The following is a 67481-nucleotide window of genomic DNA, read 5'->3' as shown; positions in this document are numbered from 1 at the left end:
CCTGCTTCCCCACCCTGCAGCCCCTGCCTGCTTCCCCACCCTGCAGCCCCTGCCTGCTTCCCCACCCTGCAACCTCTGCCTGCTTCCCCACCCTGCAGCCCCTGCCTGCTTCCCCACCCTGCAACCCCTACCTGCTTCCTTACCCTCCAACCCCTGCCTGCTTCCCCACCCTCCAACCCCTGCCTGCTTCCCAACCCAGCAACCACCGCCCGCTTCCCCACCCTGCAGCCCCTGCCCGCTTCCCCACCCTCCAACCCCTGCCTGCTTCCCCACCCTGCAGCCCCTGCCCGCTTCCCCACCCTCCAACCCCTGCCTGCTTCCCCACCCTCCAACCCCTGCCTGCTTCCTTACCCTCCAACCACTGCCTGCTTCCCCACCCTCCAACCCCTGCCTGCTTCCCCACCCTGCAGCCCCTGCCTGCTTCCCCACCCTGCAGCCCCTGCCTGCTTCCTTACCCTCCAACCCCTGCCTGCTTCCCCACCCTGCAACCCCTGCCTGCTTCCTTACCCTCCAACCCCTGCCTGCTTCCTTACCCTCCAACCCCTACCTGCTTCCTTACCCTCCAACCCCTACCTGCTTCCCCACCCTGCAACCCCTGCCTGCTTCCCCACCCATCCAACCTTCCCCTGCTTCCCCACCCATCCAACCTTCCCCTGCTCTCCCATCCCTCCAATCCTTTCCTGCTTTCACTCCTCTCCAGCCCTTTCCTGCATTCCCACCTCTCCAAACGTTCTCTGCTTTCCCACCCTTCCAACCTTTCCCTGCTTCCCCACCCCTCCAACTCTTCCCTGCTTTCCCACTCCTCCAACCCTTTCCTGGTTTCCCACCGACCTGCCCTCAAGGAGTCTTTGCATTTCTCCCCGAGGGAGCAAGCAGCTTTTTCTGTTCCCCTTGTGGAACCATAGATCCATAGAATGGTTTGGGCTGGAAGGAACTTTAAAGGAACATTCCCCTCTGCCATGGGGGATCGTGGAGTCTCCCTCTCTGGAGATATTCAAGACCTGCCTGGATATGTTGCTGTGTGATCTGGTATAGGTGATCCTGTTCTGGCAGGGAGGGTGGACTGGATGGGGTTTGGAGGTCCCTTCCAGCCCCTGACATTCTGTGAGTCTGTGAAAGACCATCTAGTGCCAACCACCCTATCCTGGACAGGGACACCTTCTAATAAACCAGATTGCTCCAGACTGCTAAAGGCCTCATCCTGCCTAGCCCTGGCCACCTCCAGGGAGGGGGCATCTACAATCTCCCTGGGCAACCTGTTCCATGTCTGACCATACTTAGTGATGTCCCTCATGTCTGCAGTAATGGTCCCATGGGTGAGAAGCTGACCAGATCCATGGCTTAAAGCACCTGCTCATGTATGTCTTCAGCCCTAACACCCTCTCCCAGGGCAAAACATTAAGAGGATCATCTCTGCCTACAAGACTCCTTCTCTAAAACAAGTAAGCAGCAGCACTCCAAGCCATCATGGATAAGAGAGGCTGTAATCTGATTTCCTCGGGCAGGAGCATATCAGTCACCAGGGGAGAAGGATTTGATCAGCTTTGCTTAGACAGGTGCTCTGCTCAGAGTGAGCAACCTCTGCCAAGGAGGAAGCTACAAACCTGGCAGGGACAGGGAGAGGGCAGCTCATCTGGGAACAAGCCCAGCCCTGAGCCCATCATCCAGGCTGCTCCTGCAGCCACCTCTGCCAGCCTGTATTAACACCAAGGTTGACATCAGACAAGGACTGGCACAAGGAAGGGGATGGGGTTGAATCATCAGTGGCTGGAGGTTTATCCCACCTTGGAAAGGCAGACAGAGCAGGGAGCAGCTGTTAACCCAAGGCAAGCAGGTTCCCAAGAGGTGATTAAAAAGTGTTCCTGAAAGAAACAGAGAAGGGTGACCAAGGCTGGTGAGGTGCCTGGAGCACAGCCCTGAGAGGAGAGGCTGAGGGAGCTGGGGGTGTGCAGCCTGCAGAAGAGGAGGCTCAGGGCAGAGCTCATTGCTGTCTGCAGCTACCTGAAGGGAAGCTGTAGCCAGGTAGGGTTGGGCTCTGCTGCCAAGCAACTGGCAATAGAACAAGGGGACACAGCCTCAAGCTGTGCCAGGGGAGGTCTAGGCTGGATGTGAGGAGGAAGTTCCTGGCAGAGAGAGTGATTGGCACGGGAATGGGCTGCCCAGGGAGGTGGTGGAGTCTTTGTGCCTGGAGGTGTTGAAGCCAAGGCTGGCTGGGGCACTTAGTGCCATGGTCTGGTTGCTTGGCCAGGTCTGGGTGCTAGGTTGGTCTGGCTGAGCTTGGAGCTCTCTTCCAACCTGCTTGATTCTATGATTTTACGATTCTATGATCTTATCAATGCTTATAAATAGTTGAAAGGTGGGTGGCAGGAGGGTGGGTCCAGTCCTTTTCTCAGTGGTGCCCAGCAGCAGAACAAGAGGTAAGAGGTACAAACTTGAACATAAAGAGTTCCATCTAAACATGAAGACAAACTTCTTTATGCTGAAGGTGGTGGAGCCCTGGAGGAGATTGGACTGGATGAGCTTGGAGGTCTCTTCCAAGACCATTCTGTGCAAGCATCTAAACAAGAGTGTGGGTGCTTGCAGAAGCATTGGGCACCACCACGGAGCCCTGCTTTCATTTGTGCTGCACAAAGCAACAAGAACAAGATGATTTATACCTGTGCTGGCACTGGGAGTGGGGAAAGCCTAGCCCAGAGAGGCAATCAGTGCAGGAGAGGAAAATCTCAGGGCACTGCTCATCCAGGCTGGTCGCCTTCCCCTCCAGCTCACCATTCGATGTTGTTGGTGCTGACATTGATGCTGGCACGAGCTGGGAAAGACCAATGTGGTCCTCACCCCTGAGAAGCTCATGGTTTCAGCAGCTTGGATAATGAGAAGAAGTGTTTTCTGAGAGAAAGGAGGTGAAATGCTTCCTTTGTCATGAAGCACTTGCTTGCTTTAAGCTGCTTGCAACATTTTTCATCATTAAAATACAGCTGTAACGTCACCCAGTGCCTTTTTGGTGCTTGCTCTCTCTGAAAGTATGATCTGGATCAATGAAAACGTCCTAGGAGCTTATGGTAACCTTGCTCAGCAGCTTTATTCACTTGAAAGAAACCCAAAGGGAAGAAAGGCTCAGGGTTGTGCAAGCAGAAAGGTTTTCCCAAAGGCTTGTTCCTCCATCCCCGAAAACAAAAGCAATAACAACCTCACACCAGAAGTTCCCATCAAGGCTCATTTGCATAATTAACACTATAATCAGTCTTAATTCTGCCCTAACAATTAGAGGGGCTTGCAAAGGGAGCATGTCAAGAGCAGAGCTTCACCCAAAGGCAAAACAGGTCCCCAAAGGGCCGTCCCTGGATCCCCTCGGGGATGTCCCAAGGTCCCCAACACGCAGCCACGGGTCGCTGGCAGAGCCAGGTCTGACCGCATGCTTTGTAAGCACCGAGTCCGAGTGCAGCCCAAGCCTGGCGTGCCCAGACACTCTCCCAGTGCCGAGAGCAGTGATAATAGCAGTTAGATTTGATTTTGCCTTGAAAATGCACTTTAATCAAACCTTATTGGATTAGCAGCGGATTCCCGGCATTGCTGGAGAGGAGAGCTGCTGCTTCTCCCCTCCAAAGTCCTCCTGCCTTTCCAGCTGGGGTCTAGCTTTAAACACTCTTCCCACCAGCAGCCACCGCGTTCAGAGCTGAATAATCACCCAAAAAATCAAAAGGGACTTTAGTGCCAAAGGAAGAAAATAAGAAACCTCAACCCCAGCCCCCAAAGCCGCCGAGGCTCAGCCGCGCTTCGGCTCCAGCGCCTTCAGCATCACGAGGATTTGAGTTGCTTTCTTCCCCCCCCCCCCCCCCCCCCCCCCCCCCTGCACCACCCCTCTCAACAGAATGTCAGAAGTGTACTTAATGAGAAGTTCTCCTCTTACAAATGAAGCAGTAATCTGTCAGAAGGGAAGATCTGCTGTAAACTTAGAGCTCATCCCTTGGTTCCTTGCCAGCACGCATTACCGCTCGCTGGCAGCCGGGCGGGCGGCAGGGCCGGAGTGCCACCTACAGCGGCCGGGGAGAACGAAGCAACCCAAAACCCCGCAGCAGCTCCAGGCTTTGGGGTGCTTCCCAAAAATTAGAGTGAGGAGATGGATGGACGGCACAGCAGCAGGAATTGCGACGGGGATGCAAAGCAGGTCACAGAGTCGGGGAATGGTTTGGGTGGGAAGGGACTTTAAAGAGCATCTAGTTCCATCACCCCCACCGTGGGCAGGGGCACCACATCTAGACCATGTTTGCCCTTTCACCCTGGCCTTGAATAGCTCCAGCAAGAGGGCATCCACAGCCTCCCCGGGCTGCAGCAGTTTAATCATCTCTCTGGCAAACCCACCCCAATAAGTGTTTATTTTGCAACCCATGCTCACAGCAGGGACTTCAAGAAACACGTTGGTGTTCGGGCACGAGGGCACAGGGAGTCCCAAACGTGGCTCCTTCACTGGTGCAAGGAGGAATCAGGGCACGAGGCTCTGCTCCAGCTTTGGCACCGTGGGTGGCACAGCAAAACACAGCCAGGCAAGCCGACGGTGCGGGGAGAAGGAGATCCAGTCGAGAGCCACGCTGTAGCAGCTCCCAGAAAGATCCACAGCAGAACATATGGTGTGGTTTTAAATGCACTCATAACATTTATTTAAAATACAGGCTCTAAAGCTTGCCAGCACAGCTTAATAGGAGCAAATCTTCCTCCATGCTGGAATCTCTCCTGTTGTTTCACTTGGATTTATGTGGGGTTAGCCTAAACAAATGGGGAGTAGCGTAAAGAGAACCATGCTTAGGATCTCCCTTGGGTCTGCAGGGACCCAAATCCGATCTGCTGGGCTCGTGGATGGCTTTTCTCACCTGCTCAGCATGTCCAGCCAAGCTCACTCCACCCTAGAATCATAGAATCATAGAATCAGTCAGCGTTGGAAGGGACCACAAGGATCATCTAGTTCCAGCCCCCCTGCCGTGGGCAGAGACACCCTGACACAAACCATAAGCCAGAAATGCCCTGCTGCTTTGAGGAGATGGCTCTACTATAGTGGTGGCCCTGGAAGGAGAAGAACCTCCCTGTGTGCATCCTTCTTGCTGCCATCAGCTGGGTGCAGAGGCCTGAAGCTCCAGGTGGGACAGTGTGGTTCAGTGAGTCCCAGCCTTGAACTGCCCATTGTAGGGGCTGTTCTGCCCAGCCCTGCAGGGCTGGCAGCCACATGCCTCCTCGGCTGGAGATGAGTCAGGGCATGGCAGGCAAGCAGGGTGTCTAACAAAAGCCTGTGATGGCATTGCAGCTTCACACCCAGCATGAAAGGAAACAACCTGACCGCACGGGGTCAGCCCCAGGATCTGTCCCATCTCCTCCACCTTCCGCTGTGAACTGCCAGCATCTCCCTCAGGCACTGCCAGGATGTGTTCTGCCAAGGACAGAAATGCCAGGAATAGCAGGAGACAGATTTCTCATCCCTTTGGTGCCACATAGTCCTGTGCCCACGGCCAGAGGAGTAATGATGCTCCGCAGGTATCTGGCACGGATCTTCAGGTGCGGAGTCTGTGAGGGTCCTGCCAGCGCGGGAGAGACCTAGAATGGGTCGTGCGGAGCTAGGGACAGACACTAGGGCTTGCTGCCCACATTCTGGGGTCTGGCTGCATCTCGGTGCCTTTTTTGGTGTTCAATGGCAGTTGCACCATCTAGAGGAGAAACGGGAACCGGTCCCAGAGCAGAGGCCAAATCCATGCAGGCAGAGGAATCCTTTTCCTTTAACTCATAGGAAAAAGAAGAGCAAGATGCAAATCGTCCAGCGAGAGGCGGTGTGAGGGATGTCAGGGTCTCGGGAAGGAGCCCAGCTGGCCCATCCTTCCCAGGCAATGGCAAGAGGGAAACCAGGATTCCAAACGGCTGCCCCTGCCTGCTTTTCATGCGGCTGCTCTCTGCCACCAGCAAGGAACAGGGCAAGGAAGAGGAGAACAAAATAAATCGCCAATCTCCAGCCTGCAGTCAAGCTGACCCCACACCCCCGAGCTGGGAATCGGCAGCTCTGAAAGCAATTTCGTGGCTCAGCTGGACCTGGATTACTTCTGTGTCTCTGAACAGATGTGCCACTGACACTCCTATGAATTACAACGTCGGAGATGTGAGCGGGTGATGAAAAGTCATCCCCTCCTCCCCTCCCTCCCTGGCAGCAGTGCTGCTCCTCTCCGTGCTCCCAGCTCCCCTTTCCACAGCCTGCTGAGGCCAAGCCACTGCCCAGAGCTCCAAACAAGTACAGCAGCTCTTCCCTCGTGGAATTATGGAATGCTTTGGGTTGGAAGGGCTCTTTCAAGGTCATCCAGTCCAACCTCCCCGCAGTTAGAAGGGACATCTGCAGCTGGAGCACGTTGCTCAGAGACCCAAACAACCTGGCTTGGAATGGTGCAGAAGTGGGGCATCTTCCACCCCTATGGGCAACCTGGGACAGCATCTCACCAGCCTCACAGTGAAGAATTCACTCCTTCTCTCTAGTCTAAAATTCCCTTTTAATTGAAATCCATCACCCTTCATCCTGCCACAACAAGCATTGCAAAAAAAAAGGTCTGTCCCCAGCTTCATTAGCAGCTCCTTTAAGTACAGAAAGGCTACAACAAGGTCTCTCCAGAGCATTCTCCAACTCTCAGCCTGTCCTCACAGCAGAAGGCTTCCAGCTCTCTCATCATTGCTGTGTCCTCCTCTGGCCCTGCTCCAACAGGTCCATGTCTCTGCCGTGCTGAGGATTCCAGAGCTGGCCTCAGCAGAACAAAGGGACAGAATTCTCTCCCTTCTCCCTCCACCTGCTGCCCACATTCTGGAGAGAGATTTAGGGATCAGACTATGAGGGTCATACCCACAGGTATCAAGAGGAAAAGGAGGCTACACACCATGGGGCTGGCTGCACCCATCACCCATGCATGCACCAGCTCCCTGGAATGGGGGGCTACCTGCTGCCAGCCACCAACTCACCCACCTCTTGCCCCCATGGCAGCCAGATGAGCCCATGCTCTGACTTGCATTGCCCTTGCACAAGGGTGTGAGGGCTTCAGGCTCCTTTCTGCAGCCTCCTGCAGCATGAGAAGATGTAGGAGCTCCACTCCCACTGATTTTTATTCTTTTTGGTACCACTCAGGCCTCTGCAGATTGTGCAAGTCACAAGGAAACGTTGATCATATCCCAAATACAACCACTAACACATCTCAGCTCCCAATCTGCTGACACCCAGTTTCCTCCTCCTCTTCCTCCCACAAGCTCCCTGCAGCCTGTTCCTTCCTCCTGGTCTGCAGCACGTACGTCTGCAAGCTGCTCTGGCTTTCCCAGCCCACGCCTGGCTGCACGCTCAGCTCACCCGAGACGGTGCTGGGAGCCTGGAGTGCTGCCTCCACTCCTTCCCTTCCACACTCCTGGCCTTTCAGAGCCTCAGCCAAGCTGGACGGATGGCAGAGAAGCCTGGATAAGGCTCAAACCCAGCCCTCACCCTGCACTGTGTGGGGTGAAGCAATGAGCAAGCAAAAAGCAGATCAGAGGATGAGGCAGTTGGGGCAGTGCCAGGTACTGGTGCATCATTGGACCTTCTCTGTGAGCCCTGATTTGGGGTGAAGTTTGTAGTCCCATGCTGTCATCTCAGCTTAGCAGCGCCCAGGCTCCTGGTACCATGAAGCCAGCTGCTCTAGGGGTGCTGGATGAATCAGAGAGGGTTTAAGCTATAGAATCTAGAGTACTGCATCCAGCTCTAGAGCCCCTATTACAAGAAGGGTGTGGAGATCCTGGAGCGTGTCCAGAAAAGGGCCAGGAGGATGCTCAGAGGCTGCAGCAGCTCTGCTGTGAGCACAGACTAAAAGAGTTGGGGCTGTGCAGGCTGCAGCAGAGGAGGCTCCCAGGGGACCTTCTTGTGGCCTGCCAGCATCTGAAGGGGGCTACAAAAAAGCTGGGGAGGGACTTCCGTGGCTGTCAGGGAGTGCCAGGAGTGGGGGGAAAGGAGCAAAGCTGGAGGTGGGGAGAGTCAGGCTGGACATGAGGAGGAAGTTGTTGAGCAGGAGAGTGGTGAGAGGCTGGAATGGGTTGCCCAGGGAGGTGGTTGAGGCCCCATGGCTGGAGGTGTTTGAGGCCAGGCTGGTTGAGGCTGTGTGCAGCTTGCTCTAGGGTAGGGTGTCCCTGGGCATGGCAGGGGGGTTGGAACTGGCTGCTCCTTGTGGTGCCTTCCAACCCTGACTGATTCTATGATTCTAATCACAGAATGGGTTGGAAGTGACCTTCAAAGGTTATCTAGTCCAGTCCTCACTGGGTCATTCTCCAATGGTGTTTAGCAGATGTTTGGATGAGGTGCTCAGGGACAGTTGTGTACAAGGAGATGTTACATTATGGTTGGACCTGATGATCTTAAGGTGTTTTCCAACCAGGTGATTCTGTGATTGCAAGGGGCTCAGAGCACTGTCAGGGAATTCAGCACCAGGCTAAGGAAACACTTCAGAAGAGCTGTCAATGCCAGCAGCACAAGCCCCACCCAAGAGAAAGTTCCTCTCTAAATACCATGTTTTTCTGAAGCAGAAGGACAGGATTTGATCTCCTCCTCTGTTTCCAAAGCTGTTATGGATCTGTTGCATCAGTCAATACTCCTCCACTCCTGACAGCTCTGCAGAATGGGAGGGGGAGTTTGACACTGCACTCAGTCCACAACTGCCATCACTGAACAGATGCCATGGCCCTGAAAACCCCACAAAACACCAGGGGTGCACATGGGTGTGAATGTGGAGTGTGTGCAGCTGCAGTGAGCACAAAGCAAAGGCAGTCAAGACTCCTGCCCTCCACTTCTCCTCGTTGGAGCACTACGAGGTGACTTTAGCCCACAGGCAGAGCAGAATGAGGACCAAGGAAATAGAAATACTTCAAATAACTGTTAGCATGCCTGCCAAATGCTGATGAAACCAGCCTGAAACTGCTCCTGGGAGGTCCCTTCACCCTGCAGAGAAGCAGGAAGGCTTTTTGGTCTGCCTGGCTGTGCTGCTGGAGGGTGATTTGTTCTGTGCTACTTTGCTGGAGAAGAACCCAAGGCAAAGCATTGCAGGCATTGTCTGTGGCCCAGCAGGATTTTTCCAGTTTGATGAAAATCCCAAACAGTGGTGATCTTCAGTTTGATCCAAAACTCATTTAAGGAAGCATTTTGACCACTGAACCAAGCAGCAGCTCTTTCAAATCCTTCATGAAAGCCTGCTTGAGCAAAGTGCATTTTGCAGTAGCAAAGGTGTCAGAGACCTGCTGTGCACCATGGCCCTTGCTCCAGTCCCTGTCCTCCCTGCTCAGGATGACCAGGCTGGCAGTGTCCTGCGGTGGCAGTGTGGACTCAACCAACTACTCCTTGGAGACAAGTCACTCCCTTGGTGCCACACTGGAGACTTTGAACACCAGCCCAGGCGTCCTATTGTGAATGCACCACAGAGAGGTTTTGCTTGTTTGCAGCCAAGAGAGTCCACAAAGGCTAAAAATAGAGAGCTCCTTGAAGGGGATCTGAAAAGCTCTGAAGATGCCTTTTAAAAACACTTGGTGAAAACCAGTGGAGTCTGGGACAGTGCTCAGGCTGGTTCTGCTGGGAATTAGAGATGCTCCACGCTAGTGGTCCAGCAGCGCCCTGCCTCACAAGTGGCTGCAAGGATGCTCCTGAGGAGCACCCTAAGCAAGCAGCCAGTCAGAATAGGTGCTCTGTAAATACAAGGTGTGCAAATTGCAGATGGACAAGTCCACAGCTGTGCTGGGACTTCTCAGCAGAAGGGTTGGAGGAGCAGTAATGAGGGGAGCTGGAGTGCTGCGTGTTGTCTTTTCCTCCTCCAGCCCCCTTAGAGCCCTCAGCAATTGGAGCACAGGCTCAAAGCAGAAGCATTTCCCTTTGAAACACAGCAAGCACAGCATCTCAGTTTCATTATGGCTTTCCTTGGCGTGGCAGGGAAGGAGGCCATCCCACTGTGCATCTTTGATCTTGCCCTTTAAATAGGCCATTTTAAAGCTCACAGACCCCTTTTCATCACCATCCACCTTGGCTCATGGCACCTAATGCCTGTGCTTATGTCCCAGCTTGCAGCTGAAATCAAAGTGTTGCTGTAGGAAGCTCTGCACATGCTTCATTAAAAAAGAAAAATAAAAGGGGGGAAAAAGTCTGGCATTCCATGTCTGAATGAATCCCAGTGTGTTTCCTCAGTGCTCCCAAGCCCTGAGATGCAGGAAATACTTGAGCTGTCCCAGCACCTTGTGTGCACGGTGCTGGCAAGGCTTGGCACCAACCTTCAACACTCAACTTCAACTGTTCATCTCCAAGGGGGTGATGGATGAGGTGGAACAACACCTGTCACTGCTTTGGCAGTGCTTCAGTGACCCCACAGATCCCAGAGCAGAAGGTAGGAGCTACTGCAATCTGAAGAGCTGACGTGAGGAATGCAATTACATGTGAGCTAAACTACAGACACCCTGCAAAGCCCTGCAGCAGCAGGGCAGGAGCAGAATGATCAGCCTACAGCCCCAGGAGGAGCTGGCAGTGGTTCCAGAGGAACCACAGAGAGGAAAGTCTGGGGCAAGGCCAGCAGAAAGTCCCTGTTTGGTGGCTCAATGGGCACCACACCACTCAGTCTGCCCGTTTTGGGTAGGAGTCATAGGTGAGCATGCAGCCAGTGCCCTAAACGACCCCAGCCCCTGGCTTTTCGAACTCGCCTCTTCTCAGAACTCTAGAAACTGGAGAAGGCTGCGCCGATAAGAGTCTGACACCTAATGGGCACAAGCAGAACTGTGACGGGAACAAAATCCAGCTGGAAACGTCCTCGTGGGAATACAGACAGCATTGCCTGACAGCAAAACCCCCTAGAGACGGATGGAAAGGAAGGGCTTGTGCAAAGAAAACTCTTCAGGGCCCATAAGGACACATTCCAGGTTCGTAGAGGTGAAAAAAATGCCTCATTTAACCTAGGTGGGAATAGTTAGAAGCCTGGAATCATTGGGCTTGGAAAAGACCTTTAAGGGTCCATCTATTCACTACTTCTGCCAAGTCTGGTGCTAAACCACGTCCCTCAGCATCACATCTCTGTGTCTCTTAAATGCCTCCAGGGATGGGGATTCAACCTGGGGAGCCTATTTCAGTCTCCAAGAACCCTTTCAGTGAAGAAGTTTCTTCTAATAGCCAATTTAAACCTCCCTGAGTACAACTTGAGGTCATTTCCTCTTGTCCTATCTCTTCTTACTAGGGAGAAGAGGCCAAGCCCCAACTCTCTGCAATTTCCTTTCAGGGAGATGTAGAGAGTGAGAAGGTCTCCTCTGTACAAAAGCTATTTAAAAGTTCCAGCACAGAATGTGGGAGAGGTGCCTCATTTCCCTAGATTTCTCTGCCACATAGACAGCAAGGAAAGGTCAAGGTTGCAATCAGGCCTCTGGGCACAAAATTGTATCTCTCAGGTTATGTTTTCATGCCAGATACACTGGGAATTACCTCTAAAAAGGGACCTTTTATACAATGGTCAGTAATGAATGGGAAGTTCATCAGATTTGACTCAAAAAACATTAAATGCATTCCACAACCTGGCCTCTGTGCTGTGCTTTCCACTTGATGTGCTTCACAGAGCTGGTGAGTCTCTTTTCTTAACAAAATCTGGCATCCAAAGGTGGGTTACAGCAATGATGTCTTCTAAAGCATGACACAGCAAAGCTTCCCAGGAGCTAGCTCCACTGAGAACTGCTCCTGGACCTCCTTCTGCCCTCAAACCTCCTCCTGCCTCAGATGCTGCTTCCCCAGGCAGCATGAAGTCCTGCTGTGAGGAAGCTCACATCATCTCTGCTCCGTTCAGAAGGCAAATAGAAATGTTCAATATCCATCTCTCTCTGCTGGCAGCTTTCACAGGCATCTCTGCTCCTTTTTTTCTAAATTAGATCTTTCTATTATAACTTCAAGGCCTCATGAGTCTCCTTGGCATTTATTAAATAACAACTAAACTCTTCAATTTACCATGTTACTACATGAGCCAGTTGCACTCCATCTAATTCACCATCTATGATCAGATAGAAGAACCTGAATGGGGCAGGAAGATGCAGGAGCAGGGCCAGGCCCTTGACCTGCTGCTCCAACAGACCTGCTGCTTCCCAGGATGTGCCCTTGACCTGCTGCTCCAACAGACCTGCTGCTTCCTAGGCTGTGCCCTTGACCTGCTGCTCCAACAGACCTGCTGCTTCTTAGGCTGTGCCCTTGACCTGCTGCTCCAAGAGAACTGCTGCTTCCTAGGATGTGCCCTTGACCTGCTGCTCCAAGAGACCAGCTACAGTCCAGGATGTGCCTTTCACCTGCTGCTCCAAGAGACCTGCTGCAGCCCAGGATGTTCCCTATTCTAACTGCAGCTCTTAACATCAACAAATTCATGCAAGTGGGAAACAAGTGCCCAAGCCACACCTAAGCCCTGTTTTGAACCAGAAGAAGCCTGCTTGATTTATTTTAAAGCCATCACTGGCTTTCCCAGAAGTGTTTGGAGCCTCCTGAAGCTCAGTGGAGCCACAAGATATACAAACCTCAAATACTGGCTGAGCTCCAAGTTCAGAATGGACTCCATCCATCCCCTTTTCCCTGCTGTTTCTTCCCCAAAAAACTCAATGGTCACAGCAGAATTTCACTTTTGTGGGTTGCTTTGGCTCCAAGACATGCTTGGGGAATGCAAAAGTGGCTCCAGCAGAGGAAAGGGTTTGCAGAACCTGAGGCTATCAATCTCCCTCATGTCCTGGACAGGGCTGTGCCCGCAGCTGGCATCAGCTATGACTCATGTCCCAGTGAAACAGCAGCATGGCAGGAATGCCTGGTGTTTTAACACAGCTCCATGTAGGAACTGTAATTGGCTATGAAGCCACAGGTTACCTGTCAAGAAGAAGATCTGTGAGCTGAGACCTTTTATTCTCACTGTTTTGTTTTTAATCTTCTTATTTCTCTTGCTGGAATAAAAAAGTCATAATAACAAAAAAGCCATCACCTGAACTCTTGATTTCAGCCTCTGATAACCCACAGCAGCTTTTGCCTCTGATGTACCCAGAGCCATGCCTAATGAGTGCCTGCTCCTACCCCCCTGCACGAAGCTGCAAATGGGATGAGCAGATCCTGAGGTCGGGGAAGAGATCTCATTGTGAAAACACAAACGTTCCCCTGCCATTGCAGCTGTCCTAACAAGGGGTCCAATTAGTGCTCCTGACTTTGTCATCTGTCCAGTGGGGACACAGGGCCCACTGCTCTCATTGCCACCAAAATCATGGATCAGGAAGACAAATCATCCCTAATGGGACCTCAGGGAGATGCTCTGCTCTCCTTTCAACTCAAAGGCGGCACACGGAGGCAGCCTGCTCTGCAGAGCCACTAAATGCCACCTCCACTTACCTCTCCAGCAACAGTCTCCCCCCTTCCCAAGCAACTGCATGTACACAAAAACATTTATCAAGCTTCTGGACACAGCTTTGACTTTAATTTTGTTTTAAAAGAGCATTTGCATGTAAATTGACTTGGCCCCAAGAGGATGTATGAATACAAGAGCCCTTTCTTTCCTCCAAGAGGAATACGGTGAAGGGAGCAAAGCTTCCTCACCTCCAGGCTGCAATTCTGCAGCTAAGGAAAAGTGAGTTCATTGTTTCTTTCTGCACACAGATGCTGGCTGTGCTGTTTTCAGCAGTTTTGTTCAAGCAAGCCATTTTGGAACATAAAAGCACAGCACAGATCCCAGAGACAAGAACACACAGGCAAATGTCTCATTTGCTCTGCTTTATTTTATGCAGGAGATAAATCAGTGAGTCTATAGCATCATCTGACCATTTGAAACATGGTCCTGCCCCACATGCCCAAGGTCAGGCCTGGTTTGGTAGGTAGAGGACTTATGGGGAAACAAAAAACTCAGAATGTGAGGTTGGAGTTTAGGAAAGGGCACAATTCCCTAGAGAAGGAAAGCACACATGCTCCCGAAAACAGGCACCTCTGTGGTAAAAGCAGGGGGAAATCTGTTCCACAGCACTTGGCATATGTCAGCCTCACTTCTTGTGATGTGTTACCAGTGAGCACAAAAATATCTGAAGGGGAACCTAGAGGAAGGCTGGGGAGAAACTGTTTAGAAGAGCATGTAGCAATAGGACAAGGGGCAGTGATTTGAAACTGGAGCAGGGTAGGTTTAGGTTGGACATTGAGAGGAAGTTCTTCACAGTGAAAGAGATGAAATACTGGAACAGGTTGCCCAGGGATGTGTTTGAGGTCCAATCCCTGGAGACAGTCAAGATCAGACTTGATGTGGCCCTGGGCAGCCTCATCTAGTTGCAGGTGTCCCTCCTGTCTGCAGGGGTGTTGGGCATGACCTTTGAGGGTCCCTTCCAACCCAATGCAATCTGCAAAGAGGCTTGCAGATCAGAACCACCGTGTCCAGCACCTATCCTGCACCAGTACTGTAGGCAAGGACAAGGCAGGTTCTGCCTAGCTGCACTGCCAGCTTTAGCAGCACTCTTTATGTAAGGACAGAAGAGATTCACCTCAGAGTCAGGCTAGATTCTCAGCAGAGGGACATTGCCACGTTGGATGGGTGGGCAGAGGCTAATGGGATGAGATCTAACAAGAATAACGGCAGGGTTCTACACTTTGGACACAACAATCCCAAGCAGCACTACAGGCTAGGGACAGAGTGGCTGAGAGCAGCCAGGCAGAGAGAGCCCTGGCCGTGCTAGGAGAGAGCAGCTGAACATGAGCTAGCAGTGTGCCCAGGTGGGCAGGAGAGCCAATGGCATCCTGGGCTGGCTCAGGAGAGGGTCAGGACAGACCTCATTGCTGTAGCCAGGTGGGGTTGGATTCTTCTCCACGGCAATCACCAATAGAACAAGGGGGGACAGTCTCAAGTTGTGCCAGGGGAGGTCTAGGCTGGATGTTAGGAGGAAGTTCTTGCCAGAGAGAGTGACTGGCATTGGAATGGGCTGCCCAGGAAGGTGGTGGAGTTGCTGTCCCTGGAGGTATTCAAGAAAAGACTGGCTGGGGCACTTAGGGCCACAGTCTAGCTGATTGGCTAGGGCTGGGTGCTAGGTTGGACTGGATGATCTTGGAGCTCTCTTCCAACCTGCTTGATTCTATGATTCTATGATTTGGGAAACTGCCCTCTAACTTCAGAGTGAAGCTTCTGAGCTGTGCTGTGGTGCTGAGATGTGCTGTCAAAGCTGTGCCAGAAACAGCGACATCACCGAGGCAAAGCATCTGGAGCTTTGAATGGGAAGCAACACAGAAAATGAGTAACTGCATGTGAAAACATCTGTTAAGGATGAGGGGCCCGATTCTGACATCCATCCCATTCTCATACACTGGCACTAACTCTCCTTATGACAGAGATGCCCAGTGGGGTACGAGCAGTACCTCACCTGCAGGACCAAGAGCTGTCAGCCTGGGCCCCTTTGTACCTGCTGTAACCCACCTTGCATTCCCTAGCCTACTTCCCCTCGGATTTTGGCAACACCCCAGCCAAAAGCTGATAGCATCCTCTGTAGCACCACAGCTTCGTTCATGCACCACGAGAAAACAAACCGAATAAATGCACTGGCAAAGCAAAAAGCCAGGCAGCGCTTTGGGTTAGGGCACCGGGTTTCAATTTGCCAGAAGCCAGGGATGGAAAGGCTTGTGAAGATTTACAAACCGAGAGTTATGACTCACTCTCTGGTTTTTAGTGAATGAGCAGGTTGAAACGAGCGTCCCAAAAGGAAATTACTCCGCAGCCTGGCTCAGCTCTGGAAGCACAGAGACAATCGGATGCAGCAGGCAGCGCAGCGCAGGGGCCAAGCCTCCTCCCCAGCAAAGCAAGAGAGAAACAGCACTCAAACTCTCTTGTTCCTCTACGTAAAATGTCGATCGTCCTGCAAACTCCGGGAAGCAAAGCACAAAGTGCTTCGGCTTCTGGGAAGAAAGAAAAAAAACCCAAAGCCTCGTCTCTGTTGTGGCTTTGCATCCCCAAACTCCGGGCTTGGGACAGTCAATGATGCGTTGCGCCCACGTTTGGCGTTCGCACCCCCAAGGGAATGAGACAATCTCTTCTCCCATGCCCTGTACTCAGCTTTTGCCCCAAAAGTAAACTGTGTGAACACCTTGCAGCTGTGTTTGCAAAGTCTCTGCCGGGTCAGAGCAGCTCAGCATTTGCAAAAGCTGCGTTTTAGGGGTCCCGAATCTTGCCGTAAGATGCGAAAGGCCTCGGCTTCACGCTGCCGGCAGTGTGTCCCTTCCTCCCCGGCGGACAAGCGCTAAGCAGGCTCCAGCCTTCTTTCCCTCCCCTCCGCGCCGGCTCCCAAGCTCTAGCGAAACGACCGCGGCCGCGCCTGCCTTTGTGTCCCGGCGGCGGCACCTCCCGGCCCGGCCCGGCCCGACCCGACCCGGCCCCCTCCTGCCCGGCAGCTCCCCAGGGCAGAGCTCGCTGCCGCCGAGGGCCGAGCGGTCGCCCCCGCCTCCCCGGCGGAGCCCTGCGGCGCATGCCTCCCGCTCCCCGGGGGCAGGGAAGGAAGCGCCGCCCGCCCCTGCACCAGCGCGGCGGGCAGCAGCGGAGCGGAGCCCGGCGAAACGGCAAGCCGGGGCTAGGAGCCGCCATCACCTATCCCACCCCCCGTCCTCTCTTGGCCTTCCCCCGCGGCGGCGGCGGCGGCGGCGACGGCGGCGGCAGGTGAGCCCCGGTGGGGCGGGCAGGGTGGTGCAGCGGCGACCCGCCGGGGCCCGAGGCTGAGGCCCAGGTCCGGGCCCGACGCGGCCGGCCGAGGGCGGCGGAAGGCGGGAAGGGGGAGCCATGGCGGCGCGGGCAGGGCCCGGCTGGCCGCGGGCAGCGGGCGGGGCGCCCCGCGGCGGTGGGCCCGTGTACGGCGGCTCCGGGCGGCCCCCGCGGGGAGGTGTCCCCTCCTAGAGCCTCCGTGGGTGCACCCCGAGTGAGTTTCCTCTCGCGTTCCCTCACACAGCCTTTTTTCGGTGCCCCCCAGGTGCGTGTCCCCTCACACAGTCTCTGTGGGTGCCCTCCGGGTGACTGTCGCCCCGTGTCCGCGCATAGAGCATTTGTGGGTGCCCCCCCGGGTGGGTATCCCTTTACAGAACTCCATTGAGTGCCCCTGGGTAGGTGTCTCCTCATTTCCCCTCCTAAAGCTCCAGCGAGTAGCTTGCCCTGGCGGGGTGCCCTCTCATGCCCCCACAGAGCCATTCTCAGTGCCCCTGGTGAGTGTTCCTTCCTATCCTCCACATACCGCCCTTGTGGGTGCCCCCTCTGCTTCTCAAGGTAGGTGTCCCCTCACCCTCCGAGAGCACTCCCCCGGTCACTGTCCCCTCGTGTTTCCTCACAGCCCCTCAGGGTCCCCCCTCTGCGGCGGCTGCTCCCTCACACCCTCTTTGCTTCCCTCGGGCGGCTGTCCCTTTGTGCTCCCTCGCTTCACCTCACAGCCTCTGTGGGTGCCCTCCCTGAAGGGGGTTTCACCTCACACCTTCTCTGGGTGTCCCTTGGTTTATCATAGTATCATAGTATCATCAGGGTTGGAAGAGACCTCACAGATCATCAAGTCCAACCCTTTACCACAGAGCTCAAGGCTAGATCATGGCACCAAGTGCCACGTCCAACCTTGCCTTGAAGTGCCCCAGGGACGGCGACTCCACCACCTCCCCGGGCAGCCCATTCCAGTGTCCAATGACTCTCTCAGTGAAGAACTTTCTCCTCACCTCCAGCCTAAATCTCCCCTGGCACAGCCTGAGGCTGTGTCCTCTTGTTCTGGTGCTGGCCACCTGAGAGAAGAGAGCAACCTCCTCCTGGCCACAACCTCCCCTCAGGTAGTTGTAGACAGCAATAAGGTCTGCCCTGAGCCTCCTCTTCTCCAGGCTAACCAATCCCAGCTCCCTCAGCCTCTCCTCGTAGGGCTGTGCTCAAGGCCTCTCACCAGCCTCGTCGCCCTTCTCTGGACACGCTCAAGCATCTCAACGTCCCTTTTAAACTGGGGAGCCCAGAACTGAACACAATACTCAAGGTGTGGTCTAACCAGTGCAGAGTACAGGGGCAGAATGACCTCCCTGCTCGCCCCTCATGCAGCCTCGAGGTGTGCCCAGGTGTCGCCTCACATGCTCCATGAGTGTCCCCTCAGAGCCCGCACCCTGCCGTGGGTGCCCTGTTCTGAGGCAGCGCTGGGGCAGGCAGGTTCATCCCAGTCCTACCCGGTGTAACGCATGCAGAGGGACTGCAAGCCTGGCACAGGGCGATGGAGGCACCTGCCTCTTTCCCAGAAGCTGGAATTAGGTTAATAGGAAATAAGTTTGGTGTAGTTGTCGCCTTTTTTTAACGAAGCTGGGAGCTTAAGCGTGTTAATTGCATTGCTTCAGGATAATTAGGTATTCTAATTTCTGGCTTTTTAATCCTTAGATGCTTATTGCAAGGAAAAATGGGTTTCATTTCATGTTTGCCCTGGTGAATGTGTTGGAGGCTGGTTTAGCTACTGTGGGTTCATTCAGGTGTTTCTGAAAGGTGAGGTTCAGAGCTGTGCCTTGAGGTGTTTCCCCAGGTCGTTCATGGCTGAATTCACAAGTGGCCGTGAGCACTGTAGAGCAGAGGTCATAGAATCAGTCAGGGTTGGAAGGGACCAGAAGGATCAGCCAGTTCCAACCCCCCTGCCATGAGCAGGGACACCTCACACTAGATTAGCCTGGCCAGAGCCTCATCCAGCCTGGCCTTAAACACCTCCAGGGTTGAAGCTTCCACCACCTCCCTGGGCAACCCTTTCCAGGCTCTCACCACCCTCGTGCTGAAGAACTTCTTCCTAACATCCAGTCTGAGTCTCCCCATTTCCAGCTTTGCTCCATTCCCCCCAGTCCTATCGCTCCCTGACATCCTAAAAAGTCTCACCCCAGCTTTCTTGTAGCCCTCTTAAGATATTGAAAGGCCACAATAAGGTCACCTGGGAGCCTTCTCCTCTCCAGACTGAGCAGCCCCAACTCTATCAGTCTCTTCTCATTGCAGAGCACCTCGAGCTCTCCAGTCATCCTCATAGCCCTACTCCGGACAGCTTCCAGCACATCCATATCTCTCTTGTAATAGGGACTCCAGAATTGGGCAGAATTGGTCAGGCTAAACCATCTTCAGTTGATCAAAAGGTGGAGGTTAAACAGTCTTTGTTGGGTTTGAGTGCCAGCCATTGAGGAGGGATGTTCTTCATCACTACACTTCTGCAGGAGTGATGTTTTGAGATGAATTATCACTGAGGACAAGTAAATCAGAAATGGATGCCCAGAGCTTGGGTTAAAATGTCTTCTGTCAAGATGTTCTGTGGCAGAGAACCAGCAAACAAAATGGCAAAAGCAGTATCAGTGGTGTGTCCAGAGCTAACTGATCTGTGGGCATCATGTTGACAGCCATCTGAACATGAGCCAGCAGTGTGCCCAGGTGGCCAAGAAAGCCAATGGTAGGATGGCCTGGATCAAAGTAGTGTGGCCAGCAGAACTAGAGAGGTGATTGTCTCCCTGTACTCAGCACTGGTGGGACTGTATCTTGAATTCTAAGTTGAGTTTTGGGTCCCTCACTTCAAGAAGGACACTGAGGTGCTGGAGTGGCTCCAGTGAAGGACAATAAAGCTGTTGAAGGGTCTAGAGAGGATCTCCTTGTTGGAGAAGCAACTGAGGGAACTGGGATTGTTCAGCCTGGAGAAAATGAGTCTGAGGTGAGACCTTTTTGCTCTCCACAAGTCCCTTGAAGGGAGATTTGAGCCAAGTTGGGGTCAAGTGTCTTCTCTCAAGTAACAAATGATAGGACAAGAGAAAGTGGCTTCAAGTTGTGCCAAGGAAGGTTTAGGTGGGACATTAGGAACAATTTCTTCTCCAAAAGAGTTATTGGTGGAGTCATCATCTTGGAGGGGTTTCAGAGCAATGTAGTTGCAGTGCTGAGGGACATGGTTTAACAGCAGACTTGGTAGTGTTGTTTTAACAGTTGAACTCAATGATCCAAAAGTTCTTTTCTGGCTTAAACAAGTCTGTAATTCTGGATGAGACATGTTGAGGCTGACCCTGTCTTGGTAAGTAAGAATTCCAGAATCTTCTGCTCTGCTAACAAGACAGCAAAAAAATCTGCTCCCAGAGTACTGGTCTCAGAATAACTTTGACAAAGACATTTGTCATGTTCTTGGTTGGAGCACCATGCTCTTCTGAAAGTGAGAACCAATTATCTTCTCCAGTTCTCTGATGTTTTATTCTCAGTAGCAAGTAAATCTCAAGTTTTAAGGAGTTTAGAGTCATTAACTCGTTGAAATAGTTACTGCCACTGATGAATTTGAAACTGGAGCTAGAGAGTAATTGACAAGGACAAGGTTGGAGAGGATTCAGAGGCAGAAGCATGCCTCAGCAGGTTGGTGAAGTCCAATGCTGTGTTGTGTTGTGAGCTCACTGGGTTTATGTTGGAGGCTGTGAACTGGGCTTAAAGAACCTCCCAGCTGCTGTAGGTTTTTGTTGGGGCTGCACCATGCCTTGTGTCAGCCAGATACAGTTTTGATCCAACCAAATGATAATGCAGGTGAAGCCTTCAGCTCTTGTGGAACTGTATGGATGTAGTGAATTCTCTGGGGTGTCCTCTGTTGAGGAAAGAGTTGTGAACAGCTGTGAACTCTTTGGGCTTCCCAGAGAGAGTGTGGAGTCTCCTTCTCCAGAAACTTTCAAGACCCATCTGTGTGAACTGCCTTGGGTGATCCTGCTTTGGGAGGGGGTTTGGACTCAATGATCTCTAGAGAGCCCTTCCAACCCCTACCATTCTATGATTTGAAATTTTCTGGATGGCTTTTTTCCCCCTTCCACAGGGGGAAACAGGACTTCATTCTGCTTTGATTTTCTGCTGTAACACAAAGACTAGTTCAGAATCTTCATCTTGCTTTCACAAACTTCTGAAGGTTTTTTTTTGCTTTCCAGGAACTTCTCTCCTGTCAAATGGCTGATGTCTCAGGGTTGTTGTCGTGGAGTGTGTTTCAGGAAGAAATAGGCTCCCTTTCCTCCACTTTGAGCTGCCCCAGGCGCCTCAGTTGTGTGTGCCCAATGCCAAACCAGTGCTGGTAGCAGTCTTGGTAGCAGCTTATGAGTCCAGGCATGCTAACCCAACTACTCTGCTCTTGGAATAAGGCTTGGTTTGTGCTCCACCATCCATAAGACTTGGTTTGTGCTCCACCTTCCCAGCTTGTGGGCCGGCTTGCTCTGCAGCCTCCTGTTGCATACGCTGTGGACATAGCCAACATTGTTTGCCTCATAAAACTGAAACGCTGAGCTATGCGTGCCAGGAGTCCTTTAGAAAGGGCAACTATGCCAAAGGAAACACAGGGAGCAGAATGTTTTGCAGGGTTCTTCACTCCTACCAGCTACACCTTGCTAGGAAAGTTTCCCTTAACATTGTTCTTTCTCTTTTCCCAGCTGTGAAAAAGGTGGTGCAGAAAAGGATCACATGCACCTGTGTGCTCAGCTATTGCCAGAGTGGTGCTTGGTGGATCTGGACAACCCCTGGTTATTTAGGAGTGTGCATCAAAGGGAGTGCAGCCTTCCTGGAAAAGGCAGGAAGAGCTTTGGAAGTGAAGATAATGACCTGAATTGGATGGTGGTTGTGCCAAAAAGTCCTGAGAACCACACATGTTGAGCACTGTGGCTCAGCCTTACTGACACTAGTGACTGATTTACCCGTTAGAGTGATGTTGAGAAGTAACTCCGGGGATGATGCAGCACAGGAGGTCTGAGTGTTGATCATTTACAGTATTATTAGGTGGAACTTGCAGAATGTAGATGCATAATAAATAATATTTTCCTCTTCTTTTTTTTCCCTTGTTGCAGGATGAAATACAGACCGGTCTGAAAACCTCTTGCTCTGTGGACTTTGCTGTTGTCTGCTAGAATGTTCCTTATGAATGCTTCTCCTCTGGTAGCTCTTCAGACAAAATGGGAGTCCTTTGGACCAGCAAGGAGCTGTAGATACCCTGTTTGCTTCTCTGAATCTGAGGAAAACATCACTAGAACCTCCATAAGTGCAAAAGTTCAGATGATCATCAACAACCTGCAAAGCCAAGAGTCTCCCCTGGGTATGAACAATGAGTATGATTGTATTATGCAGAAGAAACCAAAGGGAGAAAAGGGCTCAGGCAACAGAGTCTCATCTAGCACCACACTGCTCCAGAAGCATCCTCAATATGCTAAGTGTGGTTGCCCTGCTGATTTGGGTAACACTGAAGTGGAAGAGAACGTGGGGTTTGGGCCTCTCTTGCTGGATTCTGATAGTGATGATTCTGTTGACCGAGGTATAGAGGAAGCCATTCAGGAGTACCTGAAAGCAAAGAGCAAAAGTGACCAGTCCCTGCAGAGGAATGCAGAGTGTTCTGAGAGCGTAAGCAGAGACAAAAGGTTTAAGAGAGACTTCTCCCAGAACAAAATGGCTGGTGACCTTCTCCCTGTGAAGTTTCAAGCTGAGATGCTCTCTGAAGAGTACCTGTCTGACCACCTGGGAATTGGGAAAAGGCTCCAACCTGCTTCTCCTCAGAGCATCAGCAGCGACGACTCCTTCGAGCAGAGCATACAAGCTGAAATAGTGCAATTCTTGAACGAGAAGAAACAGCAAGAAACCACTAAGTGTGTGATGGGTGAGGACAAAAAGGATTCCCATGTGAGATCTGTCCTGAAATGCAACAAAGAAATGGCAAACAAACCAAACTGTGGTTCTGTAAAGCAAGGTTGTGATGGGCTCCTCTTGAGACACCACCCTAAGCTGCAGAAAACTGGCACGCAGGCCAAGTGTTTGCAGCCTCAGATGCAAGGAGAGCCTGGTGACTTCAGCCAAGTGAACCAAACATATCTTGACATGGCCACTGCCAGCCAGCCCTGGTTAGTGGAGAGAGATGAAGGAAGCGGAGCTAATTACTGGGAGAGCAGGGGAGGACTTCTCAAAGCCAGCACGCACACCTCTGACTCCAGCAGCGATGATGGCATTGAAGAGGCCATTCAGCTTTATCAGCTGGAGAAAATCAGGAAGGAGACAGGTCGTGCACCAGGCTGTGTCCCTTTGCAGAGGGAGCAGTTTGATCCCAAGGGAATGGCAGACATTTCTGCGAGCCTGACAATTAGCTCTACAAAAAGTGCCTCACCACACCTCCATAAAAACCCTACAAGCAGCAAGAGAAAAGATATGAACTCCAAGTCAGGGGAGTTAGAAAGCACCAGCAATGACTTGAACAAGCTGTTCAAACCACTGAAAAGAGCCAGGCACTTTGCACCCCCTGAAAACAAGATTGCTGCTTGTGAGCTCACCTTGCAGGCCTCATGCAGAGCAGACACGTCTGCAGAACTCATGTGTGCAGAAGCTATCCTTGATATTTCCAAAACAATCATGCCATCCCCCGTGGGAAGTGAGGACAGGTCACTGGCTGCAGACTCCTTGTTTCCTCCCCAGCTCCTCTCTTCCCCACGCTGTGAAAGTGACAGCAGCCTTGTGGACAGCGACGATAGCATAGAGCAAGAAATCAGGGCTTTTTTGGCTCTGAAAGCACAGTCAGAGAGCCTTGGAACAAAGCCTCCCAGCCTGTCCCACTCAATCCAGATGCCTTTGCCTTCTAATGAAAACAGCCTCACTGGTGCCCTTCAGCCTTCTCTTCCTAAAACACTGAAGCTGTCACTGACTAGTAAAACAAGACTTAAAAGGGAAAGTGGAATAGCGAAACAAGGTGCATCAAAACCACCTGAACAGCTGGAGACAGGACTTCTCCAGCCAGGTAGCTATTCAAAATCTCCTGTGCTTCAAGAGGAGCATGCCCTGAGCAGCTCCACAGAGCTTTGTGATGCTCAAAGACTCAGTAGCAAAGAGACTCAACAGCAGCAGCTGATGTCTTCCAAATTGTCTGGATCTGATGGCGGATGTGTGGCCTTGGACTCTGAAAATCCTTTGATGCAGGTTCAGAGCAGCACAAGAAAGCTTATGAAAAGTACCATCCAGACTCAAGAGAGGGATGGTTCAGCTGATGAGAGCAGCTCACTGGATAGTGATGAGGACCTTGATAGTGCTATCAAGGACCTCTTACGGTCTAAGAGAAAATTAAAGAGGAAGTCCAAGGACCAGAAATCTCAGTACAAAAAGAGAGCCAGATTTAATGAGACAGAAACTCAGCTGCTAGATGAATTTAGTAGCCTCCAACAGAATGAGTGGAAAGGCAAAAATCCCACACTGGTGAAAAGCTGCCCCTCAAAGCCCAGGAAAGCTGTGAAAGAGAATGTGATCAGAAGTCCTCCAGACACCACCAACGTCAAACCTACCACCGAAAAACCAGAAGCTATGAAGAGCTTGGAGTTTAACTCACAGCTTAAAAAAGGATCTAAACCTAAAGCAATTTCAAGCCAGAACAACCTGCAGGGAGCTAAAACCAGCCAAGGTGCTTTCACAGCTCCATCAGATGCTGATGACAGCAGCTCAGTGGACAGCGATGACAGCATTGAACAAGAAATCAGGAAGTTTTTAGCAGAAAAGGCTAAAGACTGTGCCAGCAATCTGGAGATACAAAAAGGTGATGCAAGTCTGGACCTATTGAGAGTGACCAAACAGACTCCCAATAAAGGAAGAGGAAAGCAACAGGCAATTGAGCTTGACCTGATGCTGGGTCAGAGTAAAAACACTGAGGTGTCTCAGCAAACTGCTGAGTGGAAGGACTCTCAGAGAACAGAAGGGAAAAGTGCAATGTTACATAGCAGTGGGAAATCAGCTTCCTCTGCAGAGAATGTTCATCTTCATACTACTGGTCAGTCAAAAGCTAAGCAAGGACTGGTTGGGGTAAAAGTTGTTGCTGGTGGTAAGTTGTCTGCAAGCCCAACGCGTCAAAAGGATGGTTCCAATGCAGAGCCTCTCCAGAAAACACTTCCACCTAAAGCCAGCAAAAATGAAGGCTGTAAAGTGCAGAAAGGAGTTAACACAAAGTCTAGAGCTAAGAGGAAGAACACCTTTCACCTCAAAATTTCAAGTAAATTTATTGCAGGGCTGAAATACGCCCGGGACAGGAAGAAATCCATGCTTCTGAGCAAAAGGCAGAAAGCAGAGGCCTTGCTTGCCCAGAGCAGTGAGTTAGGAGCAGAGAAAGTGTCCCAGGACACAGATGTGCTTACCCAGGGAAGAGGAGCCCCCTCCCCAAAAGGTGAATTTAGTGGGGAGGGTATGACAGCAATAGAAGAGTCTGATTCTTCTCAGAAGCTCACTGAAGAAAGGTCAAGTCTCTGTGTAGCAGAAAGCTGTGAAAGACTGGAGCCTGCTGCTTTGCATAGCAAGGAGGAAGCAGAAGGTTGCAGAAATGCTGCAGGAGACCAGGCAGACCTACACATGAGTTTCCCCTTGCAGGAGCCAAGCATGGCAGCAGGAAAAGCAGATAAGGTTTGCAGAGGAACAGCTAAAGCTGAGAGCACCCAGATGGGGACTGAGGAAGGAGATATCCACAAAGGCAGCTGTGCTGATGCAAACATAGATCACTCACACCCTGAACACAATATGGCAGTGGTAAGAGCAGATCAAGTTAGCAGAGACACATCTCAGCAGAGTGTAGATAGGAGCAGTAAGGGAGAGGCTAAGCAGCAGGACAGGAGGCCAGATCTCAGTTTGGGTTGCCCACTGCAGGAGCCAAATGTGCCAGCAGTAGTGCTGGGTAAAACCAGTGGAGGAGCACATACAGAGAACAGTGTGCAGCCGTGCATTAAGAAGGAAAAAGTTCAGTGCCAGGACAGTGAGAGGCAGGAAGAAATCCAAGTATCCAGCTCCAATGTGGAAGGAAAAATACCTGTCCTGCAGAACAGGGGAAGTGCTGGTGATGTGGACCAAGGACAGAAAGCTCTAGACAAAGCCTGTGCAGAATTTACTGCCATCCCTGCAGGGAACTGCCCAGATTCCCTCTTGAAAGGCAAGGTTTCAGATATGTAAGTAGCCTCTTTTTTGGGTCGTTTGGGTTGTTGGTTTTTTATTTTGCAGCCTTTTTAGAACACAAGTCTCATTGTGATTCCCTTGATTAAAACTTGAGGCATGAAAGGCAAGGCAGTGGGAGATGCTGACAGCTGTATGTGACGTACACACTAATGTGAAAACAGAATCCTTCTGTTGACCAGGGGTGTCATGGACACACACACACACACACACACACACAGAGGTAGCTTTTGTAGAATTTTGTAAATTATTTAAAGTGCTTTAAGGAAATATTTTTTTATCATGATTTTTAGGGCTTTGCATTTACTACAGGGTGCTGGTAGGGACTGTAGATAAGATGATAGTGGCTAATCACGCTTGAAATGATGAGGCCTCTAATCATAGAGCAAAAGGAAACCTGTTTGCACACTGGGTTTATTTGGCAAGCTGTTAAGAGATCCTTGCAAAACACCGTGGTTGGTAGCTGTGCTTCTGAGGCAGGTTACCTGACACCTGGCCACGTTTGAGCTGCCTTAGGACAATCCTTGTGTTGGGTTTTTAGGGATCTTGTTTCTCCCACCCCAAGGACTGTTGGGTGGGTTCAGGAAGCAGAAGTCTGGTGGAGTCGGAGCAGGAGATCCAGCCTCGAAGATACAAATGCAGGTTCAGGTAAACAAAAGTGGATCAGTCTGTCTGCAGAGCCTCTGTAAAATGATCTGGGTGGCTGCTGAAAGAACCTTTTGAAAACCTGAAACCTCCTGCTGGCAGGTGATTCCAAGCACAACTGCAGTCCGAGGAAAGTGAAGGAGAAGCCTGTTCAGGCAACAGGATTTCTGTGGATTTCTCTAGGTTCATGTACTCTTGGGCCTGCAAGGCTGAAATGATTCCTCCTCGTTACTCCCAAGTCTCATTTTGATGCCCTGCAGTTAGCCCAGAGATGGCTTTTGGTTTCCTAAACGAACTTTTCTGGAATCGAGTGCCCTTACTTTCCTCTTTCAAGAGTGGTTTTGAAACTGTTACATTTCTGTGAACTTTGCCCCTTTGTTTTTTCACTTGCAAGTTTTGTGCAATAGAAGAAAGCTGAGTTTGCTGTAGGAAGGCCCTCGTGGAAACGCCAAGGATGTATTTTCATACTGGTAGCTCTTTCTGTGCCTCCCTTTCCAGCAGCCAGAATAAAGCAATTTTTTTCACTACTCTCTTATTATTTGTACTAACTTTTCAGTGGGATTGAAGTAGCTCGTTTCTATCACACACAAAAAATACCCCCACTCTGGTTTCACTGAAAAATCCAAACAGTGGGAATTGGAGCTGTTGGGCTGGTTCTTTCCTTTTTCTCTTTGTAGTCCTTTGAGTAGCTTGTTCTTGCATCTTGTCCCTGTGAATTGATCTGATATTCTCTTTATCGAGTCACCTACAGAACTCCTCTTGGCCAAACCACCACTGGGTGATGCTTAGTTTCTCAGTCACTTCAGCAGGCTTCCTGGAGGCTGGTCTTAAATGGAGCAGGAGCAGGAACAGGCAAGAAAGGCTCCAGTATCACAGAGTGGGTACCCCTTGGTGTGCTCCCATTTGCAGAACACTGGCAGATGACAGCGTTGCATAGAGTAGAACCAGTAACTGTGGCATGTGGAGAAGTAAACAACATCCTTTGTGTGTTTATGCTGTTGTGCAGTTACATTTTCAACATGTTTAGAGTGGTCACTTGACATTTCTTACTGTCCAGCCATCTTTTTATAGCCCTTGGGTGGGTGAGTGGTTGGTTGAATAGGTCAATGTGTTAAATCATCTCATTTTTGTGGTAGGATACATTGGAAAAGTGACTTTTTTGGTTGGGTTTTTTTTTTTCCCCCTGTTTGTGGAGTGGTTTATTTAACTTCAGTCCCGTGCCTGCAGCCAGTCTCCACAGGCATGGATTTTTGTCTGCCTTGATTCAGTTGCAGGGCTTCTGTTTGGAATAGGTGAATAGGCTGATATTTGAACCTAGAAGTTTTCCAAGTACCTTGCTTTTGAAGGCTTAAGCTGTATCCTGAGTTTTGAATAGAGGTGATGGAAGCACTATGTACTGTTTGTATAAAAAAATAAGCTGAATGTTTCTCCCCCAGAGTTGGTTTTTTTTGGTTGGTTGGTTGGTTTTATTTCTTTTAGTAAATCAACATTAATACTTCCAAGGTGTCTTGTGCCCCTGTCGATGTGTCTGTGTTCTCAGTACTCCTTGTGGACTGATTCACTTTTGAGTTAAAAGATGCAATTTCCCATTTCTTTGTGCTTTAAATAAAACCTGATTTCAGCTGGCACTTTTTTTAAATTGACAAACTTGATTTGTATATAGCAGATGGTGTACATTGAGTTTATAATGTTTAATAAACTGATTCTGACCTTGGACCATGAAACCAGAGCCCTGCTATGCTTTGTGTCATCATCCTCAGTCAGCAGCATTTCTGTCTTAGCTTGCTTTCCCTCCTGACTTTAGGCTGAAGATGGAATTAGTGTGTTATGAGGTGTTTGAGTGAGGGATGTTAACCCTTGCAGAGCACCACAGTGTTTCCCTGGGACAGGATCTCAGTTCATCTGCTGCTCCAGCTTATGATGACCCCAGTTCAAACCTTTCCCTTCCACACTTCAGCTGGCCCACAACTCTTGGAGGTGCCCAGGCTTAGACACATCACTCTGGTGCTGCACTGAGGATCATAGAATGGTTTAGTTTGGAAGAGACCTCAAAGCTTAGCCAGTTCCAACCCCCCACCATAGGCAGGGACACCTCCCACTAGAACAGATTGCTCAAGGCCTCATCCAGCCTGGCCTTGAACACCTCCAGGGAGGGAGCAGCCACAACCTCCCTGGGCAACCTGTGCCAGTGTCTCACCACCCTCACTTGTAAAGAATCCTTTCCAAACACCTACTTTCAGTCTCCCCTGTGCCAGTTTAAACCCATTACTCCTCATCCTGTCATTACAAGACCTTGTAAATAGTCCCTCCCCAACCTTGCTTTAGGCCCCCTTCAGATACTGGAAGGTCACTATAAGGTCTCAAAGCCTTCTCTTCTCCAGGCTGAAGAGCCCCAACTCTCTCAGCCTGTCCTCATAGCAGGTGGATGGATAATAACATGTGTCTTCAGACTGTCCTCTTCCCTTGGACATCTCACCATGGTGTTGATCTTTTCTGGCAGTTGATCTTTTCAAGGTCAAACTTGATGGGGCCCTGAGCAACCTGATACAGTTACACATGTCCCTGTGCAGAGGTGTTGGACAAGGTGACCAGAGAGGGTCCCTTCCACTCTTAGGATTCTGCTGTCCAAGGCTGTTATGTGTGACAGTGACCTCTGATTTCCTTCTAACGCTGAAACAGAATCCAGATCATTTGAGATGTGGATCCTTAATAACAACCACAAAAAAAAATGAAGAAAGAGAAGCTACGAAGTGGGCAGGCAAAAAAACCTCATGGCAGTTCTGGGGGGTGAGAATGATGCTCAGCATTTTAGCAAGACCCTAACAGCAGTTTTCTTTCCTGGGGTTTGTGGTCAGGAAGTGGAGTCTCTCGTACTTGGCCCTCTCCATTAGCAACAGAGTGGACAGCAAAAGGGGTTCCTTGTGTTTTTGAGGCAGTTCAGCAGGTGAGAGCTGTGGTACAGTTGCAAGGCATTTAGTGAATCCCTAAATGGCACCCTGTGTAGCACAGCCTCCAGGACTAGCTGATGATCCTTTCTGCCCCTCTATCAGAGACTGGTGGTAGTGATGCTAGCAGTGGAGGTAGCATGAAAGGGTTTCCTTGCTCGTGGAGGACATTTTGACACACACCACTGAAGTTCTAAAGACAGGAGACTGAGGGAGTGAAGTAGGGAGGGCAGCTGCTATTTTGATTTGCAGACCATGCTGCCCCCCTTGGTGTTGCTGTACCAATGTGCTCTGGCTATTCCCTTCTACCTCCAAGTCTCACATTTGCAAGTGGTTTTTCCAGAATTTGTCCCACGAGAGCTGCTGATTGCCATGGAGGAACAAGCACCAAAGGGGCTGTATGTCCAAACAAGGTGCAGCAGACACCTGTGGGGATAGGCTGAGAGAGCTGGGGTTGCTCAGCCTAGAGAAGAGAAGACTCTAAGGGGACCTTAGAGCTGCCTTCCATTACCTGGACAGAGTGGTAGAGAGCAAGAAAGGTCTCCTCATTCAGGTTTCTGTCTTCCCTCAGAGTTGTCTGTGCTCCAGGAAGAGCAATCTTCAGGATCCTCAGGGGACTGCAAGGACCACCTTAATTTTTCATAAACAGCTCTTTGCTGCTATTTTAGGAAGGTGTACTGAGATGTGTCACTGCTCTTTATCCATCCTTGCACACCCTCCCTGCTGCTGTTTTGTTAATGTAAATGCTTTTTCAGAGCTGCAGTTTGTCTGGCTTTGACAGATCAGCCTCACACCATTGTGGCTGCAAAGGGGGAAGGCTTGAGACTGTTTTGGGTTGTTTATCTGCAAGGAAAAAAGTGCCAGTTTCAGGGTGATGCTTTGAATGTGTACAGATGTCAGGGTGACATGAGGAGCACTGTGTGCAGAGCTGCTCAAAGGAACTGCTTGTGAGACCCCACTTTCAATACTGCCCCCAGATCTGGTGTCCCCAGCATATAAAGGACTCAGAGCTGCTGGAGCAAGTCCAAGAGAGGGCCACAAAGATGATCCAGGGGCTGGAGAAACTCTGCTATGAGGATAGGCTGAGTGAGCTGGGGCTGTTCAGCCTGGAGAAGACTTCAGGGGGACCTTAGAGCTGCCTTCCAGTCCTTGAAGGGATCCTACAGGAAGGCTGCAGAGAGACTTTTCATGGGGGTGTCTAGAGAAAAGACAAAGGGGGATGGTTTGAAGCTGAGGCAGAGCAGGGTTAGACTGGAGCTGAGGAAGAAGTCATTCAGTATGAGGGTGGTGAGACTCTGGATTAGGCTGCCCAGGGAGGCTGTGGCTGCCTCCTCCCTGGGGCTGTTTAAGGCCAAGTTGGATGATGTCTGCAGCAGCTGAGCCTAGTTGAGAGGTGTCCCTGTACCATGGTGGGGAGGTTGGGGTAGATGACCTCTGAGGTCACTTCCACTCTGAATCATTCTAGGATTCTATGAATAAAGCAAAGAGGGGAGAAATTAAGGCAAGGACTGATAAGAGGTGGATGTTCTCAGAGGAAGGATGAAAACAAGTTGGAAAACACGTGACCAAAAGCAGTTAAACTTAGGTTTTTAAGAGGTGGTTTTCTCCCTAATTATTCCACCTGCAGAAAAATCCATAGATAAATTCTGTGTGGAGCTGTCACAACTGTTTATATTAATCCATCACTTTGTGTTATTTTTCATTCCAGGAGAAGAAAGGGAAGCTCTAAGAAGCTGAAGTTGTTACCTTGAGTCTAACAGAAGAGTAGCAGTGAGCAATAGAGGGTCACTTACTTATTTTGGTATGTTAAATAGTTTCAAAGTTAGCTTTTCAGGCCCACCTTTGATTAGTATTGGGTTTGTTTTCAGCAAAGCTGAATTTAGCCAGCCTTCTGTTTGAGATAATCAAGGGCAACAAGTGAAAACTGGAATGGTTTGGTGGGTGTGAGTGAAATCTTGCTGCTGGGGCCAGGAGTATGTTGCTTGTTGGGGCTTGAGTGTTTATAAAAGCACAAAAGGACAGACCTGTTGAGTTTGCTCTTCAGCTTTTTGCTTCTTGCCATCACTAACCTCTGCCTTTCAAATAGCTTTAATTTCACCATCACCACACTCCCTGGGTGGTTCCTAAGGTGATACAGAACTGATATAAATAGGGACTATTTCTAACCTGAAGAAGCTCTTTTCCAGTGGCACTTGGACACACTGTTAAACTGATTTCCTATAGTACTAAGCTCATTTTTAACACCCTACCTGTGAGGTAGGACTGTTGCTCATCCACAGTTTCTCTTCAAGCCCAGTTTTTAAGCCCAGACATACTCAGATGGCCCATTTAGAGTAGTTACTGTCTGAATGATGCAGTTTCGCTGTCTGGGTGACTCCAGGAGTTACAATAAAACTTCAGAAACCATTCTCCTTTTTTGTTTGCTTGCCTTTATTTGAACAATTTCTTAAACCACTGTCATTTTGGGAGAGGAAAGATTATGAATGTGCTGCTGACAAGACACCCAAAGGCTTCTTCATGAGTCCCTCTGGAAAGCAGGCACTTTGCTTATCCAATAAAGACTCCAGACACAGGTTAAGAATCTGGAATTTTAATGGGCTGTGGTGCATGAGCCAAGAATTTAAAGGATCAGGTGTGACAGAGATGCAGTGGATATAGCTCTGGTATTGATGACTGCATGCTGCCCAGGAAGTAAAATGGTTCATAGGAGCTGTTGAAGTGGCATTTATCAGTCATTACTCCTAATCATTCTGGATATCAATTATTATTCTCATCTAGAACTAAAGTGGCTCTAGGTGTTTGGGGGATTTTTTTTTCCCAATAAATGACTGAACTCAGTTTGGATAAACACAGATGTAAGCTGCTTGCCCCTCCAGAACTGAATTTGTCACCTTGCTGAGAGAAAACCATACATAGAGCAGTTTGGGTTGGGGGGGATTGCTGTTACCTTTAACCTGCTGGGTTTGTGGCTGATCGTCACACTGCAATAGCAAGGCTCACATGACCAAGCTGAAGTGTTGGGGTTTCTCCTATGGTTAGGAGAAAAATGGTCCTTAAATCCTGCTCGGGGTGGTTAAGTGTGTTACCTGCTGCTGACTGTTGTGCCACAGCAGTTGTTTCTTGATGGTCTATAATGGTTTAGTTCTCCTCGGTGATAACAGCTGTGACACTCAATGTCTGCAATCAGGAGAGGTGGCTTGGGGCTCTAATGGAGTCCCTGGTCCCTAGCAAAGGGCACAGCCATAACACAAACTTGCTTTGTGTGTGATGAAGCAGCCTGTGACCTCGTGTAGCACATACACTCATGTAGTGTGGCACCTCCTGTCACACTCTCAGGTGAGGCTCAGCAGCAGTTTAGGATAAGGTCAGTGCTGTTACCTGCTTGGTCATGTTTTGGGGGCGAGGTTCTGGGTTTGATCTAGGCAGCCAGCAGCAAGCTGCACATTGTGCTGCTGCAGGTCTAACAGAAGGATGGGCCACTGGGGTTGTAGCTGGGGTGGAAGTTGAGGTGGTCACAGGCAGTGATGAAGTTGGCTGTGCCGGTGACGCGGCTCTTCTCCAGGCCAGTGTTGAGCCCATTGTCCCGGTACATGCCACACTGCCCCAGGGCGTCTGTGAAGGCATGGGAGGTGACGTGGAAGGAGGTCTGTGAGAGCAAGAAAAGGGGGTAAGGATGCTTCAGGTACCAAGTGGTAGCACCTGCCCCATGGGGAAGGTTGGGTGCTGTGAAAATCACAGAACGGTAGGGGTTGGAAGTGACCTCTGGAGGTCATCAGGTGCAGCCAGCAGGCTAAATAAAGCAAGTTTGTCTAGGTCAGAATGCACAGCAAAGTGTTCAGGTGGGCTTTGAGTCTCCAGAGAAGGAGATTCCACAACCTCTCTGGACAGCCTGCTCCAGCACCCTCACACCAAAGAATTTTTGCCTTCTGTTTAAGTGTAACCTCCTGGATTCTAGTTTATACCCATTGCTCCTTGTCCTGTCCCTGAGCACCACTGAAAACAGGCCAGCCACATCCTTCAGTCCTTCACCCATTAGCTCTTGCTCAGCATTGCTCAGATCCCCTCTCAGGCTGCCGTTCTCCAGGCACAACAGCCCCAGGGCTTTCCTCCTCACAGAGCTGCTCCAGGCCCCTCAGCAGCTCTGTAGCCTCCGTCAGACTCTATCCAGTTGTTCCCAGTCTTTCCTGAACTGCAGAAGCCCAGAAATGGACACAGTGCTCCAGGTGCAGTGTCGCCAGGGCAGAGTAGAAGGGAGGAGAGCTCCCCTTGGCCTGCTGGCCAAACTCTTCCTATTGCACCCCGGGATACCATTGGCCTTTTTGGCCACCAGGACACACTGCCGGCTCCTGGTGAACCAGCACTCCCAGCTCCTTTTCCATGGAACTGCTTCCCGGCAGGTTACCTCCCACCTATACTGCTGCAGGAGGTACTTCTCCTCGGGTTGCCGACCCTCGTGAGGTAGAACTCTCCAGCGGCCTCGGGGAGATCATGTCCAGGGGCTGGCGCAGAGGCCAACACCTGGGACGCTGTCTCCAAAGCCCGAGGGTACCCCCCGCACCTCACCCCGCTACCTACCGGCACGTCGTGCACCGTGGGGGCTCTGCTGCCGTACTCGCCGTTGGAGGTCCGGTACAGTGGGTGACGCTCGGGCTGCCTGCGGGGACAGAGGACAAACAGGAGGGAGGAGGTGCCGGGGGAGCTCCGGGGCCCGCGCCTCGCCAGCAGCGGCACCGGAGCCGCCCTCACCCGTATCCGCGGAAGCATGCGGGCTGCTGGAAGCGGCCGGGCAGGCCGGGGCTGGTGCGGTACCAGTCGCTGGTGCGGGGAGCGGGGCTGCCCTCGACCGCCGGGCGGGCCATGGCGCTGCGGGCGGGCCGAGGCACCAAGCGTTGCCCGGAGACGGGATGCTGCGGGCGGGCAACGACCGCTCCCAGCCCCGCCCCGGGGAGGGCGCAGGGAGCGGCCCGGCCCCCGCCGCGCAGGAAGCGGAAGGCACCGTCTGACCTTCCTCATCCTCTTCCTCCGCCTCCCGAGCAGCGGCCGGGCTCGGAGCATGGCGGTGCCGCGACTCCTGCGGGCAGGTAAGCGGGACCTGCCCGGTTCGGTTCAGCCCAGCGCCCCCGTCCTGCTCCCCCCGTGTAACCTCCGTGTTTTTCTCCCCGCAGCAGCCCCGCGGCTCTACAGCACCGTACCCGTACCGGCCCCAGCCTCAGCGGCCCGGCCCCATGGTGAGTGCTGCCGTGCACCGGCCCCTTCCCTAGGGTCGCTCCCTGTCACTGCTGGCACCTGGAGCAGGCTGCCCAGGGAGCCTGTGGAGTCTCCTCTGCAGATTCCAACCCGCCTGGACACTGATGCAGGGCAAACCGCTGTGGGTGCCCTGCTTTACGACTGGTCCCTTCCGGTCTCCACCGTGCTGGGACCAGAGCTCTTTCTCCAGTCCCAGCTCATCCTCTGCAAACACAGCAAGAGGAAAGTGATTTATTTTCCTTTCCTCCTCACAGCGGTGGATGATGACAGACTGCTCACGGTGCCACTCAGCCACCCTGACTACTTCAACGTGAAGGAGCTCTTCTCCCTGAAGGATCTCTTTAATGCTCGGGTACACCTGGGGCACAAAAAGGGATGTCGGCATAGGTGAGTGTGACCCTCTTCCATGATCCAGTTCTTGTTGGCATCAGTTTCCCCTAGACCATGTCAGCATTTATGGGCTGTGATAAATAGGTCTGGATCTGCAGCTGCCCACACAGGTCCCCATTTCTGCCTGGGCAAGGCTGCTGCCCTGCAAAAGAGACCAGCGGGTGGAGGGAGGGAATTCTGCCCCTCTGCTCTACTGAGACACCACCTGCAGTACTGGGGCCAGCTCTGGAGTCCTTAGCACAGCAGAGACCTGGACTTGTTGGAGCAGAGCCACAGGAGGCCACAACAGCGATGCAAGGGCTGGAAGCCTTCTGCTGTGAGGACAGACTGAGAGAGTTGGGGTTGTCCAGCTGGAGAAGAGAAAGCTCTGGGGAGACCTTCTGGTGGTCTTTCAGTACTTAAAGAGGCCGATCAGAAAGCAGAGAGCACCTCTGGTATCGGCTGGGAGCTGGAGCGTGGGAAGGCTTTTTCGAGGCCACACCACACTCAAACTCTGCTGGGTGCCTCTCTCGCCTTGTCCCCGTGGCTCACCCTCACTCTGTTCCCCCAGGTTCATGGAGCCGTACATCTTCGGCTGCCGCCTGGAGCAGGACATCATCGACCTGGATCAAACCATGGAGCACCTCCAGCTGGCCCTCAACTTCACCGCCCACGTCGCCTACCGCAAGGGCATCATCCTCTTCGTGGGCCGCAAGCGCCAGTTTTGCCACCTGGTGGAGAGCACGGCGCGGGAGTGCGGGGAGTACGCCCACACCCGCTACTGGCAGGGCGGGCTGCTCACCAACGCCCACGTCCGCTTCGGCGCCGGCGTCCGCCTGCCCGACCTCCTCATCTTCCTCAGCAGCCTCAACAACGTCTTTGAGCCCCACGTGGCCATCCGCGATGCCGCCAAGATGAACATCCCCACGGTGGGGGTGGTGGACACGAACTGCAACCCCTGTTTGATCACCTACCCGATCCCCGGCAACGACGACAGCCCCTCGGCCGTGGAGCTCTACTGCAGGCTCTTCAAGATGACAATCATCCGTGCCAAGGACAAGAGGAGGCAGAATGAGGCTTTCGAGAAGCTGCGCGGCAAAGCGGAGGGCAAGTAGAGCCCAAAGGACAGGCACGGCCAGGCCTAGCAGCTTGCTGATGGGCGTCCTTGTTCTGCTCCCCTGGGTGCTGCAGCACTGACACTGCACCCAGAGCACCAGCTCTTGGCAGAGCTGGGCTGGTTGAGGAAGGGAGCCCTCAGCTCTGCTGCTGTGCAGAAGTCCCGTGGTGCTCACAGCAGTGGTGAGTCTCTGGCTCCAAAGGAAAGTGTCCAGAGTGATATGAGGAGAGAGGAGCCAGACCCAAGCCAGCTCCTGTCCTTGTGTTCGTCCCTGTTGCAAGGAGGTGCCTCTGTTCTGTGGCCTTCCTGTTCCTGAGCTTGTGACCTCAGATGAAATCTTGTATCTCGCTCCTCTTGACAAATAAAGGTGCCTGTGGTCCTTTCTCTTTTGCTTGTGGAGTGGGGGAGCTACAGGGGAGGCTGGCTGGCCATGGGATGCGTAGTGAAGGGTGTTTGCAGCCCGAGGACCCTCATGGCATCACAGACACAGCCTGTGTGAGGCAGATGCAGCTCCCAGTTTGCCCCAGGATCTGATCTCTGCCATCACCATGGGGAGCAGGGACTGCAGAGTGCAGCTGAGGAAAGGGAAGTCTGGCCCCTGATGTGCCTTGTGTCTGTGAGGGAGGGCTTAGAGCAGTCCTGCAGGGGTGGGAGTCTGGTCTGGAGCAGAACCTCCTGTCTGGAGTGATCTTGGAGTTTCATCACCACCACCACTAGATTAACCAGACTAACTCAGCTGCCTGGAAGTTAAGGAATGAAGCTTTATATTTACAGCTTAGCACGGTTTGCAAGCATACACATCCAATGCATTACAGATACAACTATATACAGTAAGACACAAGTTAAAACAGGAATACAAGACCCCTTCCAGCAGCCAGAGTGCCCAGGAGGGGCTCCCAACCACCCTTCCACCTTCTTTCACCTCTGCAATTACCTGAAAGGAGCCAGGCAGGGCTTGGTCTCTTCGGCCAGGCACCCAGGGACAAAACAGGAGGACACAGTCTCAAACTGTGCCAGGGCAGGTTTAGGCTGCATGTTAGGAAGAAGTTTGACATGGAAGAAGTGATTTGCATTGGAATGGGCTGCCTGGGGAGGTGGTAGAGCTGCTGTCTAAAAGGAGGCTGGATGAGGCACTTAGTGCCATGGATTAGTTAATTAGAAGGGTTAAGTGATAGGTTGGACTTGATGATCCTAGAGGTCTTTTCCAACCTGGTTAATTGTGTGGTTCTGTGATTTTTTCCCGCCCTCTCCCTTATCTCAGCATCTCCCTTAGATGCAGAGTGAGCTGGAAAGGTCAGCGAGAGGTGTTAGAAGCAGAACGATGAGTTGGGAACGTGCAGGTTCAGGCAGAGGAGTTAATACAGCAACAGCCAGGCAGAGGCTGACTTTGTCCGTGTCCTCGTTTTCATCTGTCCCGGCAGAACGAATGGGTGACACAGACATCACCGCTATTTCCCTTTCACAGCCAAAATTCTCATTTCTCTCGTTAAAATACCCCGCTTAACCACAAACCAGCGCACTGCCCCACGTCCCCACCCTGCGTCCGCGTCCCGAGCGCCCAGCCCCGGCTGCTCCCTGTCCTGAGACCTCCCATCCAGCAGGGGGCGCGGGCGGGCCGGGGTGGGCAGCGCAGATCGCCCCGCGGCGCTTCCGGCCGCCCGCCCTATATAAGCGTGAGGCGGGAGCGCCTCGGCCCTTTCGGCGCGGCGTGCGGCGGCGTTCGGGCGGCTGCGGGCGGCTGCTCCGGTCCCGGTCCTCGCTGCCCGTCCCCGCAGCCGGGGAAGGCCCATGCTGGCTGGGCGCTGCTCATGCCGCCGGCCGCGCTCCCCAGCGCTCCTTCCCGCGCCACGTTGCAGCGAAACCTCTGCAGGCCCCGCACTCTGATGGCGGCTGTCGGGCGGCGGCGGCGACCCGCTCCGCTGCTCCGCTTCAGCCCTGTCCTTGAGCAAGGGAAGGCTGCGGGATGAAAGCGTGGCTGTGGATCGACACTGAGAGAGAGGAGAACAGTGTGAGTAGAGGTGCGGATGGTTTCTGTGCCCGGCTGGCTGTGAGGGGCTGGCTTTGCTGAGCTGGGTGACCCCCCCCCAGGAGAACCGGGATTTAGTCCTTCGGTCTCCTTCCTCACCTTGTCTCGGTTTCTTGGCCTCGTACGGGACAAACTGGGTCACCCACGTGGGCTGGGAAGGGACCCGCAGCTCCCCAAGCCTCCTCCAGGCACTGCTGTGTCCGGTGTAGATTCGGCCTCTTAGAAACTATGTGTGAGAATGCGTTAAAACGAGGCAAGGGGAAGTGTTTTGAGTGAAGGAGGGGAGAAAAATGGAAGGCTGCCACCTTTAAAAACTTCTGACTAAAGTAAATCTGTTAAACCATTTTATTCAGCGTTTTTTAAAGCCTCCATCTGGGTTCGTGCGGAGTGGGGCAGGTCACAAAGGCTGTTGTGCCATCGGCTGAACCCTTGTTAGCTGCATGCTTCTGCCCCTTCATGTGTCTGCAGCCTGGCAGTAGGCAAAAGCTGATGCGAAAGAGACTCTGGGCCTTGAGAAATCGAAGGTAAGTGATGCTTAACACAAAGGCCGTCTGGCTACTCAGTGAGTGCCTTTGTAGTGCCCCGTCCTGGCTAGGTGGTAGAATCCTGTCCTTGCAAATACAAGCGGCTAGCACCTCTTCCAGTCCCTGCGGGTGGTTGGGGTGGTGTTGGGACCTGCCACCGGCGTTGCAAAGGTGGCTGCTGTGGCATCTTTGTGTCATTAGGTGGCAGAGAGAGACAGGCTATGTTCTACGCTCGTTTGTTCTGAAACCCGTGAGCACTCCGAGTGATTGATAGCCTGACAGCCGTTGTAAATAGACCGATTCATGGAAGACTCTTGCTGTTTTAGTTATTTTATAGCCTTCCCTTTCCTGGGGTTGGGTTTTTCTTAGTTCTCTTCAATATGAGAGCTGTGTGGAATAGAACAGAGCGATGCCCTGGTTGACCTTCCTGATTACTTGGAGCTTTCTAATTATTTCACCTTGAAAATGGTAGGATCCTGTTTGTAGAATCAGCCAGGTTGGAAGAGTCCTCCAAGCTCAGCCAGTCCAACCTAGCACCCAGCCCTGGCCAATCAACCAGACCATGGCACTAAGTGCCCCAGCCAGCCTTGGCTTAAACACCTCCAGGCACAGAGACTCCACCACCTCCCTGCACAGCCCATTCCAATGCCAGTCACTCTCTCTGCCAACAACTTCCTCCTAACATGCAGCGTGTACCTCCCCTGACACAACTTGAGACTGCATCCTCTTGTTCTGTTGCTGGGTGCCTGGCAGCAGAGCCCAACCCCACCTGGCTACAGCCTCCCTTCAGGTAGTTGTAGACAGCAATGAGCTCTGCCCTGAGCCTCCTCCAGGCTAAACAACCCTAAGTTGTTTATGCTTAAGTTTGTGTTACAGTGCTTGGAGTTGATCCTGGCTAAAGCCCCAAGACAAGTTGGTGATGTCACTGGACGCACGTCCTGGGAGTCTTGTGCAGCAGATTAATTCAGCTCCCTTCTTACTGGGCCTTTCAAATCTCTGTTGGTGAAACAATAACCTTATGACCAGGCTTTGAAGCATGTCTTAAGCATTTACAGGGTATGGTTGGACTCTTCCAGGTCTTTCCCAGCCAGGCAATTCTCTGATTTGATAAAACAAATGCTGTAGGTATCTCTTTTCCACTTCTTTTTTCAGAAGAAGCTGTGTGGTGTGGCAGACCCAGGAGGCTTCTCAAAGACCTGAGGTGAGCAGCAGTGGACTCTGGCTCCCCTATCAAGTAGCTCCATGCCCCATCGTGTTGCAGACGTGGTTGTTGTGCCATGGTTTGTGTCATTAGGTGGCAGAAAGGAAAAGGCTGAGTCATTCTTTGCTGATGCTCTGGAACCTGTGAGCACTTGGGAATGATGAGCAGCCTGACAATTCTTCTGTTTCTTTTGCCTTGAATGTGAATCTTATATCATGAAGGTGGACAGCTGTGGAGGGGTTGAGTCCTTCACTGTGGCAGAGAGCCATTCTCTTAATGAATTCTTTATGTGATGGACAGGAGCTGAGTTTTCTGCACTGCTCAAGCTTTTAGAAGTAAAATTTCTGTGCTGCTAACATGTGATGGCAAAAACTCATTCAGGTTTCTTAGAATCATAGAATCAGTCAGGGTTGGAAGTGACCACAAGGATCATCTAGTTCCAACCCCTCCCTGCCATGGGCAGGGATGCCCTACCCTAGATCAAGCTGGCCAGAGCACCATCCAGCCTGGCCTTAAACACCTCCAGGGACAGGGCCTCAACCACCTTGCATCTTTTATTGATTATGAGGAATCACACATCCGAATATTCGTTATCCTAAGACCCTGGAGGTTTGATCTCCTGACATGTTGCTATCATTAGGCATGGCAGATCAAAGGGCTTCCTGTGTTTGAAACATGTAACCACTCAGAGGTCAGCAGCCAAAACTCGTTTCTGTGTGGGCCTCTTTCTCCAGAGAAGCAGGGGAAGGTGGAGCAGAATTCCTGTGAAAAGCAGTTAAAATGATGCCAGTTTTAACTGCACCAGGGCAGGGTCCTTCCTTTTTGTTTGCAAGGACAGCTAGAAGTGACAGTCCTCTGTTGTTCAGTTCTATTTTTACCTTCAGCAGTCCTTTATGGACTGAAAGATGTCTCTGCTTGCTGTCTGAAAGGACAGGTTTTGAGTTTTTGCAGGGCTCCCAAAGTGCATCCTTTGAAGGGCAGCTGTCAGACAGAACGAGACACTTTGGAGAGCTCACACTCCTGTGCTACCAAAATGGGCTCTGGTGCTGCTGCAGTCTGACACAAAATGCTACTGCAAATTTTGTCACAGATAGAATCATAGAATGGTTTAGGTTGGAAGGGACCTCAAGGATCATCCCGCTCCAACCCCTTACCGTAGGCAGGAACACTCACCCCTAGAGCAGGTCACTCAAAGCCTCATCCAGCCTGGCCTTAAACACCTCCAGGGAGGAAGCACCCACAACCTCCCTGGGCAACCTGTTCCAGGGTCTCACTGTAAAGAACTTCTCCCTAACATCTAGTCTAAATCTGCCCTCTTCCAGTTCAGACCCATTACTCCTGGTCCTGTCATTACCAGACCTTGTCAATAGTCCCTCCTCAGCCTTCCTGCAGGCCCCCTTCAGATACTGGAAGGCCACTCCAAGGTCTCCTTGAATCTTTCTCTTCTCCAGGCTGCAGAGCCCCAGCTCTCTCAGCCTGTCCTCAGAGCAGAGCTGCTGCAGCCCTCTTGGCATCTTTGTGGCCCTCTGGACTTACTCCAACAGTTCCATGTCCCTCATGTGTTGAGGGCTCCAGAACTGCATGCAGTACTCCAGGTAGGGTCTGATGAGAGATGTGCAAGATGATTGTCTTGGATGTGATGAGAAAAGAGAGAAAAAAGGATTTCAGCAATCCAGGTGAAAATTTAATGCTAATACCTTGAAGCCTTTTTAAAGTCCTTCAAAGCTGTTTTCAGGCAGTGCAGCAGTGGAGTGTAGCTTGAGATCAAGCTCCCTTGTGCATTATCCTCTAACAGACAGGAAAACAAAACTATAATTGAGATCAATTTGACTCTTTTTTTGTGATTTTTTTTGCTTTCTATGTGCTCCTGTGATGGCAGAGAACTTGACCTGTAAGGCAGTGAGCTGCTAAGGAGCTCAGACACCAATCCATCCTATTTTGTGGGGGATGTTGCTGCCAGTGCCATTAAATAAAACAAGTGGTGAGAGAGACTCTGGCTACACATAGATAGCATTGTGAAACTCTGAGAGGCTTTGCAGACAGAATCTGGCAGTGCTAAATGGTGGAAAATGTCCTCATTAAATGAGCATTATGAGGGCCAAAGGTGCCATTAACCAGGCAGGGAGCTGCTGGCTGCAAAATGAGCCATTTAATTGGGAGAAGTCAGTGCAGAGCAGCAGTGGCTTTGGGGAGGGAATGCTAATAGGGTTGTTGGGGTATGGCTATGCAAAAGAGGCATGCCTTAAGATGTGGTTGCTTTACATTTCCTGCCTTGTTTTAGCCCCAGCATTCATGTGAGGTTTTTTTCATCAGACTTGACCCACATCAAGGGTCCTATTCTGGCAGTGAGTGCCTGATGAACCTCTTCAGAACTTGGCTGTGTGAGGCATGAGAGAGCTGTTAGCATATTTAGCCTTTGCTGCTAACCAGCTTCTCTAGGCTGTGTGTCTCTGCTGACAGAATTCCATGGCTCTCAGCTGTGGAAGAAATTCATACTCTGTATTAAGGTGGTTTTCAGATGGGTTAGACTTCTTCCTGCACATTAACTTCAGCATTTAGACCTGGTTAATGTCATCTGAGCTGGAATTAGCCCAGCCTGTCTTTCTCTGCACTTTTAATAGTTTGGCTCTGCACTGAGGCTGGCAAACTCACCTTGGATTTTTAGGGAGCCTGAAGTGGAGTAACCAAGAGCAAGCTCCAGCTTGTTCTGAGCAGTTCTCAATCTCCTGGACTCCCCACAGTGGTCTCTGATCTAGTGGTAAAGAGCTTCTCCTAAATCAGTGCCATTTGCCTTCTGTCACTGCTGTGGGTCCTGAACCACACAAGTGTGCAGACCCTCAGCATCCGCTGCTGGCGGCACAGTGGGAATTGAGGTGTTCCTGTGGTTCTGCAGTCCATTTCCTTCTGAAGTTTCCTTGTGAGTGCTGATACCCAAGGCCAGTTGATGTCCCTTAAATTCAGTTTTACGAGGCTTTGATTTCCTCTGGGATGTGTAAAATCGTTGGCCACTTCCCAGACAAACCTTGATGTAGCTCTGCAGATTGGCTGAGATTGAGTCAGAATTCATCATCACTTAGCCATGTCCCTTTAGCATCACATCTACATGGGTGTTTTCAACACTTCCAAGGATGAAGACTCCACCTCTTCCCTAGGCAGCCTATTCCAGGCCTTGACAACCTTTTTTGGGGGAAGAAATTGCTCTCATGACACACAAACAGAATCACAGAAACATGCAGGTGGGCAAAGCCCCTCAGGATCACTGAGTCCAACCTAGAACTCTACAAGATTCACCTTAAACCATAGCCCTAAGCACCACATCCAGACAGCCCTTAAGCACAGCCAGGATGGGGGACTCCACCTCCCTGGGCAGCTCATCCCAGTCCCTGGCTACTCACTCTGTGAAAAACTTTTGCCTAATGTCCAATCTAAACCTCCTCAGCCTCAGCTTGAGGCCATTGCCCCTTCTGTCTCCAATGACCTGTGAGCAGAGCCTAGCAGTGGCCTCTCAATGTTCCTTCAGGTAGCTGCAGACAGCAATGAAGTCTCTCAGCCTCCTCTTGCTTACCCTAACCATCCCCAGCTCCCTCAGTCACTCAGATGCTCCAGGCCCTTCCCCAGCTTCACTGCCCTCTGGACCCCTTCCAGCACCTTCACATCTCTCCTATCTCAAAACTGAGCACAGTACTCCAGTCCATCTTAAGCCTCCCCTGGCACAACTTGAGGCCATTTCCTCCTGTCCTATTGCTTGTTCCCTAGGAGAAGAGACCAACCCCACACCTCACTACAGCCTTCTTGGGGAGCTGAAAGGTTTACCCTCATCCTCCTTTTCTGCAGACTAAACATCCCCAGTTCCTTCAGCTACTCCTCACCAGACCTGTTCTACAGACCCTTCACCATCCTCCTTGCTCAGATCCTGTTTCACAGCGAGCAGCAGGGGCCTGGGTTGCTTGCTGTGGTTTAAGTAGCTGCTTGCTGATAACTTGCACTGTATTTGAAGCTGTCTGAACATTCTGGGCCTTTTGTGTTTGCAGATCATGCTTGGAGATGTAGAAGTTGTGGCAAACCTGGCTGCAGCAGCAGGACTGCTGGCAGGACCTGAAGATCTGTAGATGGCTAAAACTTCATCTTTTCTCCTGTGGTGGCCAAAGTCCACTGCAGCCATTCCATGTGCCTGTGATGCTGCCTGTGTTTGGAGTGTTTCCTTCAACCTGTGTACCCAAATGTCTGTTTCAAAACCCTTTTATCTGTGTCCTTCCTGCTCTTGGCTTTCCTATCTGAAGTGCCATGAGCTGTCCTCTCACCCTTCTCCCAGTCACCTCAGCTCAGACACTTCACACCCAGATGTTGTGGAAGAGAAAACTGGGATTGAAAGGTGATCAAGAGCGGTCTGGAATCCCAACCTAAATAAAGAAGCTCCCTCTAACAAGTCTGCAACTATGCTTCTGTGTCTAACCATTTAAGACTTTTCATAGCCGAGTACTGGGGTAGGTTTTCACTTCTCACACTGAATATCCTGCTCACTTCCATCCCCCTGTGGCACAAATCTGCCCAAATACCTCCTGATACCAAGCTGAGCAGTTCACTGTTCTGATTTTTTTTTCCTCCTTCCTCATTTTTTTTCCCCCTTTGCTCATTTTGTGTTGTGTTTTTTTCTCCTTGTGGGTTTTTTTTCCAGCTAATGTGGGAAATCTGGACAAGACACGAGAGTAAAATCTCTTTGCCTTGAGTCATTCTCTCCCATATTGCAGTGGAGCTTGTAAAGCCCTAAGCACGTGGCTGCAAACAGTTGTCCTTTTGTTCGGGGGGTGAACAAAACTTGGATGTTTTGGAGTGGGGGGTGAGTAATTAATTGCTGGGAGTGTCCCCTGCCCTCCTGGGGTATGCAGTTAGTGACGTGGTGATCTGGCAGGTCTTGGCTGGTTTTTACTGCAGTGAAGCTGAAGTATGGGGTTGCCTCAAACTTAAATACCAATTTCTTTAGGCACATCAAGGAATGTGGTTGTCTAATGCTGCTTTTGAGGGAGGGAGGAGTGGGAGCCAAGGGTGGAAGTGCCACTTTTGTGGCCAGAATTCACCAGCAGATTACCAAGTGCAGAGGGAAGGGTGGAATAAATGGCTTTCCTGCAGATCTGCAGAGAAGATTGGGCATGGCTCTTGGGTTCCTTTTCTTCTAACAGCAGAAGAAAACGAATTTGTCAGTGGAGCTGGTTGCCATGGGGATGCAGGACAATAGCTGGGGTGGCTGCGTGGGGCCTCCTTACCCAATTCCACCCTCCCAAGCGCTCTCACCTGCACCAGCACTCACCAATGCTGGCCTGGAGGTAAGACTTTGGCCTACCTTTCAGAGTCTTTATCCAGAATTATGGGTGGCTCCAGGGGGCTGAGGACTTGCCACCACCCTTCAGACACTAAACCTCTCAAGCACTCAACCTTCCCGTGGATGAGTTACGAGGCGAAGCCAAGCCCTCTGCGGGAAGGCAGCGGCGCTGGCTCCCTGCTAGATTTAGAGCACTGTTGACACTGAAACATCTCCTCCATAAATACCAGTGAGAGGTAATGATGATCCTGTGGAACTAATAGAAGGAAATAGTGGTCCAAAGGGCTCGTAAATTCCCAGCCACGACACTTCCCGTTGCCATCAGAGGCTCTGAACGCTGTCAGATGTATTTTTATCCTCGGTGGTTGTACCTCAGACAGGCTCCACTCAGCCTTTGCTGGATTGTGCTGGGGACAGGGCATGCTCAGGGGGGTTTCCACAACTCTTCCTCCCTACCTGTAGCTTTAAAAGGTACTTACAAGCTGCGAGTTGAGCAGACTGTAATTGGAGACCTGGTAAGTACTGCCACAGCCAAATCAATGTTGCTGCAAGCTTGCCTGAAAAGTCATTTTAGTGGTGAGAGAAGCATGGGGCTGTCGTTGTGCTAATCTTGAACCTCTCCAGCTCAAGCCCAGGTGAGTTTTAGGAGAATTGAACCAAGAGGTTGGCTTAAACCTGCTTGAATTTTGTGAACAGTAACTCAAGAGAATCACAGGATAGTAGAGGTTGGATAGGAACTCAAGAACTGAGTCCAACATCCTTGCCAGAGCTGGATCACCTGGGGCAGGTCCCACAGAAACATCACCAGGCAGGCCTTGAAACCCTGCAGAGATGGAGACTCCACCACCCCTCTGAGCAGCCTGCTCCAGTGCCCTGCCAACGTTCATGTTTAGATGGAACTTGCTATGTCCAAGTTTATGCCCTGTTACTGGGGACCACTGAGAAGAGTCTGACCCCATAGGAGGCCCACACACATTAACCCATCAGGGTGGTTCATGTTTAGCTCTTTCCCTATAAGCTATTAAGCACATACATTAACCCATCAGGGTGGTTCATGTTTAGCTCTTTCCCTTTAAGCTATTAAGCACATACATTAACCCATCAGGGTGGTTCATGTTTAGCTCTTTCCCTTTAAGCTATTAAGCACATACATTAACCCATCAGGGTGGTTCATGTTTAGCTCTTTCCCTATAAGCTATTAAACACATATATTAACCCATCAGGGTGGTTCATGTTTGGCTCTTTTCCTTTAAGCTGTTTTCAGCCTTGGATGCTTCCACAGCTGACACACCTGAGAGGGAATGGCCTCTGCTGCCAGCTGCAGACTGGGCAGGAGCTTCACACAGGCCACAGCATCTGTCTGGGGTCAGGCACTTAGGGATGGAAGACCTGCCAGGATTCTCCACTGTGGAGAGGACAGCCTAGCTGCCTCCTAAAGCACAGCTGGATCTGTCAGGGGGGAGGGTGTGTGACTCAAACACTTAAGGAGAGATTTGTGAATAGGGAGCTCTGCCTTTTCCCTCCTGTTTCTATCCCAAGCAAGCTGGCACTCAGAAGAGCTGCAGTCTGCCTGGCGGCGTCCTGGTGCGCCTCACGCGGAAGCTGTTTATTTACATCAGAGACCTTCATCAAAAGAAGATGTGACAAGTACAGCACGAATGATTCATCCTCCTCGCTGCCTTCCTGCTCATCAGCAAACAGTTCCACCTGTCCAGCTGGGCTCCCATCTCATCTTCTTCCCCCCCAGCTCTCGCCAGCCGTGCCGCTGACCCTGCGGCGCGGTGGAAGTGGTGATGCTCAGGTTTGCCGTGGAGGAGAAGGGGCTGCAGCGATGCTGACCTCCCTGTGTGGGGGAGAGGATGGAGACACAGGCCTTCAGCCCTTGGACTTCATGCCAAAACTGCAGATCCCAAACCCCAGCGCCCTGCTTTCCCCTCCCTCTCCTCCACCTCGTTAAGAATATTTGGTGTTTGAAATCTTTTTCCAGAGCAAGGTCTTGAGGTTGTTGAGCACGAGGGAGTGGTGCACCTCCATCTGGCTGGCCAAGCCGCTGAGGGTCATGCAAGTTCGGAGCTGCTTCTGCAGGTCTTCTTTCAGCTCCAGGGGTGCCCCATGCAGCAGGTAGTCCTGCAGCAGCCCGCAGACCTTGGCCAGGTTGGGCTGCACCACGTCGCCCTTGCACTGCTTCAGGAGCTTGTCGCACGAGGCCGTGCAGTCCTTCCCGTAGGTGCAGTCCGCGTTCTGCTCACAGCGGCGGCCCTTGAGGAACCCTCTGACTGTCAGCTCCGTCGCCACCTTCCTCAGGTTGAGCATCTTGAAGTCGTACTTGTCGTTGTAGCCCACGTTCCTGAAGCTGGTCTCGCAGATGTAGAAGCTGCCGTAGGTGCCGTGGAAGATCTCCTCCACGAACTCCAGCAGGCCGATGGCGATCTTCGCCCGCCGGGGCCACGCTGGCGCGAACCACTGCTGGATGATCTGGTGGGCAACCGAAGGCAGCATGGACTGGAGGAAGGGGGGGACATCGACCCCGTAGAGGGAGGTGTGGGGGATCTTCTCGGTGACGTAGAGGTCCCCGCAGTGCCCCAGCAGCTTGGAAGTGTGCTCCTTCTCGTGCAAGGAGAGCATGAGGAGGAACTCGTTGAGCTGAAGCAGTGCCCAGATGGATTTGGCCTCTGCTAAAGACACTTTCCCATCCCGGTTCACATCTGCCATGGCGATGATGCGGCTCACCAGGGCTGCAAGAGATGGCTGATCTCCCAGGTTGGACTGCAAACAGAACAAGGAAATGGCATCAGACCCTTGGAGATGTCTGTGTTTGGGCTCCACGGCACAGAACTCAGCTGGAGAAGCCAAGAACTGAGCTTGGGAGAGGAGGAAAGAGCCACCCTGCTCAAGCAATCCATCCAGTGTGGATGGCTGGCTGGATTCAGCTCCAGCAGGATTTTGCCAGCTCTAGACCCTGGTGAGAACAAGCTGTTGAGAGCACAGGCCAGGCAGTCTTCTGTCCCACTCTGCAGCAGGGTAACTGCTGCAGCACTGCCAGGGCCTCCTGTGGGCTCATGAAAAAGCTCTGCCCAGCACAGATGCTGCCCACAGCAAGGGTACAGAAGCTCCAGGGACTGGAACTGCTGTGGGAGCTTGCAGGACTTTCTCAGCTAACTCAGTACTTGTTCTGCAGAACATCTAAGGAGTCTTCCCCAGCACCCAGCAGCTGGTGAGTAGGGGCATGGGCCAGAGAAGCTCTTAATTAAGGACACAATTAGTCCTTCCAGCTCTGTGGTTTCAGACCCACAAAACCCCAGTGGGACTCTGTGCTGACCTTCAGGAAGTTGAGGAGCATTTCCTTGAACTCATCCATCGATGTCCCTCGTGTGGGTTTGTCAAAGAGGACCACGTCCCTCCTGGGCACAGAGTCTGGGTGGCTGTCTGCCTTCAGGGCTTCTTCGATGCTGCACTTGATGATCACCTCCCTCCCCCTCCAGAGCCCACTGTAAACCTACAGCAAAGGAGAGAGGACGCAGCCATGAGAGGAGAAAAAACAAAGCCAGTGCAGAGAACTGGTTTCTGGTTTTGGTTCAGGGCAGTTGGTTCAGGGGTGGGGTGAGAAGCAGATGTGCAAGTGGGTGGAGGAGGACATTTCCTGAGGTTGGTGCTTGCACCCACATGGTGGTTTCCTTGGTGGAGCACAGACCTTACCTGCTGGGTGGGAGAGGAGGAGAGGCAGTGCTGGAAGATGAGGCTGCGCTCCTCACACAGGTCTTTGCACGTGGAGCCAGAGATGATTCCTTTCTTGTACTGGTCACACTGGGGAGAGGAAGGCAGGGAGAGGAGCTCAGCATGGGCAGCTCCTTCACCTGAAGAAGCCTGGTGGAGACCTTATACTCTCCACTTCCCTTGAGGAGTTGTTCTGGCAGTAGCTAAGAGTCCAGCCTCTTCTGACACCCCAAACTCCCCACTCCTCTCTTCCAAACAAATCCCAGCCCAAAGTCTGCTCTGCTCTCAAACCCAAAGATTTGTAATGGCCCTGGAGGAAGGAGTTTAGTGAGGCAGACACAGGGAGAGGAGCATGAAGGTTGAGCCCCAGCCAAAGGAGCAGCTGCTCTGGGCAAAGCCCTTCAGGGTGATTTGGTGTCCGGGGCGAGGTGGGGCCGGGCTGGCAGCATCCCCCTGTGCTGCTGGGGGAACAGCAGGGGATTTGCTTCTGGGTGTAAGTTCAGAGGTTATGGGGAGCTGCCAGGGCTGGAGGAGAATGCAGCCTGGAGCTGGGCGAGGATGAGGATGCAGAAGCTCAGGCTGCTCTGCAGAGCAGCAGCCCCTGCTGTGAAATGAGCTGGCCCCAGTCCAGGCAATGGTGAGGACAGACAGGCAGTAGCTCAGCTCCACAAGCCAGGCAGCTCGATCAGGAGCTGGAGGCACCTCTGGGCAGGAGAGGCTGCAGCTCTGCAGCTTCTCAACGAGAGCACAACAGCCTCAGGGCTGGAAACGGGAGCTGCAGATATTCACTGCCTCTTTTCCCCCTTTATTTTTTCCTCGACGTGGAAGGGAATTAACCCTTGGACCTGCTCCCAGGGGACACGGCCAGACACAGCATCCTAAACCCCGAGCTCAGAGCAGGAATTAGCACCCGAGCCCCTGTGGTCAGAGTCATGCAGAAAATCAAATGAAACGATCGGCGCTGTTGTTATGGCAATTCCTGCCTCCCTCTGCTGAAGGATTGATGAGCCAGGCGCCAGCAGCCAGAAGCCAGAGCCTGGCGGCCCCCTCCTCTCCGCGCCTGGGCAAGAGCCCTTCTGCGCTGCCGCGGGGCACAGGCAGCAGCTCCTGGTGGGGATGGAGGGGGGGGTTCCACTTGGCTGCTGGCCCCAGTGATGCTGCAGGGAGCCTGCACCCCACTGCAAACCCCGGGCAGAGTCAAAATGCACCAAACCAAGCTCCCACCAGGGGCCTGCTCTTTGTACAGGCTCTTTAGGGCAGTTACAGAGAGGTCCCCACGAACTGGCTGCTCCCCTTTGTTCTCTGGTTCTGCAGAGCTCGGTGGGGCTGGTATGATGCTCTCTCTGCCTGCAGATCCTGCTCTGACATTGCAACTTCATCTGCACAGACATTAATCTGCCCACGTCTGCCCAGCCTGCCCTGGCCTGCTTCCCTCTGACATCTCATTAGATTTTTTCCCTGTCACCCTGGCAGGTTAAGGTCACCTCTCCGGCTCCCAGCTCCATGCGATGCCATGGAAGCAGCTGCCAGGAGAGCTCCTCAGCCCAGCTTCCCTGCAGGATGCTGTCCTGGCACTGCCTGCCCAGCTGCAAAGCACCACACAGAGCCTGGGGAGATAGGAAGGGAGCTCCTCACTGACACCAGCACCCCGAAGTGGGACCTGTGTGGCTGCAGGGGCTGCTGAGCACCACTCACGATTATCATCCGGCAGACGTGGCCACGGCAGAGCTCGGAGTAGGACGAGTAGTGCATGTATGCCACCCAGCTGCCCACGAAGATGCCCAGCCACACCACCAGCAGGTATTTCACCTTGATGCCCGGGAGGCGGCTCTGGAAGGAGAAGAAAACACTGGTGAGGGCCTGGGCTCTGCACCGGGCAGCGCCGGTGGACAGGGACAGCTTCTGCTCTACAAACCAACCTCAGCTGGTGAAACCTTCAGGCTTTCTTACATACAGCCACCAGTCCATTATGCAACTCCTGCTGCAAGTAGGTCACTTCAAACTCCCTAAAAGCAGGGAGATTACACAGCACTGGGCTGTGAGGAGCTGGTTGCCACACATTCCTGTGCCCAGGAGCCACTCCTGCCCACCCTGCTGCCAGCGCTCTCCTGCCAACTCTCAGGTTCACCATCAGCGCTGTGAGAGGCTCTGCTCCTGCCTGGGGAGACCCTTCCTGGCAGACCCCTCCTGCAAAGCCCCATGGACACAGGGGGCTGCTCGTGCCAGTGTGGGAGCAGGCAAGTAATGAAGCTGGCAGCACAGGGGCAATGCTCTCCACAAACAGCTCAGAGGCTCCCAGCATCATTTGCTTTTGCTGGCTTCATCTCTTGCCCTCTGACCTGGTGAGAGCAGCACCCATGCCATCTGTCCTCCTCACAATGGAAGCAGTTTACCTGGCTCATGTGGCACAGCACAGATTCCCAGTGACTCCTAAAGGCAGGGAATTAATCCTGGCATCAAACACCCCATTCCCCCCAGTTTCTATGGGTAATTTCTCCTTCATGTCAGACCAAGATAGGTCCTAGCCAGTGGCCACCTCCAAACCTTCTTCTGTCCTTGTGCTGGATCAGAGTGAGACCACAGCCTGCTGCTGCCCCATCATAACAACCTGCCACAGATCCACAATTGGGTCTTGTAGGCCAAAACCTCTTCCAACACTGCCCCACAGCAGGAAGCAGAAGTGGTGGAGCCTCCTGCCCTCTTTGATATTAGGAGGAAGTTCTTCCCAGAGAGAGTGAATGGGTTGCCCAGGGAGGTGGTGGAGTCACTGTTCCTGCTGGTGTTGAAGCAAAGCCTGGCTGGGGCACTTAGTGCCATGGTCTGGTTGATTGGATAGGGCTGGGTGATGGACTAGATGAGCTTGGAGGTCTCTTCCAACCTGCTTGATTATACGATTCCTGCTTGCCCCAGCCCTGACAAAGAGCTCTGCAGGAGTGGGCAGGTAGCAGGCAGGTCTGCCTGCAGGCTGTGGTACTCTGCATGTTGATTGGAAATGCCCAAGTAGCTATGATGCCCACTTTGCCCATGGAGCAAGGGCACTGCTAATTAATGCCTGTTAAAGAGAAGCCAACCACAGGAAGGACTTAGCAAAGACAAAGGATGGGTGGCTGCTCCCGAGAGCCACAGACCAGCTCATGCCCCTGAGGTCAGAGACACACCCCACAGCGAGCTCAGTGCAGCACTGCCCACAAAACCTGGCTAGTGGTGGGCACATGACCCACCCCTGCCATTAGCAAAGGGGCTCTTTCCCACGAGAGACACATCTTGGGATGCCAAAACCCTGAAATGGCCAAAATGTCCCTTTTTGCTTATTCAGAGCTAGAATCCATCACATCCCTGGGGCAGAAGTTTGGGGTCAAGACTGTAACCTATACAGCACTGAGATCTCACCTCATCATCCCTTAAATGGTGGAAAGAAAGAGGAGGTAGAGGATGCATTGCTACAGGAGGTTCCTCTGGGAATATTTTGGATTCATACCTGGTGCTAAGGTTTCCTCCAGGGACTCAGTCTCAAGGTACAGGGGCACAGCACCTCAGCCAGAAGCCTGTGCCAAAGGGTCTCACCCCTTCGCCTGTGCAAGGTTTAGAGTGACTCTGGAGGACCTGGAAGTGACTTTGGTCCGGCCCTAACATCACAGGCAAAATGGATGCAGCACCACAAAGTCCTACTCCATCCCCACTGCTCCCTGCAGCACCCTGGGAACACAAGGGGTTGTTTCACAAGGAGTCCCAGCAGCTGGGACTGTGCCAGGGCTGGTGTGCTCCCAGGGGTGGCTTGGCTTTGCTGTCACCTCCCTCCCATGGGGGATCCACGGATGTGAGCCCAGCACAAGAGCTACCCCCAGCTCCCTCCCACCCTCACTCTGCACTCAGTTTCACCCACCCTGCCAGACCCAGTCCCCAGCCCCTGCCCATCAGTGCACTCTCTCACAACTGCTCCTCAGGTCTTTTGCTTGTCAGAAGACAGAAGCCAAAGGTCCCTCTGCCCTGGGAGTGGAGCAGCACCCAGCCAGATCCCAGCTGTCCTGGGGACCTACAGATGCTCTTAACACTCCCCATGGCCATGCAGCCCTTCCTGCATGCGGCAAGCCCAGGGCTTTGTCCCAGCTTTGCCCCCACCTCCTGCCAGCATCCTCTGCCTGCCAGGTATCCCCTTCCGTGTCCCCTCCAGCGGGATAACCTCTCTGGTCCGGGACCTTCACCAGAATGAAGATTTCTCATTCCATGGCTGCAGGGAAAACACCCTGGTCACAGAACCCCAGAGCACGGAGACAGGTCCGCAGCCCCCCTCGGCAGCTAAGGGATGGGGAGGGGAAAAAGAAACAGAAAAGAAAGCAAAGAGACGGAAGGATCCGTCCCCGCTGCTGCGGCGGCTCCTTCGCTCCCCGGTGCGGGCTGGCGGAGGGCTGGGCTGCCCGGATGCTCCACGGTCGGTGCGGCTCCCCCAGCACCGGTTATGCAACGGTCTGCGGCTCCCGGTGCCGGACCATGTCCCCTCAGTGCCGATCGAGGTCCCCCCGGCGCTGCTCCACGTCCCCAGTGCCGTTCCCCGGCCCCCTAACCCCTCGCACGGGTCGGCGTGAGGACCGCGGCGAAGCATCCCTTTGTGCAGGGCTGGTGCCAGGATGCAGGGACGGGCATCACCCAGCCCTGCTCGGCCCGCATCAGCCCCCCCTGCCCAGCTCCGGAGCAGCCCTCCTTGCCCTGGCGCATCGCCCCCGGTACCTGCAGGCCCTTGGAGAGGGGGCAGAACAGCACCAGATGCACCAGCCGCCGGATCCTCCGCATGCTGCGGGCACCCCGCGGCCGCGGGCCTCAGGCTCCGGGGGGCATGGCCGGGACCCCCTCCCCGCCTCGCCGCCGGGGACCGGGGTGAGGGGGACCGGGATGGAGGCCAAGCCGCTCCACTGCAGCTACCGGCCCGGCTCCGCCCGACTCGACTCTTCCCGGCTCGGCTAGCTCCGCCCGGCACGGCACGGCTCGGCTGGGCACGGCTCCGCCCCGAAGCATCAGCACCTCCCACCCGTCCTACCGGCCCCGAGGTGCTGCGTGGCTCCCACCCACGCTGGGTTAATTCGACCTCGGGATCCCACCCGAGCTCTCACCGCAAAGCCCGGGAGTTCCACCCCTCCAAGCATCCCACTCCCCGGGCATCCCAACCCTCCCTGGGCATCCCAACCCTCCCTGGGCATCCACCTCCAGGCTCACCAGGGGTCCCATACAGAGGCTGGCTGGTGGCAGATTCAGTCACGGACTGCTTTAAAGCTCGTCTAGTCCAATCCCCCTGCAGTCAGCAGGGACATCTGCAACCAGAGCAGCTTGCTCGGAGTCCCGAACAACCTCATCTGGAACGGTTCCAGCGATGGGGCAGCCACCACCTCTCTGGGCAGCCCGGGGCAGGGTGTCTCCACCCTCAGGGTCAAACAGTTTTTCCTCCTCTCTAGTCTGAATCTCACTCTTTTGGTTTAAACCTGTCACCCCTTGTCCCATCACTACAATGCCTCATGCAGAGTCCCTCCCTACTTTCCTTCTCAGATCCTTTAAGAACAGAGAGGCCACCAGAAGGTCTCCCTGAAGCCCTCTTCTCTTCTCTTCTCTTCTCTTCTCTTCTCTTCTCTTCTCTTCTCTTCTCTTCTCTTCTCTTCTCTTCTCTTCTCTTCTCTTCTCTTCTCTTCTCTTCTCTTCTCTTCTCTTCTCTTCTCTTCTCTTCTCTTCTCTTCTCTTCTCTTCTCTTCTCTTCTCTTCTCTTCTCTTCTCTTCTCTTCTCTTCTCTTCTCTTCTCTTCCCTTCCCTTCCCTTCCCTTCCCTTCCCTTCCCTTCCCTTCCCTTCCCTTCCCTTCCCTTCCCTTCCCTTCCCTTCCCTTCCCTTCCCTTCCCTTCCCTTCCCTTCCCTGGGCTGAACAATTCCAACTCTCTCTGCCTGTCCTCACAGCAGAGAGCTTCCAGCCCTTGGATCATTGCTGTGGTCTCCTTTGGGTCTGCTCCAACAGGTCTTTGTCTCTCCTGCACTGAGGACTCGGGAGCTGGACCCAATACCCCTCCACAGTACTACTGACCCTGCAGATGCTCTGCCTCCTGACCCCAGCATGCACAGCAGCTCAGGATTGATTTAAACCAATTTTGGGTGTCAGCCTGGAAGAGGGCCCCCCCAGGTCTGTGAGCTAGGGGCTGCCTTTCCCTCCTCAAGGCTGAGATCAGCTCCAGCTCCTGCTCACCTCAATCTCAAAGCAGAAGTAGCTCCTGTGATCCCTGTCTGCATCGCTCTGGGAAGGGAAACCTCAAGGCAAGACAGAGGCTGCTTTGTGTCAGGCAGGGAGCACACAGGCCAGGGACAGCCTCTTGTCCAGGGAGGCTGCAGTATACAGAGGAGAGCTATAGCAAGGTGGAAAGAGAAGCACAAACACGATGGAAAATGTTCTGGGAGGGTCAGTCATGAGGCTGTTGTTAAGACAATTCCTCACTCACTGCTGCCATATGTCCACTTTACACATTTGTCCCCTTTCCAGGGTCCAGATTGCTTCCTTATATTTGAATTTGACTCAAAATGACCTTTGAGAAACAAGCTGCTCTCTTCATACTCACTGGTTCCTACTCAATGTCAAGCACCAAGTGCCCAGGCACTACTTACCAAAAGCCTTTGCTGGCCTCATCAGAACAGGGACAATAAATAATGAGCATCAGAACAAAATGGAACCAAAACATTCCAACCCTGTGGCTCGTTTGCTGCCTTGTCTCACCGTGGAGGTGACCCCTGCTGCTCTCACACTGGGCAAGGCCAGCTCAGAACCACAGCCTCTGTGCTCACCTCCCGACCAGCCAACACTGCCCATGGCATCGCTTTGGTACCAGGGCCAGGTTAATGGTACCAGGGCCAGGTTAATGTCACCTAATCCTCCTTCCAGCTCTCATTTGTGCAGGCTTTTATGTCCTGCTGAAGCCAGGATGGTTCTCTGGAGCTTACACAGCTTATTTTTAGTTTTAATTAGCACAGTAAAAGAGTCAGCTTCTGTGATTTTTACTTATTTTATGGTGGAGTTGGTAATTTGGAAAGCAGCAGGGACAGGAAGATGCATCGCTGGGTGCCTGGCAGAGAAGCCAGCTGTGAGGATGAGGAGGGTTCCCAGAGGTCCCAGTGCTGCTTTCCTTCACAGCTACAGTGAAGCAGCTCTCTGCTCAAGGACTAACTAAATGCTTACTTCTCTCCCAGCCAGAAGATGCCATTTGCAAGCTTGCCTGAGCCTTCCTCAGAGAGATTCACCTTGCATCACCCTCAGTGCACCTCAGAAGGCTGAGCAGCAGCTTTCTTGCCCTATCCACCCTGGGCTCTTTACCTTCACCTCAATTCCTGCCTGCTGAAACTCAGCAGAACTAAACACAGAAGATGCCTTTTGGTAGCTGTCCTGCCAGAGTGGCTGCCTGTAGTGAAGTCACCTCCTTGCCCATAGCCTGGGCTCAACAGCACCCTCCTGCTGCAGCTTCCTCTGCCTCACTTTGGGAAGCTGAGCACTGTGCAAGCAGGCAGAATGAGACTCTCAGAGGAGATGGGAAATGACAGGCCTGGGATAAAGCTGAGAGAGGCCTGAAGTGCCATGATCTCAGCTGCAGGACTCTGCAACGTTCAGGGGTGGATCGCCCAGAGAATCTAATTAGGACAGAGCAGACCTTCCCGAGCTGTAATACACCAAGTAATTAAGTGATTAGTATTGATCGTTGGAATGCTTAATGAGCAGTTATCACTGAATGATTAATTAATCCAATCAAAAGCATAATAAGAATTCTGCAGGTGTGATTGTATCTTATACTCCATGTGCACAGGCAGCAAGAGCTCTCCCTACGGTGCTCATCTCCTGTTTATACCCCAGGCACATGGAGGACCCTGAGATGCTTGCATTGCCATCCCTCTCCTGCAGCCAGGGCTGCCCCTATGCCAGGGGTCTCTCCCCTTCCCAAACCCTCCAGGCACTGCCAAGTTGGTCTCCCAGCAGCAGGCAGGCATCCAGAGCTGCTTTGTGTGGAGGTGGGGAATGTGGTCTGCCAGCAGCTGCCAGCATCCAGAAGATGCTGAAAGCAGTCAGTGCTGATCTCCTCCCTGGGAATCCTTCCCTTGCTCCCTTGATTAAGTCTCTTCAGTTTCTCCTGATCACTCAGCCCACAGAAGCTCTGCTAATCTCTGCTAAACCCGCAGTGTGCAGCACACTCATGTCTGATCACTTCTCAGCCACGAGGTCACCCTGTGGGCGCATCCCTGTGCCCTCAGGACACAAGAGCTCTCAGGGCATCCACAGCACTATAAGTGTCATTTTCTGGCCCATAATATTCACTCAATTACATGATAATTGAGGCCACATCCCTGGAGGTGTTTAAGGCCAGGCTGGATGAGGCTGTGGGCAGCCTGCTCTAGGGTAGAGTGTCCCTGCCCATGGCAGGGGGGGTGGAACTGGCTGCTCCTTGTGGTCCCTTCCAACCCTGACTGATTCTATGATTCTATGATTCTATGATGTTTTCCAATGCTGAATAAATTCTCTTGCCAGCCTGAGCTAGCAGCAAAGCACAGAGCAGCCCTGACTTGTGAGCAAAGACCTCTACCCACTCATCCCTTTGTGCCCTCCACAGCACCCCTACCAACTGCCTTCCTCTGGGGTGACAGCTGGGAACATCGCAGCCCAGGGCCATCACCCGCAGTGCCCAGAGCTGCTGTTTGGCAGCTGGGGTGCAGAACCCAGAACCAAAAGAGGGGCCCACGCTCACCCCCTGCCCTCGCTCTCCTCTCTCCGAGTGATGCCGTCAGGACCAGTCCCACGGCCACGATTCCTGCCCTGGGGCATGTGACAGCACCCGGCGTTCCCAGGCGCTGCTGCAGCTCAGGAGATGCTGGATCCAGGCTCTAATGCCTCTTTCTGCGCATCCTTTAAGGATTTGAGGCTGATCGGCAGAGCTTCCTGCACGGCACCCACAGCTGGCTCCGCACAGCGCCGGCAGCTGCCTCCGCCGGGCGCTGGTGGGGCTGAGCGCAGCGGTTATAATTAGAAATGCTAATCAGCTCTTGTGTTTCTGGCTTGACAGCCCTGCCACCCCCCGCACCATCTTCCCTCCAATCTGTCCTATGCTTACCCCCTCGGCTGCCTCTCCAAATCCCTGCTCCATGTAATTAAGCCCCACGGAATTAGGGAATGGGGCAAAACCTGGAGCTGCTGGGGCTCCTCGCACGCTTTGTGTCAGGCATGCAGAGCTTGCTGGGGATGCTGTGGGGGAGGTCTCACTCTCCATTCACCACCAACCACTGGGCTGGGGACACCCCTGCCTCTCGCCAAGAGCCTTGGCACTGAACCATGGGGTGGAAGAGGTGCCTAAGAGGCAGTGTTGGGGTTAAAGGCAAAGGATGGTGGCTGTGGCCGGGAGCTGTGCAGCTTTGCCAGCCCAACAGCTCGGGAAGGAGAGCTGCTCTCATTAGGATTTCTGTCATGTGCCAGCCGTGGGCTCTTCCCAGCTGAGGAGGAAAAAGAGCCTGCAAAGGAGCACAGAGGCTGAGCAAGCAGATCTCTGCACAGGCTTAGCTGGTTGCAGAGTGATTTATCATCACCGTTTGCACGAGGAGACCCAGCCCAGGAGATTCCTCCCTCTTCAGTGCCTGCAGGCAGCTGCTGCCAGCCCCCAGCCCCTCTGCACTGCTCTCTGCCCCAAGCCAGAGTGGTCCTGCTGCTGTGAGAGCCAGGATATAGCTTTCCTGTTTGTTTACAGCAAGAGTGGTCAGGCACTGGAACAGGCTGCCCAGGGAAATGGTGAAGTCACCAACCCTGCAGGTGTTCAAGAAGCCTGTGGACATGCCACTCTGGGACATGGTTTAGTGGCCGTGGTAGCGTTAGGTTGGTGGCTGGACTAGAGGATCTTAGAGGTCTTCTCCAACTGAAACAGGTCTGCTCCCTGGGCAGCCTGTTCCAATGCCTGACCACTCATTCAGGAAATAAATGTTTCCTAATATCCAACCTAAACCTCCTCTGGCACAGTTTCAGGCCATTTCCCTATCAGCTGATGCTAGAGAGAAGAGACCAACCCCCACCTCACTCTGGCCTCCTTTTTAGGGAGTTGAATGGAGCAATGAGGGCTCCACTCCATCTCCTCTTCTCCAGACTAAACAATCCCAGTTCCCCCAGCTGCTCCTCACCAAATCTACCCTTCACCAGCTTTGTTCCCCTTCTCTGGACCCCCTCCAGCACCTCAATATCCTTCTTGGAGTGAGGGGTCCAAAAGTGAACTCCACCCTACACACCATGACTTTGGGAGAAAGAGAAATAGCAGAAACAAGAAGGTTCCACAGGAAGGGGGCCGGGAGGGACAGAGCATGGTGGCTGCAGTGGCCATAGCCTGAGGAAAAGGCCCTGGCAGCACTGGGGAAGCTCCAGGGACGAGTGGGGTTGGGTTTGTCATGACCAATTGAGTCCCTGCAGCACCGAGGGGCAGGTTTCACACATTGCATGAGCAGGGACCCGAGCATCCAGGAATTAATGAGGACCTGACCCTGTCTGCTCAGCCACTGGAGTCCTTCCAGTGCAGACAGCTGGCTTAAGAGGCCCCTTTATTCTTTACATATCAGATCAATCCAGATAGTGATAATCTACTCCTTGTGAAATCTTGGAGCAGACTTTGCTACCCTGCTAGCTCAAGGGGAACAAAAGCAAGCAAGAGGGAGAGGTCATGATGAACTATTGATTGAGCAGCCAGCAGTGCTGCTCCCAGAGCTGGCTTCTGCAAAGAACTCACCCGGGACAGTTTGCCTCTCTGTCTCTCACTGATGCTCCCCCATTGATCTTCCCTGACAGGCAGCAACTACAAGATTTTTTTTTAGCTGGAGTCATTAAGAGGAATTAATCAATAATAGGGGAAACACAGAGAGAGAGAAACTGTTTCATGGAGATATATTCCCCCTGTGGATCTCAGCCCATTGGTGCGTGTGGTTTACTTCCAGCAGCCAGAGAGACCTGCCAGGAAAGGAATTCACCTTCTGCTGGACTCTGGCACTTGGAGGAGATCCTGAGCCGGTTGCAACATGCTGGCAGCTCCCAGCCAAGCTATGCAATGAGGGGAGACCACCTGCAGAGTTCATGGCATCGGATTCCATGTACCCCAGTATCCTACCTGGCACCCTAAGTCACCCAGGCCCTCTGTTCCCACACAGTATCCTAGGAAGAGCTAGACACTGATTCCATATGCCCAAAGTGCTGGATACTGCTGTCACATCACACTTCTGCTCAATCCAGTTGCCACCTTGCAGTGGCGCAATGGCTGAGAGCAGCTTGCTCAATGATCCAGCCCCATGTTGGAGCTCAGATGCTGCCCATGTTGCTGTAGGTAAGACCTGGAGTTCATTCCTGTGGCAAGACTGGAGCCGTTTGTGAGAGAAACACTCCTTGTGCTGAAAGCACTCCAGGCTTCACCACTGCTTCCTGCCCTGCCCCAACGGTGCCAGCACATTCCCATGGCTGGGTGGCAGCAACACCCAGTTTTCCTTTCCTAGCAGCTCCTGTGCTCAGCCCCAGCAAATATCTGTGTAGATGCAGAAGCCCATTTTTACCTTGGAGAGCAGGAAAAAGGAGCTGGAGACGTGCGCAGGAGCAGGAGGATGGGATTGCCTTCAAAACCAACCACCTGCTGCAGGCAAAGCAACCAGCAGCTCCGGGGCACGCTGGGGCCATGGAGGCGCTGCAGGCTCAGCCTGGGGAGCAGTCTGTGACGCAGGAGCTGAGCTGCCATTTAACTGTGGACTTAGCCCAGAGGACATCTAGTACTGCTGCATCCCACGGCGTTGGCACACCCTGTGGCACCGCACCAGCGGGTCTGGCAGCTTGGGAATGCCATGCTCGGCATGCTGCCTGATGCCTGCATACTGGAAGGAGCACGGCTCCTGCAAATGGGGTCTGCGCTGAGCAGGCACCAAATGATGCCTCAGAGTAAGGGAAATGCCCTCTTGGAGGCAGGGATGGAGATCCCCACAGAGATCTCTTCCATTTCCTCCCTGGGGCATGTCATGCCTTGACTCCCAAGGCCCCAGCCTCCTGCTGCTCCAGCAGTAATTACAGCAGCTCTCAGGGGGAAGAGGATCTTCATCTTTGCTGTAATTACAGCTCCATGTCCGCTGCGAAGGGATCAGAGGCAGCAGAGGAGGAGGAGGAGAGGAGGTTTCTGCTTGGAGGCAGGTTGCACCGTGGTGCACACAGCAGGCACATTCAGGCACGTGCTGGCCACAAGCACCTGAGAGAGTCTTGAGACACTCAGAGCTCAGCACCCCCACCTGAATTTAGCCCAGCTGGAGCTCCCTTGCGATGTGAGTCTCTGATGTGGGACATGCAGCAAATGCCTCTTCAGTTCCAGGCTGCCCTTGGCTAACAGCTTTGCCTTCCCTGTTCAGTCCATCAGTCTCCAGGTCAACCACCCAGCCCCTTCCACCAGCACAAAATCCATTAGAAACAATTTGGTTTCCTTTATTTACAGATGACCTTTCGGGGAAAGCCTAATCCTAGTGCAACTGGGAAAAGAAGAACAACCCAACAGTCACTCCAGTTTTGCAACCTTGGGGCTGCAGCCAGACAAGATGCTTGTTCCAGGGCTGAGTCCTGTGCTTGGTACACTTTCATTGTACCTAGAGCCTCTCCTGGTGAGAGGTCTCACAGAGAACATCAGGTGCAGGGGGATTTCCAGTGCTAGGTGTACAGATGCAAATGCAACAGTAAGATCTTGCAGCCTCATGTGTTTGCTGTCTCCTGGCTTGGGCAAAGTCTGCCAAGAGGGAAAAGGCAAAAAAACAGTGGTGGGGGACATGGTGGAGAGTAAGACCTAGCAGTGATCCTTGGCTGGGCTGAGTGGCCCAAGGCACCTGCAAGGCACTGGAGTGCTGTCTGTGGGGCTGGCAAGGGCTGTGTGGGACTTGAAACCTGCCAAGTGCTCCAATCTCTGATGAAGAGGACCATAAAGCCACAGCTGCAGGGAACACTCAAGCAAATACCACAGTGACTTTCTCAACTGAGTTAGTTGTAGGTGAGGAAAGGTCACGGGAAGGAAGGCTCTGATGATCTAACAGACTTTTGCACTACGTTTCTCTCTTAATTGCATGTTCCCAGGGCCAAACTACCTCAGGCTCTTTCTCTTTCCAGTGACCAGCCAAGGCTGTGCATGCAGAACCCCAGCACTGGAGCAGCTGAGCAGCCTCATGCTTCTGAGCTTGGTGCAACCCCATTGCTACATAGGCCTGAGGGTTACTGCAGTGCTCACAGCAGCAGATTCAACTCAGCCCATGACACGGAGTCATCATCCCTGGAGGTGGTCAAGAAATACACAGACTTGGCACTTTGGGCCATGGTTTAATGGCCACGGTGGACTTAGGTTGATGGCCAGACTTGGTGACCACTGAAACAATTCAATGAATCTATGAAAATCTACCTCAAAAAGATAAAGGAATGCTGACAGCAGTGCATGGTGAGCAGAAGGCTCCACAGGGCGGTGCTGCTGACAGGATTTCTGTGGCTGGGTCCACAGAAAGTCATAAAGCCAGGAGTGTTACACTTGACCTTCGTTTTCTGATGCCTTATAATAACGTGGCAGTGTCTTTTATCTTTTATTTGTCTTGATTTATTACTTCCTTTGGAAACAAGGTGTGACCTCACTGCTGATGACTGGCTCCTGACCGGAAAAGAAATGGAGCCAGGGAGAGCCTCTCCTGCACATGCAGAGAAGGGATGAAGGAAAGCACTCAGCAGGATAGGAAAGGAAGGAGAGATGTGTCCATGGCAGCACCATGCAGGGCTGAGTGGGTGTGGAGCAGCAGGAGGCTCAAGGCTGGGCAGGTGGGTGCTCGGTGAGGACCCCCCATGCTGAAGCAGGGCTGGGTCCATTTCCCTGCCCATTGCCTCACTGTGCAGCTGCCCTTCACTTCCCACAGTGTCTTTGGCAGCAGTACTCAGCAGCCTGCTTCTCTTCAGCTCTGCCAAGGGACTGTGTTGAAAGCAGCAGCTGGGTTTGGTGACATTCAAAGCAGGGGCAGGAGGAAGCAACCAGCCAAGTCTCTTCGTTCCAGGCTATGCCGAGGCACGCATGTGCATGGCTTGGGAGCCCTGCCAGGCAGAGCTGATAGTGCAAGCTCTGGCTTGCTCAAGCTCCTAGACAGCAACCCCTGCTGCAAAGCAGCCTTGATTGTTGTGGGCTTAAGGACAGCAAGATGATCCAATTTCAGACCATTTCCTCTCCTATCACCTGATACTAGGGAGAAGAGGCCAACCCCCATCTCACTCCAACTTCCTTTCAGGAGTTGTAGAAGGCAACTCAGCCTCAGCCTCCTCCTCTCCAGACTAAACAATCCCAGTTCTCTCAGCTGCTGCTCATAAGACTTGTTCTATTTCAAGGCAGCTTTTCAAGGTCCCTGCTGAGGGTGCTGGAAGGCACCGGGTGCCACACAAACCTCCAACAGGCAGCACCTGCCACAGAGCATTTACTGCCTGGGTGCTTGCTGCTGCCAGCGTTCCTGGCCCCCCTCAGCTAGATAACCTACAGGGTACACTTGCAGTGCTCTAAATAATTCAGTCAGAGGTTTTAACTATGCCAATCTGGTAAGCTGCTGGGGTTTAGAAGAGAATTTGGAAGAGCTCCATTCTGGCTGCTGGAGCTTGGGAGGGCAGGGAAGGGGCTGCCTGTGCCTCTGCCCAAGAATGGCTGAGTTTCAGGGGTGATGAGGCTCTCCCTGGTGCGTTGTGCAGCATGCTGAGGCTCGCAGGCAGTTTGTTATGATGATGTTAACACACAGGCTGTCGTCATCTGGCAGCGTAACCGCTGGCCTCGCCAAATAACTCAGTGTGACAGCTCTGCTTGCTCCCGGGCAGGCCCCTGTCTGCCTTCTAATCTGGCATCAGGAATTGCTCCCCTTCCTTCAGCTGCAGCCTAATATGAAATGTTTCATTTGCATTACTCTGGATAATCCTTTGGGAGAGAGTGGAGAGAAGGGAATTAGAGCCAAGCTCCTGTAGGAGCCCACACATGAAGCAGCCACACAACCGCCATCCCCACGCGGTGCACCTGCTAACGCTGTGTGCCACTGCCACTCTGTCTTCCTGGAACCATAGAACCATAGAGTTGTTTTGGTTGGAAAAGACCTCTAACATCATCAAGCCCAAATGTTGACCCAACATCACCATGGCCATTAAACTATGTCCTGAAGTGCCATGCCCGCAGGTTTCTGGAAGGCCTCCAGGGGTGATGACTCCAACATCTCTCCGGGCAGCCTGTTCCAATGCTTGACTACTCTTTCAGTACTGAAATTGTTCCTAGTGCCCAACCTAAACCTCCCCTAGCACAATTTCAGGACATTTCCTCCCATTCTATCACCTGATACCAGAGAGAAGAGACTGACCCCTACCTCACTCCAGCCTCCTTTCGGAGGAGTTGTACAGAGTAAAGAGGCCTCCCCTCAGTCTCCTCTTCTCCAGACTAAACAATCTCAGTTCCCTCAGCTGCTCCTCACCAGACCTGTTCTCCAGACCCTTCACCGGTTTTGTTGCCTCTCTCTGGACACAGTCCAGCAACTAATGTCCTGATGTCTGCCAATGGTGTTTGCAAGTGGAGCAGATTGGCTCAGACAGGCAGCTGGAACAGTTTGCACAGTGAGGTGGTGGAGTCACCATGCCTGGAGGTGTTCAAGGAACCTGTGGACATGGCACTTCAGGACATGGTTTAATGGCCATGGTGGTCTTCAGTTTGAGATTGGACTCAGTTATCTTGGAGGCTTTTTCCAATTGAAACAATCCTATGATTCCATCTCCAGTGACTTTCTTCCCCTGTCAACAGAAGCAGAGAGTCACAAGGATAATGCAGAAGTGCTCCAGGACAGCATGTGTTCAGCTGGGAAGGTCTCGGTGACTTCCAGGCACAACGCTGGAGCCAGGCTCCCTGCACAGCCTGCACGACATGGGCCAGAGGGATTAATCTAATGCTGCATGGAGATGCTAATACAATAAAGGTTCTTTGTGGCCTTAGCTGGAATCATGAGACCAGCTCTAAGATGTCATTGCCTGGCAGCTGCAGGGAGTGCTGGCCTGCAGCTCTCCCAGGAGAAGCTGTCTCCTGCTTCAAGCATTAAAGCTGGTGAGGAGCAGTGAAAAGGCAGTGACCCCACCTTTGTTATGGTGGCAGCTTGTTTGGGAACAGCCACCTCCTCTGTTGTTGAGTCTAGGGAGAATCAAGGCTCTTTTGGGAAGCAGCAATCCTTTTTCCTTGAGTTTTCCAGCTGCAAAGAGGATCATAGAATCACAGGCTGGTTTGGGCTGGAAGGGATATTTAAAGGTCATCCAGTCCAACCTCCCTGCAGTCAGCAGGGACATCTGCAACCAGAGCAGGTTGCTCAGAGCCCCGAACAGCCTGACCTGGAAGGGTTTCAGGAATGGGGCAGCTCCCACCTCTCTGGGAAACCTGGGACAGGGTTTTGCTACCCTCAGTGTAAACAATGTCTTCCCTTCATTCTCTCTAGTCTAAATCTCCCTCTTTTAGTTTCAAAACACCATCCCTTGTCCTGTCACAACAGAACCTTCTAAAAAGTCTTTCCCTATCTTTCTTATTGGCCCTTTTAAGTACTGGGAGGCCATCAGAAGGCTCCTCTGGAGCCTTCTCTTCTCCAGGCAGAACAACCCCACCTCTCTCAGCTTGGCCTCAGGATGCTCTGACCACGGTGTCAGGATCATGCCATACCCTGGTGAAATCACCAGAGCCACAGGACTGGGGCTTTGCTGTAAGAAGTGTTGCAAAACCTGCTGACGCCAGTGAAACAGCTTGTGTCAGTTTCTGCAGATGCACTTTCATCTCCCCCGCCAGTTTTGCACCCACGAAGCTGCTGGGCCTGATCCTGACCTAATCCCAGTGCTGGTGGAGAAAGCTCCATCCCACTCAGCACATTTGTGCAACCAGCATCAAGCACCAGCAGAGAATATAGGTGAGACAAGGGGCAGGGAAATGTGGTGAGTGAGGATCTGCCACAGAAACTTGCAACTGACCCAGGCTGACCTTAATCAGTTGTGAATTTTTGTGGCAGACCCAAAAATGCCTCCTCATGCCCAGAGGGACCCAAAGAGCCTACATGGCACCATGAGGGGACTCAGAACCCCCACATAATGACAAGAGGGCACTCAAAATCCTAACACCATGCCATGAGGAGACCCAAACACCCCTTTTTTAGGGGTGAGGGACCCAAAGACCCAATACAGCAGCATAAGGGGTTCAACAGCCCTCCTCGACATGCCAAGAGAGAGGTTGTAGCCAGGTGGAGTTGGGCTCTTCTGCCAGGCAACCAGCCACAGAACAAGGGGAAACAGTCTCAAGCTGTGCCAGGGGAGGTCTAGGCTGGATGTTAGGAGGAAGTTGTTGTCAGAGAGTGATTGGCATTGGAATGGGCTGCCCAGGGAGGTGGTGGAGTCTTTGTGCCTGGAGGTGTTGAAGCCAAGCCTGGCTGGGGCACTTAGTGCCATGGTCTGGTTGGTTGGGCAGGGCTGGGTGCTAGGTTGTGCTGGCTGAGCTTGGAGCTCTCTTCCAACCTGCTTGATTCTATGATTCTATGAGGGGACTCAGACACACAAGCACCATGAGTCACAGAATTGTTTTGGTTAGAAAAGACCTCTGAGATCATTGAGTCCAACTGCTGACCTAACACCACCTTGGCCATTAGAGCCCCGTCTCAGAGTGCCACATCTACCTGTTTAACACCTCAAAGGGATGGGGACTCCACCACATCCCTGAGCAACCTGTTCCAATGCCTGACCAATTCTGCAGGAGTTTTTCCCTAATGTCTAACCTAACAACTTCAGGCCATTTCCTCTCGTTTTACCTCTTGTCACTGGGCTGAACAGACTCACACCCCCACACCCTTCCTTTCAGGGAGCTGTAGAGATCCAGGCCTTCCCTCAGCCTCCTCTTCTCCAGCCCCCCCCAGCTTCTCCTCACCAGCCCTGTTCTCTAGACCCTTCACCAGCCTCGCTGCCCTTCTCTACACACCCTCCAGCCCCTCAAGGTCCTTTTTTGGAGTGAGGAGCCCAAAGCTGAACACAGCATTCGAGCTGTGGCCTCATCAGCGCCGAGCACAGGGCGACGATCGCTTCCCTACTCCCCCGCTGGCCACACGGGGCTCCGTGCGGGGACCCAAAACCTCCCTCCTTGTGCCACGAAGAAACCTCAAGTTCCCCACAGCTCCTCTGGCCCCGCTTGAGAAGAGCGGGGAGCAGGGAGCGCGGAGCGGCGGGCGGGGAGCGGGGAGCGGGGAGCAGGGAGCGCGGAGCGGCGGGCGGGGAGCGGGGAGCGGGGAGCAGGGAGCAGGGAGAGGGGAGCAGGGAGCGCGGAGCGGGGAGCAGGGAGCAGGGAGAGGGGAGCAGGGAGCGGGGAGCAGGGAGCGGGGAGCAGGGAGCGGGGAGCAGGGAGCGCGGAGCGGGGA

The 67481-nt window shown here is 52.7% G+C and overlaps 4 protein-coding genes, 1 long non-coding RNA gene and 2 other non-coding genes across 10 annotated transcripts; 5 read left to right on the top strand and 2 right to left on the bottom strand.

Moving 5' to 3' along the window:
• Positions 1-16539: 16539 nt before the first annotated feature.
• PPP1R26 (protein phosphatase 1 regulatory subunit 26) lies at positions 16540-31361 on the top strand. The gene is made up of 3 exons (XM_064170868.1): positions 16540-16670; positions 21821-25921; positions 31224-31361. Exons 2-3 carry the CDS (start codon positions 21882-21884, stop codon positions 31264-31266), a joined length of 4083 nt encoding a protein of 1360 aa, XP_064026938.1. The 5' UTR covers positions 16540-16670; positions 21821-21881; the 3' UTR covers positions 31267-31361.
• Positions 31362-32089: 728 nt separating this feature from the next.
• On the bottom strand, positions 32090-34471 carry PIERCE1 (piercer of microtubule wall 1). The gene is made up of 3 exons (XM_064170870.1): positions 34262-34471; positions 34091-34169; positions 32090-33161 (listed from the first exon to the last, which is right to left on the bottom strand). The coding sequence occupies exons 1-3, from the start codon at positions 34372-34374 to the stop codon at positions 32976-32978; spliced, it is 378 nt and encodes a 125-aa protein (XP_064026940.1). The 5' UTR covers positions 34375-34471; the 3' UTR covers positions 32090-32975.
• Positions 34472-34489: 18 nt separating this feature from the next.
• Positions 34490-36630, top strand: MRPS2 (mitochondrial ribosomal protein S2). Its single transcript, XM_064170869.1, has 4 exons — positions 34490-34596; positions 34681-34743; positions 35017-35149; positions 35703-36630. The coding sequence occupies exons 1-4, from the start codon at positions 34569-34571 to the stop codon at positions 36244-36246; spliced, it is 768 nt and encodes a 255-aa protein (XP_064026939.1). The 5' UTR covers positions 34490-34568; the 3' UTR covers positions 36247-36630.
• Positions 36631-37936: 1306 nt separating this feature from the next.
• On the top strand, positions 37937-44425 carry LOC135190297 (uncharacterized). 2 transcript variants are annotated; one of them, XR_010308475.1, is made up of 4 exons: positions 37937-38256; positions 38628-38798; positions 39951-39999; positions 44031-44425. It is a non-coding gene; the product is annotated as an uncharacterized LOC135190297 (long non-coding RNA). The 2 variants fall into 2 exon arrangements; XR_010308476.1 differs by having other exon boundaries at positions 37937-38266.
• Positions 38949-39081, top strand: LOC135190351 (small nucleolar RNA SNORA17). Its single transcript, XR_010308487.1, has one exon. It is a non-coding gene; the product is annotated as a small nucleolar RNA SNORA17 (small nucleolar RNA).
• On the top strand, positions 40040-40176 carry LOC135190352 (small nucleolar RNA SNORA17). Its single transcript, XR_010308488.1, has one exon. It is a non-coding gene; the product is annotated as a small nucleolar RNA SNORA17 (small nucleolar RNA).
• A 2451-nt stretch (positions 44426-46876) lies between the features above and the next one.
• Positions 46877-54265, bottom strand: DIPK1B (divergent protein kinase domain 1B). 3 transcript variants are annotated; one of them, XM_064171504.1, is made up of 6 exons: positions 53756-53995; positions 53150-53258; positions 50726-50860; positions 49013-49120; positions 48636-48812; positions 46877-48082 (listed from the first exon to the last, which is right to left on the bottom strand). In XM_064171504.1, exons 2-6 carry the CDS (start codon positions 53249-53251, stop codon positions 47270-47272), a joined length of 1335 nt encoding a protein of 444 aa, XP_064027574.1. In that variant the 5' UTR covers positions 53252-53258; positions 53756-53995; the 3' UTR covers positions 46877-47269. The 3 variants fall into 3 exon arrangements, with proteins under 3 accessions (XP_064027574.1, XP_064027576.1, XP_064027575.1); XM_064171506.1 differs by lacking the exons at positions 53150-53258; positions 53756-53995 and adding an exon at positions 54239-54265; XM_064171505.1 differs by lacking the exon at positions 53150-53258.
• Between the last annotated feature and the right edge of the window lie 13216 nt (positions 54266-67481).

The sequence above is a fragment of the Pogoniulus pusillus genome, chromosome 35, assembly GCF_015220805.1.
Source record: "Pogoniulus pusillus isolate bPogPus1 chromosome 35, bPogPus1.pri, whole genome shotgun sequence".
In the NCBI taxonomy this organism is placed as follows: Eukaryota; Metazoa; Chordata; class Aves; order Piciformes; family Lybiidae; genus Pogoniulus; species Pogoniulus pusillus.
This window is presented reverse-complemented; position numbering and strand designations above follow the sequence as displayed.

Excerpts from the sequence above, each read along its gene's own strand:
- PIERCE1 (XM_064170870.1), bottom strand. The coding sequence starts at position 34,374 with ATGGCCCGCCCGGCGGTCGAGGGCAGCCCCGCTCCCCGCACCAGCGAC. Across the intron at positions 34,170-34,261 it reads GCATGCTTCCGCGGATACGG|GCAGCCCGAGCGTCACCCAC; the intron begins GTGAGGGCGGCT and ends CTGTCCCCGCAG. Across the intron at positions 33,162-34,090 it reads CCACGGTGCACGACGTGCCG|ACCTCCTTCCACGTCACCTC; the intron begins GTAGGTAGCGGG and ends TTGCTCTCACAG.
- PPP1R26 (XM_064170868.1), top strand. The coding sequence starts at position 21,882 with ATGTTCCTTATGAATGCTTCTCCTCTGGTAGCTCTTCAGACAAAATGG. Across the intron at positions 25,922-31,223 it reads AAAGGCAAGGTTTCAGATAT|GAGAAGAAAGGGAAGCTCTA; the intron begins GTAAGTAGCCTC and ends TTTTCATTCCAG.
- MRPS2 (XM_064170869.1), top strand. The coding sequence starts at position 34,569 with ATGGCGGTGCCGCGACTCCTGCGGGCAG. Across the intron at positions 34,744-35,016 it reads CTCAGCGGCCCGGCCCCATG|CGGTGGATGATGACAGACTG; the intron begins GTGAGTGCTGCC and ends TCCTCCTCACAG. Across the intron at positions 35,150-35,702 it reads AAAAAGGGATGTCGGCATAG|GTTCATGGAGCCGTACATCT; the intron begins GTGAGTGTGACC and ends CTGTTCCCCCAG.
- DIPK1B (XM_064171504.1), bottom strand. The coding sequence starts at position 53,251 with ATGAGAAATCTTCATTCTGGTGAAGGTCCCGGACCAGAGAGGTTATCC. Across the intron at positions 50,861-53,149 it reads GCAGAGGATGCTGGCAGGAG|AGCCGCCTCCCGGGCATCAA; the intron begins GTGGGGGCAAAG and ends TTCTCCTTCCAG. Across the intron at positions 48,813-49,012 it reads CCTCCTCTCCCACCCAGCAG|GTTTACAGTGGGCTCTGGAG; the intron begins GTAAGGTCTGTG and ends CCTTTGCTGTAG.